Source organism: Populus nigra, chromosome 12 (assembly GCF_951802175.1).
Source record: "Populus nigra chromosome 12, ddPopNigr1.1, whole genome shotgun sequence".
NCBI classification, from domain to species: Eukaryota; Viridiplantae; Streptophyta; class Magnoliopsida; order Malpighiales; family Salicaceae; genus Populus; species Populus nigra.
In genome coordinates this window covers 15,745,133-15,813,708 of record NC_084863.1, presented here as the reverse complement: position 1 = coordinate 15,813,708, position 68,576 = coordinate 15,745,133, and the positions used below count along the sequence as shown (strand labels likewise).

The following is a 68,576-nucleotide window of genomic DNA, read 5'->3' as shown; positions in this document are numbered from 1 at the left end:
TTTTTACAGAACTTTGACGAAAGAAGGCTATGTCAGAATTCCAAAATACCGGCAACAGATTCATGTAAATTCAATCACATCAACGGGCCCCGCCTTGGCATGTGTGTTGTGAGATATTTCTTTCTGTTTTTGTTTGCTGCCTGGAACCACCATTCCATCAAATGTCCTCTCCACTTTACACGCAACCCTCCATTATCTAAACTAGAGAGGTCGAGTTCAGACATTCGGTCCATTTCTCGTACAGTTGCATGCCGATTTTAAATCAAAGCACGTGTTTTGACTATCGTGCCATACTCGAGCTTAGATTAGCTTGTACGCGATATCAAATTATAGTGCTTAGCCTGTCTCGAGTTTTGTCGCTGGTGTTAGAGGAGATTAAGAATATTATTTATTATTGTAATCTGGTTTTGATTTGTCACTCTTATTATCTTTGAACAAAACAATCTTCTCTTATTTTGTGTTTTTAGATGATATCAAAGTTGCTCGATCATACTTTGATTTGTGTCTCGGATCCGGATAGAAAGGGTCAATAACTTGAATTGATCTGAATTTAAAAATAAAAAATATCTGCGTTTATTAATATTAATATTACTAGTGACTAATGTCTTGTTTTTTTTTTAAAAAAAAAAAGAAGTTAACGGGAAGTCACCGACCTGACAACGACCCAATTTCCCCCACTTGCAAACCTAACCTGTCCAAACTCAAATAAATAAATAGCAACAAAAAGGTCATGTCCAGGTTCCCTGTACCTACCCAGTCATCTCCGAAACGTTCACCACTAAATTCTTATTTTGTGGCGGTTCTTGGTGCCACTTGTGACCGACCACGCGACGGACACCGCCTCTTTCTCGTGGTGATAGATTTTCCTCTCTCTCTCCCCCACAGAATTGTGTATCAGTGGCCGGGGTTTGTTTGAGTTTTCGAAGGAAATGATTTTTCACAGGGTTTTGAAAAAAAAAAGGTTAATAGGTATTTTTACATGTGATGATCTACCGGCTTAACATGTTCAAGTGAACTTTAAGGACCAATACAAAATTTAAAACACTGCTTACTATCATCGATCAATACAATATTCTCTTATTTTATTTTTTTCACAGTATTTTGAGAATACGTCAATACATAGATGCATGTTATTATATCGTTTCGTGCCTTTTCTTTTGTTAAACAAACCTTTCCTCTTCTCGCAAAATAATGTTTATTAGAATAATATTTTTTTAAAAACATGAGACTACTTCAGTTTTTTTTAAAAAAATTTCATCAATTAATATTTAATTTTATTAGAAATTGAACTTCATAATTTATTTTATATTGTTTTTTATAGAGTTATTTCAGTTTTATGATCCAATTCACAACTTTTACAGGTTAACTCAAGTGATTTGAGTATTTTGTTCTTTTTATGATTGATTTTATTTTTACAACTCAATCCTTCAATATCGGGTTGATTGAAAATTATATTTTATTGTTTTTTTCTGTTTGCTTTCCATGAAGTTATCTTAGTCCCATAACTAGAGTCATAGGTTTGGTAGGTTAACTCGGATTGACTTAAGTGTTTTTGTCTCCTTTTTAATTATTTTTGTTTTCAATTTCATCCTTAAACATTGTATTTGCTGGGAATTGAGTTATCTCGGTCTCATGATTAAGATTTGGTAAATTAACTAGGGCTGATCCTTGTAATTTTTTTGCCTTTTTTTAATTGTTTTTTTTTAATTTCATACTTTAATATTGAGTTGATTGAGAATTAGGCTTCAAAATATTTTTTGATTTGTTTTCTAAGGGGTTATCACAGTTTCATGAATTGAGTTATGAATTTTATATGTTAACTTTGTTAATCCGGGTCCATTTATTATATTACCACCTCAATATTTTATTTTTTAAAACAAATGTTATCTTGAAATCTTTTAAATCAAGTTATGTTTTTTTCTAGTTGTTCAGGTTGTCTTTAAACTTACTAAGCTGATCAAGTTATATCAGGTCAATTTGTACACGATTTAATTTTTTTTATCTTAAAATTACATTATAACAATACCTAAATATTTTTTAATGTTTAGAAAAAACCGACTCGTACATAGCGTGGATAAATCATCTAGTTTATTTAACTATAGAAAGCAAGTTTATCCCTCTCAACTCTCAAGTGACAATTATAATATATCTTTATTAATATTAATAAAGATATATTATAATAATAGAATATGAGATACGCCATTGTAAAATATATTTATAATAGCATATTTTCCTTGAAAAATCAGAGGAAGAAAACCACTAATTAAAGTCAATTTTATTATACCATACTTGTTTGGAGAGATGATATATATATATATATTTTAAATCATTTTACTCATAATTTTTTCTAATTTTTAATTTCAACTCGCAATAACTTTTAGATATATGTGAACGTGAAAATCACACCCCATTTTGAAGGGACAAGAGGTTTATTAATTCACAGTGCTGCTAGCTCCTTCAATTCGGATGTGAAAGCCTCGATCGATCGAGGCCTTGGTTCGTTTCTCGACCAGTACTTGCAGCGTCGAATTGATGAATCAAAGTAAGATCTCTTGTGAGATGAACAAGTTCCTAACTTTTCCGCTCGAAGAATATTTAAGATAAGCTCAGAGAACCATACAGCAAAAATGTCATCCATGATTAACGTAACACATGGTGATAATCGTCACTTCTGAGATATTTTTGGTAGAGGACAAATTAACCCTAGCTACTTGTTCTTTTATAAATTTCATGGCCGCCATCTGCTACTGTTTGTGATCGATGACATGTTTGAACCGAATGCAAAAAGATTATACATAGCATTGTTCCGAGCTCAGAGGCTAAATCATACATACATACATCTCCTAACGACGTGGTGATTTGACTGGAACTTTTTTTATTATTTTATTTTATCATATTTAATTATCAAATATCATATTCAAGTCACCTGATTTCTTAGAATAAATACCAAAAATTCATGTATTTGTTTAGAGTTAAGGAGGATATGGTTGTAGCTGTTATGGGTTCTTTTGTGTCCGAAGATTTTGAATTAATCACATGGTTATTCTCGATATGAGACAACCTGTTTTTTTTTTTTAGGATTTTTAATTATGAAAGATTAACCGGACCTGAAGGACTTGAAACCTAAATTAATTTAGGTCGAAGAAAAAAAAAAAAAAACTTAACCCAGTAAAAACATGGTTGATGATGAGACCATGTCCGAAGGAGGGGGAGGTTCCTTGTTGATTTGAAAGAAGAAATGGAAACCATCGAACGGTTTCTGTCAGAGAGACGTGGTGGATTACACCATGGCCGTCCCTTACGACATCTGTGATTTTTCCTCAACGTTTCTGCACATATAACTCCACTCTTCCGGGCCCTGTTTGCTCTACCTGTGAGTCTATGACTCCGAACAGTTAGTTGTGTTTCTCAGCTAAATTTTCAGAGTGTTTTTGGACTTTAGCATAGTAAAATATAATAATAAAATAACACTGTAAAAAATATTTAATGAAATAACCGAGTTTTATGGCATGTGGGATTCAAATTGCAAATTTACTAAATATATTATTTAATAAAAAAGAAGAGAGAGGAAAAAAAAACTGGGAGCCCTCCCGAAACTTCAATAATGATATTATTATTAATTTTAAAAAGATTTTAATAAAATAAATTTAATAATACAGAAAAAATAACAAACAATGACTGAAATGAACCATACAAGATTTTTCTAACCATATGGATAATGTTATCATCAAAATTTTAGACTCCAGGGTCCTTTTATTTTCCCTTCCTTCTTGTTTCTCTTTCTTCTTATTAAATGGTGTTTGTCAAATTTGTAAGCATATAACATTTAGGACTCACGAAACACAAATTTAATATTGAAAGATTTTTTAAATTGTGTTATTTTTCTATATATTTTTTTATGTTTTATTATTTTATTATATTTTTTTTTAACCCCGCTAGAAAATAGAAAACTCGAATTTCCAAGTCCAGAGCATCGTACCATGTACTGATCAGAAAAGCTCTGACAGAAGCATGTTGCATAGGGCAGACAACCTTGCGGTTCACCCACCAATCAATTTCTTGCTGCCGGCGGCCACCAGGAAGTGAAGGATCCAGGAATCTTCAACATTTTTACTTTTGCATTGTCAGAATTTGAAGCTAGTTTATAATATACATATTGGATGGGGTCGGTGTGAACGGAGGACTGATCAGATCGGTTTTCAAGTGTAGAAATTAGGGTTTAGGTGTTTGTTTTCTTGAGTTTTAAACAAACTATTTACAGCATTCACAAAAGAATTATTTACGATCGATAGCTTACTTTTATCTTTAAATTCAAATTGATAACATGGGGATTACACCCACTTAACACTAAGTATTAACTTGTTTGTCTGGCATTAGAAATGGGGTTGGTTATCCTGACTTTTGCGCTGAAAGTAAATCCAATCCACGCAGATCTTAATTATATCTAAGAATCCAAGACCTAAAGAGAGTTGGGGAAGCTCCATTTTGAAAGCTTTACTGAGTTGTTTTGAGTTGTGCCAGTACTGCATGCTATGACAAATCAATGGAGCCTGCCTGGAGAAATTAAATAGCAATATTTGGAAAACAAAAAGGTAAACCATGAGGCATGAGTTTTCTTGTATAAATACTTGATGGACCCATGAAAAAGAGCACAGGACGAAAAGGGAATGGAGGAGGAAAGTTCTTCGTGATACGAGGAGCAAATTAATGATGGCTGACTTTTCCCCTATCACGCTGGGTTATAATTAACAAAATTTGCTCAACAAAACAAAGGTTGCCGCATCCTGCTCTTTTGACGAAGCAAGAGACTAACCAGAGTCTACCTTTTTCTCTGTGTGTGACAAATAAGAAAGAGAGAAATTATAGACTCTGAGATTAAAAAAAAATAAAAATGTTCAAAGGGCCTATTATAAAGCCAGATTTGTGGTGGGGAAAGGTGCACGAAACAAGTAAAGACACAAATGAATGATTTATTTCGTGGAAACTTCTCAGCTTGCAATTTTTGTGTTCATTGAAATGGTGAAGGATCAAGTTCCATCAATGGTACGTTGCTTTCAATAATGTTGCCCATCTCATTGCCACAAGACTCTCGACCTCCTTCTATTTGACATATGAAGATGGCTCTCAATTATTCGAAGATGGGTCATATATATGCCAGAGCGCAACCAGCTGTGTCTCACACGTAACTTAGAATATGTTTAGTAGTCCGGTAGCGATTGCTTTACAATTAATTTTTTGTGCTAAAATACATGTCAATGATTTTTTTTATTTTTTAAAAATTATTTTTGACATCAGCACATCAAAACGATTCAAAACATACAAATCATATTAAATTTTAACAAAAAAAAATTTTAATTTTTTGAGAACACAGTGGGAACGCGGCGGGAACGCGGTGGAAACCGCGTTCCCAAACGGTTTCGTAATAGGGTGTCAAGTCTTTAAATCATTTACAATCGCACCCGAGCATGGTTGAATTCGCTACATTTACGAATTCAAATATAATACCTAAATCAAAAAATTCTATAGATTTTCACATAAAATTTTTGATGAATTATTTCTCAACAAATAGGTTTAATTTAATAAGTTTACATTCCACCAACACCGTTAAATGTATTAAAGTCTCACATAGTCTGCTATATCTTCATTTTTTTGCTGAGTAAAATGAGTAGAATATAACTCACAATACAACTCAAAATATCATAAAAGTAAAATTACACTTCAACCTGTTATTTTCATAAAGAGACAAGATTCATGGGCTATGAATACACATTGAATCCTTCAAAATAAAGGTCTACAATCTTAATTCTCTACTACATACATATTCAAGAGCATCTATCTTCAAAATATTATTGTATTTTCTCTATTTTAAAAAATATTTACTTAAATACTTTTAAGAGTCTCCACATCTACTAAAGGAGATTTTTTACGAGTACTAGTCACAAGTCATCTTGGTCTACCAAGCACTAAGTACAGGTCATCAATTACCTTGACTAAGAAAAATGAATGAGATTATTATGATAAGTTGATTAACCAACCAGATAACTCTATTATTAAGCTACTTACTTAGATTTTTAGGATCTGAAAGTCCTATCATCAATATAAATTTGTTTCTCTGTATTATATTTTGATTTAAGTGCAAGGAAAACAATATTTTTATGATTCACTAGTCTTTGATATATGTGAATAAGTTATTTAAAACTTAAAAATTAAAAGAATACTTCATCTTTGTTAAAAGGCAATTTCCAACTCTCCTGCCATAAGGAAAAAAGCGTGAAATAAGGGGGGCAGCAACAAGAAGAAGATGGTGAAAGTACTGTACAGGGGACATTGGTGCTTAAGCAAGGCCCGAGCAGACTTGGAAAAAGTTTTCTTGACTTAAGACCATAATGGAAAAAACCCATGTAAAAAGATATGTAACCTGAATTCTAATTGGTTAATCCAGATGATTTAGGGTTGAAACTGGAGTAGATTTATAAAAAAATTAAAAATTTAACTGATTTGACAATATACGGTTAAAAACTTAGTTATAATTAATTGATTATTTTTTTTGTTTTTTTACCAAAACAGTATCATTTTGATTTATAAAAAAATTAGGGTTAACCCGGTCAAAACCCGGTGACTTGGTCAAAACCCGTGATTGGGCCTTGGGCCGGGTTGATCACCAAGCCAGATTTAAAAACACTAGGTATAGGAGATAATTTGGTAAATGTTGTTTTTTAAATTTGAAATTTATTAAAATAATATAATTTTTATTTTTAAAAAATTTATTTTAAAGATTAGAATATTAAAATTATTTAAAAATATAAACAAATAAATAAATTTAAAACTGAAAAAATATTTAAAATTTTTCACAAACGTGGTTAATCAGCAATCTAAACACCCCGAAGTCGGTTTGTAACGGCCCTCAAAATGTAGGGCGTTTCCAAGAAACAACAGTCGTTAGTTTCTCAAAACGCAGACAACAAAAGCCCAAACCAGCAGATAACTGAAGAGAAAAAACGCAACCCAAAGCAATCGCTAATTCTCTCGTAGCAGACACAGAAAAACACAAAGGTAACCCCTCTCTATCTAGGGTTTATTCAATTCCAATCCCATTGCTTTCTGTCTTAGGGTATCAAAACTAGGGTTTTTGTCGAATTTCGTTTTTATTTTTCTTTGCTTTTGATTCGCGCTTGTTTTTGGCTGCAGCAATCATGGCGGACGATAATACTGACCTCAAGGATGAGGTGGCAGAGGTCTTTTTTTTTCCTTACTTTTTTTTTTCATTAATTAGCATTTTTTCTTCGCATTGATTTGTTTCATATATATGTTCTCATTTAATGACGAAAAAATTGAAAATAAGGCTTCGAAGATGACAAGAGAGTCTGCATTCTTGTCTTTCTGTTGTTTGATAAAGAGTTAATTTATGCTATTCCTAAAGTTAATGATGCGGCTGTTGTAATTTGTGAGTGTGAACTTGTTTTTAATTTTTTTGAGTATAGTATGAGATGGATTGCTTGCTTGAAACAGATGTAAATTTGTTCAGTTTCCAATTTATTTACTTGGAGTGCTACTAGCCTTTCCGTTCAGTAAGATGTGAGGAGTGGGTTGTTGTTGTTTTTTTGCCTCTGTTACTCTGTTGTGATTGGCTTGGAATTCTCTACTTGCAGCTTGCCCCTTTTGATCCTACCAAAAAGAAGAAGAAGAAGAAGGTGGTGATACAAGAGAATGCCGATGAGTCTGTAGACTCCCTAGCTGAGAAGACTGAATCATTGTCAGGTAATTTTTAGTGTTTCGCATTCTCCTTCCTGTTTTGTCAACTTTACTATCTAGTTGTAAATGAATTGGTTTGCAAAGATGTATAATTACTCATTGTTGGAAAAAATCTCCTTTTCTGTTGGTTAAAGTCTCTGATGGGCTCGAGAGTTCTTTTACTGGTTTGAAAAAGAAGAAGAAGAAACCTGTAAGTTCTCGTGCACTGTAGGATTTATTGTTGCCCTTTTTAGTAAAATGTTGTGAATCTTATGTTGATACTTGGTCTTATACAATAGGTTGAAACCAGTTTGCTGGATGAGGAAACCGGGGATGCAGGAGAAGAAGATTTGGATGGTAAGAAGCTTCTCTTTTAAATTTTCATCTTCACTTAATCTATGTTGAATGTGCTATTTGGATTCTGAGAGAGATCCATTTCTTTGTTTTTCAGATCATGCCGGGGAAGAAGAAAATGGGGAGGGTGCTGACCTGCAGCAGCAACGATTCCCTTGGGATGGGACTGACCGTGATTATGACTATGAGGAGGTATAGTAAAATTTTCATTTATGTGGAGTAGCACCATTGTACAATGAACTGCATTTTCTGGTTTCTCTGAACTATATTTTGTGCACCTGATTAGCTAAAAGATCTTGATATGATGTAATGAGTAATCATATAATGTCTTTGATTGCAGTTACTATAGTTTCTTTTCCATGTCTGTTATATCTGTGCTCTCCACTTGTTGGCTAGCTGCTTAGCCTTAATTTCTGTCATGTATGTATGTTCTTGTTCAGTAATGAGTTTTCTTTCTGTTGTGTCATTCACAGCTTCTTGGCCGAGTTTTCAACATTCTTCGTGAAAATAATCCTGAGCTTGCTGGTGACAGGCGAAGAACTGTGATGAGGCCTCCACAAGTTCTTCGTGAGGGCACAAAGAAGACTGTTTTTGTGAACTTCATGGATCTGTGCAAGACGTGAGTTGATCTTGCTCTCCTTTTTGTCTTTTCAGTTAGCTTGTTATTATATGTTTTTTTCAATGCACCGCTACTTGTCTTTGGCATAAACACTGACTGCAAACTTTTACTTGGTGGGGAGATTTCAGAATGCATCGGCAGGCAGACCATGTCATGGCTTTCCTACTTGCTGAGTTGGGTACCAGTGGATCCCTCGATGGACAACAGAGGTTGGTCATTAAGGGTAGATTTGCTCCCAAGAATTTTGAAGGGATCCTTCGTCGATATATCAGTAAGTTCCTAACTCTTTCTCAATTGGTATCTTCTATATTAAGCTGTCCAGAAGGAAGGAGGTTGATTGGGCAGGTTCTTCTTGCCTAAGACATTTGATATTTTCAATTTTATTTTCAGATGAGTATGTCATTTGCCTTGGTTGCAAGAGTCCTGACACCATTTTGTCTAAAGAGAATCGTCTCTTTTTTCTCAGATGTGAGAAGGTAACAGCTTATCATCCTTCCATGTCTTCATGTTATTATGATTGTCGATAAAAAAACTAAGAGAAAGAACTTTGGGGAACTAGGAAGGGAAGTTTAAGAGCTATTAGAGAAATCATTGCTTAATTGCCAACTGGCACTCATTGGTAGAAATCCGAGTCTCAGAAGCGTAATAGGAGGTTTGGAGTTCACATTGTCACCGAGTCGAAGACCAAAATCAACTAGGATAGGCTTAGAATCCCTTCCGATAGAACAGAGATTCCTTTATTAACTAGGGAACATAACATGTGAAGCATCAGTAAAAAAAAAAATTATTGCTCGAGCACAAGGGCTTAATGTGTACAGGAGCTTTCATCTTCTTTATGTGTCATTATCTATGATTTTCCTACATCATTAGATTAATTGATGAGAAGATGTATGTAGTAGATTTAAGGCCTGATATTGCTAGTGCTGTTGATTTATTGTCATTATTGTTCTTGTTTTGGGAAATGGCATATGGTGGGTATTTCTGATACAATCATTTTACACAATGGAACAATTTTAATTTGTACTTCTCTTGATGATTTAAATGTGCCTACATTATCAGATTGTCTAGCCTATGACAGATTTTAGATAGTTCGGTTATAAGAGCCCTGCATGAGGATCTTGTATGCGTTATAAAATCTAGTACGGAGTGAAAATATTGGATGATTTGTTGATTCTGATTTGGAAAGAAAATTCTACTACTTTGGCTACTACCTTCAATGTTATCCAATTCTCTACTACTTTGGTTACTACCTTCAATGTTATCCAATTTTATCTCTGACCAAATTGTCTCTAGTGTCGACTTAAGATGATGAGATCTCATATACCTTATAAAATTTAGTATGGAGTAATATTGGATAATTTGTTGATTCTGATTTGCGAAGGAAATTCTACTACTTTGGCTACTACCCTCAATGTTATCCAATTCTCCACTACTTTGGTTACTACCTTCTACTTTGGTTACTACCTTCAATGTTATCCAATTTTATCTCTGACCAAATCCTCGCAAGTGTCGACTTAAGATGATGAGATCTCATATGCTTTATAAAATTTAGTATGGAGTGATATTGGATAATTTGTTGATTCTGATTCGCCAAGGAAATTCTACTACTTTGGCTACTACCCTCAATGGTGTCCAATTCTACTACTTTGGTTGCTACCTTCAATGTTATCCAATTTTATCTTTGGCCAAATTTTCTCAAGTGGCGACTTAAGATGATGAAATGTCCATTGCCAGATTTTCCAACCTCTTAGGCCCCTCTGGGGAAGGAGTGGCCCTTGTGTTTTTGATTAAAAATGGAACATGTGGGAAATGTTTGCTCCTTGCTTTGGTGAAGCTTTCTTCTATATACTTGGCAATCTTCTCTCTTTTCAATTAGTATCTGCATTTTTATTGATTGATTGGATAATCTCTTATTATCATTCACTGTAAATCATTCTGTTCCATGAATTTCTTGCCAGTTTCAGGTTGCTGACTTTTTTGTGGTTTTTATATTTTTATCCCCTTGCTACTCTGTTCTTACTTTCGTACCCTGTTATGCTTGTGCAGTGTGGTTCTGGAAGATCAGTTGCTCCAATTAAAGCTGGTTTTGTTGCTCGTGTTGGCCGTAGAAATGCTGGGACATAAGTACTGTGAATTAGCTAATAGATCCTGCTTTTTGTTTGGTGTCCATCATCTACTGTTTACTTGAATTTTGACCATCTTCCAGAGATGCTGTCAAATTACGAAGGATACAGATGTTTCCTAAGATGGCTATTTTGCTTCTTTCACCATGTACCGGTTTTTACTTTATATTTCAAAAGAAATATTGTGGTTTGGACAATTTCCTGCTTTCTGTGAATGGGTCCCTAAGAAGCCGAGGTGGCCGGGTTTTTAATTTGAACATTCATGGAATGGGATGGTAAGATTGAATTTCTAACAACTTGGTAATGAGAACTTTATACTATATATGTTAAAGAATAATCTTAATCCAAAAGTTGAAATTATCATATTATTTTAGAGAAGATGATTCTGGGAAGGATGCTTGTTTTCGGTCTAGAAAAGTGATACCCGCGCGCGTATACTGATATGGCTGCCTTTTATGAGTTTTTAAAAGAGAAGCTATTAATGCCCATGCCCTCATAGACAAGTGACCGGCATACATAATCAAGAGGTCCAAGGACAAGATTGAGGACATCATCAATTACGAGGAGGATGAAGTCAGGTTTGTCAAGTTGTCGTGGAAGATCAGTACTGAAGATGATTATGATATTGACGTTGTTGTTGATGATGATGATCACTTGATATTCTTACCTGGCAAAGCAAGAATATCATGAGTTTTGGTCTCTTCCAATGAGTCAATATTGCAGCCCCACCAATTTCCTGAGTATGCATCGCCAGGTTTAGGATCGCTAGTTTTGTCAAGGAAAGATTAAGCTGTAAAGATTGGGAGGTTTGAGGACAGGATGCTGAAGCGGAGGTCAAACTCGTTAGGGCACACAGTAATTGATCCAGGAACAGACCCACCTCATAGTGGACGCAATCAATTCATAATTTGTCAAGGATAACACCCAATAATCATCGAAGTGACTTCAGTTTTTTTCTAGCAGATACACTATCAGAACGAACTCATTTCTACCAAAAAAGTCCAAAGTTTATCTTCTACCTCGCTCATCTTCATGCATGGCGTGTCTGTGTAAACTACAAACAAATAATATTTCATCTATGGACTTTTTGAAGGGTGGTGCAATCTTTACCTTTTGCCTAGCTTGCCTCTTGTGTGGATTCAGGTTGTGATGATAAAATGATACTATTGTCAATAAGAATCCAGTTAGTTGTACGTATTCTCATTATAATGTATTTTTTCTTCCATTACATGCATATTTTAGATTTGATGGTAAGGCAAAGACAGGGAGCTTCATTTGATGCGTGGTTCTATAAGTTGGCAGCAACTAGGGGACCCTGTAAAGCTAGGTCCGTCGAGCCACTGGTCTACAGCTTTTGCACGATCATTCATTACCTCAATTCTGTCAAGACAATCACTGCAGGATACATCAGATGCAGAACTTCCTAAAGTGACGAGGAAAAGGAGGCTGAGGGAGAGGAACGGGGCGGTACTTTAGGCTGCTACTCTTCTTGAAACCATGTCTCAAAGAGGCACTCTATAATTGCTTTAAAGAGAGAATCGTGTGCAACAAACTGGTGGTTATAGATAGATGATATTATTCCCATTTAAAGAACATATGTAATGAGACTGTTCAATGGAATAGGTAGGGCTACCCTTTAGGTTTAACAGATTTAGATTGTTCAATGTAATTGTCTCTCATAATAACCAAATGTTAGGTTTTTTTTTTTTCTTTTCAAGTTGGGAGTTGGAGATGCTTTTATATTGATCATAACTTTAAAAGTCGTTTGGTTTTCATTGTTTAAACTTGTTTTTTTTTTTTTAATCTCAAATTATAGTAAAAGCTTGGATTTGAAAACACAATAATTTATAACTTTTTTAAACCTGATTTTTCAAACCACAACCATTAGCTTGCTACGGCAATACCATTCCTTTGCTGTATTTCTCTGTTATTTCTTTATGTATTTGTTCGTCAAAATCAAACTGTCAAGCCTGAAAATCTTTCCTTGTAGGATAAACCCTGTTATTTGCAGTTTGGCACCATGTGTTCTCGCCAACGCAGTAAAAAAAACACCGCATGAAACCTGGGGAGTAACATAGATATCCAAGTTGCAGTTAAACACAACAATATAATTTCACATGCTCATTCTTGAAATAGCACACCAATGAAGAGCTTATTTAAGTACCAATTACATTCTTCCAAGGATTATACTACCAGGAAAAAAAGGGTATCACATGTTGAAGATGGCAATGAAAGCCAGTGCAAGTAGAGATGAGAGCGAGGACATGTATACTTTCTGAAGTGTCTTCATTCCACTGCTGCTGAAGATTGTTGTATTAAAACCTGCAGGAATTCCAAAACAAATAAAATTGATATCTCCAGGTCGTCTCTCGGGTGAGAGCCGAGATGAGCAGATGCCTTGTTTTGATGTCTAAAAAGCACAGTGAAAATGTGGAGTTAATAAATTTACCTGACTCGGTGGCACAAGCTTGAGAAATGGTACGATTGAGGTCCAACACAGTAGCCTTGTTTGCAAACCAGAAGTCTCTTTTTACATAATGGATGCATTTAAGCACATAATAGACATGTTCTACACACCCACCTGGCTTGCAGTATTCGACCACCTCACTTTGGCTTACAACCACTGCCCCTGATAGTTTTATTTTGTAATTGGCTGAGCACCTTGCAGATTCCTGCCACACACAATTATAACTTACAAGTACACACACACATAACTTGTATATATATATATATATAAGAGATACTTACATTTGACATGCATTCATAGGCGCTTCTCCATTGCCAGAATGGACTTAGATTCACATTTTTTAGGGGCTGTGGCCAGTCTGTGTAACATAGAACCAATTAAACTTTGAGTAAAACATAATTAACTTAAGGAGATAGAAGAAGAAGAAGAAGAAGAAGGGGGGGGGGGAAGAGAGATTACTGTTAGCTTGAACACAATTGAGAAGAAGAAGAAGGATCCCCAAACAGAACCAAAGGAACCTGACCCTGTAGTTTTCCATTTCCTGATGTCGAGGAGGATCGAGAGACAGCTTCTAGTCACAGAAACCTTGATTGATGACACATTTAAATACCTTACCTTAATGTCAAGATAGCCAAATTAAGATACGATATGATTAACGTTTGATGTAATGCCAAAAGTAGAGACGCTCCTAACAAAGGAATAAGTGGTGGTTTCTTAGCATATGCTTCGGACAATAAGAAGCAATCTTTCGACAGTACCAAGAAACAAAGAACAACAACAAGCGGAGAAAACTGAAACATGCTACTACATGTTTTTGGATTATGAGGTGGATATATAGTGTATTAATTGGACAGCTCGAAGTTAACAAAGGAACAAGTACTTCACAGGCCACTGTTTTTTTGATAAATCAAAAGAGGGTTATGTTAAGGATACCAAGGAGGGAAAAAATCAACTTGGAGAGGAGCTGTAAATGAACTTCTTGATCATCGCAAGCCAGTGCATTGTGCAGCTCAAAAATTTTATTAACAAAATAAAATGTTCGAATCAGAACATATACTTTTTTTTCTCTTCTGGAATTTAGTATAAATATCTCAATATTGAGGCAGATTTGGTATATGATCCAGCGGAATGATGCAAATCAAAAGGTTCCATATAGCTAACTCCAGCTGATTAGAGAGTGAGGCTTGAATATTGTTGTTTGCTGATGATGATCAACAGTATAAATATTTTTTCCAAGAAAATTTATCTGTGTTAAATCTCTTGTTTGCCTCTATGAGAATAGCTTGATTAAATGTTGCAGCAATTCAATACACTTGCTTTCATTTCTAGCTGATATGAACTGGTTTTTATAGGTAAAGGAGGATTGAAGTGAAAGAAAAAGGAAATTAAACAATAACTCCCAAGTATTAAGAAACATAATTTCCAGTTACAATATTAGAAGGAAGCTGCTGCTCCTTTAGATATTAGATCGAGAAGCAAAGAAGGGGTAGAGAAAAATGGGCTATGATCACTTTCCAATACAAGAACTTAACAAGGTTGCCATCTCTATCATTTGCTCTTGTTTCATCGGTTTTAGCATCTGATTGTGCAATGTCTTGATATATATTCGTGGAACAGAATCAGCATCCTTTCCTCTTTCAAATCGAGCTCCTTTGAGTGCCCTGACAGGTCCTGATCGCAGTAGCATTGATGGTAATATGGTGTCCTGACTTAGGCCAAACAATCAAGGGGCCGGGATTGTTAAGAAATGCAAAAATGCGAGTCCTGTATTGGAAGGTCTTGTCCTCGTGCATTGGAAATTTACCTCTTTGGGGCTCATATGATAGAGAAGTCGTTTCTGGAACTCCTCCTTTATTATGATGCTTGTTGGAGGCTGATCAAGCCCCATCCCATATTCTAAATCAGCTACCTCTCCATATTCAGATACATCAGGATCACCCTGCTCCATATACGGCACATATATGGAGGCAGAGATTAGGCCCTTTAGGTGCTAAAATAATCATAAGTAAACTGCATGTTAGCTCAATACTAGCAGTATTCACTCTCAAAGGAAAAAGGACAAGCTTGATCTACCTCCAATGGATGAACACAAGATTTATGCCATCACAGATGCTAGACAAAGAGGTTTTGAATGCCACAAACAAACACTAATTGCAGTCATCCGAACTGGAAAATGGAGAGGCTGTGAAAATGACTGATTTGACAAATAATTAATTAATTAATTAACAGATTTTGAAAGCCTCAGCTAGTGATCTAATTAAGAAGAGAAGTAATTAATTAAATCCTTACATCTTTGATATCTTGATCCGCGCCATGCTTCAACATGTTGGCTGCAACATATATAGCCATACGAATTTTCTTAGCAAATCTGTGTATAGCATCTGTCAAGCTCAAACCTCCTGCACCATGTCCTACCAATATAACCTGTGCTCAGCAAAGCAAGCATCCCACAAAAACCGATCAAAATGTTTGTTTGCTGATACTTGACAGAAAATATCAAGGCTATTATTACTCATGGTTAGTTTACCTTTTCATTGTCAGGCAAATTCGACAAGAAGCGGGTAAGGGGTGCATTGTATTCATCAAAAGTGAGGATTGTGTTGGGATTGGACAGATCAATACCAGCACTTTTAAGGTCGAGAGAAGTAACCTTATGGCCAGATTTTTCCTTGAGACACCTGATCTTGTACCAGCACCAGGCTCCGTGGCATACTCCATGAACTAGAACAAAGTGCAGGTTTGGAAGTCCTGCCTGCTCGTCCATTTTAGCCCCACCTCCCACCTCCCCTCAATAGAAATGCACCCACCTAGCTAGCTACTCTCTAGGACCGCTTGGATATTCTTGGACTTCCTTCACCTTCAATCTTTTCAACATCCCTTTTTCTTTGTGATGTCTTGTACGAACACATTATTGATTAATATGTGATAAGGTTAGTGATTTGTCTTGGAGAGAGGTTCTTGGCATGTGTGTGAGATGACACATATAATGCTATTGGTCTTTTGTGATTTTCTTGCATGATGGTCACCATTTTATTTTTTGAAAAGAAAAAAAAAATTTAAGAGATATAACTCAACTGTTTAAGTTTTAAATTTGTTTTTTAAAAGTTACTGGTTTGAGTCCTATAAATTTCAAAATCACTAGAAACTTATATGATTGTTAATTTCAAAGCCGTGGAATTAATCGAGATGAATACAAATTAGTCTGGACATCCATACTAAAAAAACAAAGAAGAAGAAGAAGGAAAAAAGGACAGATAACAATCTATATAAAAAGCAAGAAAGTTGTTTGGAAATTGAGAGTGATACACCGAAAAAAAAAAGATTTGGCATCGAACATCACTTCTTTTAGTCTTTAAAGACTTTTAATTAATAGGCTTCTTTTGATGTGGTGATTGAGATTAATTTAAGTCAAAGTTTTCCATGAATAAACAAAGGCTATATACAATCATCCGATCCATTGTTTTGAAGGAGGTTAATTGACAAAAAGAGCGAAAACCCTGCTTTCTTCCTAGCTATTAATTACTTCCTGGCAATTCCAACAAGAGTTGATGAGATGAAGGATATTAGCAAAGGATATAGATAACGATGTAATTAGTTAAGGCTCGTTGCGGTTTGAGCCACGGCACAACCGGCAACAAGGCAAGTAAAGATATGGGCCAAACGGCTGCTGTAATTTTGCTGTGGCTGCCCGGCTGCTGCATTCGAGGGAGGGAAGTGCTGATAAGGTGCGGTGGCTCAACTGCAACTCCATGTTAATGTAATTTAAAATCAGTACCTGTGCGTGGGGAGGTTCACATCAAGCATGTTCATATAAAGCCTAATCGGTGTACTGATTGCCAAGCATGCCTTCTCACTCCTCTTTTAATAGTCAAAATAAATTTAATTATGATTAATTATTTTAATCACAAAGTTAATAAGATTTCAAAGATATTTTAATCAAATCAAATATTTGGATGTAAATTGTATATATGCTTTTTATATATAGATATGGATGTACAGTTTTTATTTTATTCTTGTTTTAATGATTTAGACTAACAAAACCGCTGGAGATTGCTCTAGATTAAAAAATAAAATAAAAAGATTTTCTAATTTATTTCTTCTAATTAATGTTTTGCTCGAGCTTGACTATTTTCGAATTAATTAGGGATTTTATTTAGCCTTTGTGTGTTTAGGATACGTACAATAATATTAAATTACTTAAGAATCTACGGTCTTTAGTTATCTTAGAATAATAATTTACACCCTGCTTTGAGACCTCCTCAAAACATTGTATTATTATTATTATTATTATTATTATTATTATTATTAATTGTTTTTTTAAATCTCGTAAAAAATAAAAATAAAATCCTGAAAATTCACAACAAACGGTTTGTGTTGTTGACTTATCAGCTGGCACCCGATCGACAACATTAATTATAATGTCTTCTCAACTCAAGGTATGGAAGAAGGAAGGCAGGCACTCGTGAATATATATATATATATATATATATATATATATATATATATATATATATATATAGGCCGCATGTCTTGGTATTATATATATATATTTATTTATTAATTTAATTATTAGCCAGAAAGGAGGAGTCATGGGAAGGAAGTGGGTGGCCTGCAAGCAAGCAAGCAAGCTAGCTGTAGCTACGTTCTTCAATAATGGCAGACCATCCCTCAAATATTATAACAAAGAAAGAAAGAAAGGGTTGCTTGCTTCATAAGGGACAGGTGGCATTGTAAAGGATGGTGAAGAAGCCCTGCCCTTTTGACTCCTTTTTTTTTAAAAAAATATATTCATTTAGAAAATAAATTAAAACAATTTAAAAATATTAAAAATATAAATTTTAATAAAAAAACATATTAAAACTCACCCCCCAACCACCCACCCGTTTCATCATCAACTCTATATATACCTAGACATCTCGATCTCTCTGGAGATCTTTTCTTCTACAAATTAATGGACAGCCATGCTTCATGACGTTGCAAATATGATTAAGATCCCCCCTTACAAATTAACAACAATTTAGAACACAAATATATACATATATCTCTTGTTTTCGTATTCACAAGAATTTCGAACCAAAAAATTTATTTATTTTGAAAAATATAAATAAATAATTAAAATCAAACATAATTAAATAACATATCCTCTTCACATATAACATTACTGGAAACCATTCCAGGAAGCGTAGTGTGGTGGAAAAGAGTTTCGGATCTGCACAGCAGGTCTCGAGTTCGAGTCAGGGCGTGCACCTCTTGTAAGAGTCTGGAACAGCCAAGTTTTACTCACTTACCTGGATCCACAAAATACCCTTTTCAGGGATGGGATTTCCTCGAATAAAAAAAATTAATGGAAACCAACTAAATTTGAAATGTGGAATTCTTTATTTATATTTCAAACCAATAATAACTATAAAAAACAAAACTGGATTCCACGATACCGATCAAAAGCATTAAATTCACTAAATCAGCATCTCCATTTTTTGAAGAGACAAAAGAAAGTGGCAGCTAATCTGGGAATGATTATCATGTATAGAAATTTGATAAAAAATTGTAAAAAAGAACAAAAGGGGACGGCTCATTTTTTATTGCAATTAAAATTGATGCACAGATACTACTAATCGGTATTGTATCATTTATTTATTTTTTTAATTTAATTTTGGAAAGAATGATTGGAATTTCTCAAAATACATAGGCATGATGAATTCAAATTTAATAGACAATGAAAAATTAATAGCATTAATTAATAATTATATTCCATCCCATGTGTAGCAAAAGTGTATTGACTTTTATGGAAATCCATGTGGGAAACCAGATTTATAAAGGTAGCCATCATTTCCCGTTTTCTTCCACCACTGTAATGGTGTAATAACTCTCTCTCTCTCTCTCTCTCTCTCTCTCTCTCTCTCTCTCGCTGTGGGGGCCTGTGGTTCTTGTCAGTGACCATACAATTTCATCAGATTTGTCTCTATTATTTCTTTCCTTCTTTCTTTTGAAACTGATCATCCACCACTACTTACCATCCCTGCCATTTCCGATAACAACAAACAAGAAAGCATCTTGCTTTCCTCCTTGTTCTCCCCTCTTCTCTCCTGTAAGCTCTCTCTTTCTTGTAGCTGCTTTAATTGATTATTCTTTGTTTTATTTCTGTTTTTCTTTCATTGCATAAGCTGATTTGTGTTATGATGTATTATAGTGGCTGTTGTGCTGCCTGCTTCTAGATTAATTGTTGAATTTGATATTTTATTGAGAATTATTAGTTTCTTTCATTAAAATCCAGTGACCCTTTTGATTCTAAGAGCAGCTGATTTTTTTTTCCCGTAACTGAAATCAAATGCAACTGTAAAAATTCAATCTTTTCATATTTTTAAGAAAAGGGATAAAGGTTTGATCTTGATCCCTTTAAAGGACTGAAAATCAACATGTAATAGTTCTCGAATGATCATAAGACAGATATTTTTGGTAAAAAAAACATTTCTTTATGTAACTGAAATAAGAAATTTCGATTCTGGTAATTGTGATTTAGTTCATTTAGAAACTTTAGATGAGTAGCGGTCAATTTAAGGGATTAGTTAATTAATTATACAGATTTTAGTGATTTTGTTCAAGACAAAGGAGTCGTGGAGGTAGCTGGACTTCTTGTTTGGACAGTTGTGTTTCCCGCGGCTTATATTAATTGTTTTTATTATTTCAAGATATTTATTCTTTTTTTGAGCTTTTCGAGGAACTGGTTTGTCACCCGCGCTTTCCATGCGCGTGTGAGTGAGTTAATCCATCAATCAATCTCCACCTTCCTTCAATGGGGCCCGCCCTTCTTCACCGATATGCATGTGGACCCATTTTTGGATCTTATCAATATTATATTGGACATGTTTGGCCGGTGGCGGTGGCGGCGACTGTCTCAGAATTTCATCAACACACATATATACATACATATAGATGAAGTGATGTTATTTGTTTTGTTTACTTCAAAGCTAGTTAGAGGACGGGCAATTTTTAGCAACCACTTCTCTCTTGACTCTTGTGGAAGGACTGTGCTTTTGGCTTTATTTTAACAAGTAGATGGGCGTCTCTGTCTCATGCAATGGACACCATTGGAGGAAACTTTTGTCTTTCTTTTAAATGACTGTTTTGTTATTTTAGCAAGTAGTTGCTAGGTTTGTTCACCATGTAATAGCTGTCTTTGTAATTGCGTGGCAGGTTAGTTAACAATACAACATCGGCTTTTTACGTTCATTGGATTGGACCTGCGTTTTTCCTCGAACGCACTAAATGGCTTCTTCTATGGTAAGAAATGATTTTCTTATTCAATTTGTGCCTTAATTTCTGTTCATGTTGATTAAAATCTGTTCACTCTTTCTCCTATTAGATTCCATGATTCTCTTCAATATGTTATTCTGCCATGCTGACATTAATTGTAGTTGCTTTCACAATGTCAAAAGTGGTTTGCAACCTGCAATTCCATGTCATGATCTGAATTCTGTGATTCATACTCCCTATGTATGCTCACATATGATAGTGTTCAACTTCAGTGTTGTTATGGAGTTCCTTTGCCATCTGTTCCACTGAATCTTCCTCAAGTTGGTCTTGTAACTCGTACTCTTGATTATGCGCTTCCTATTTCAGGTTCCGTCTAAGAATTTTAAGAGATCGCAATCAAGAAAATCGCATTCGTGGTGGTGGGATAGTCATATCAGTCCGAAAAATTCCAAGTGGCTTATTGATAATCTTGAGGGTGAGCAACTAATTTCTCACTGTCCCTTTTGTTGGTAGTGCAGAAATGTCACATGCATTACATGTATAAAAGAGACGGAACCAAATGGTGGTGCCTTGCCACGTTTTCTAAATCACACATTTAAGTATAATGCTTCCCAAAGACAATATAAACATTGTTTTAAAAGTTAAAAGGACATGCAATAAATTATGATACCGAGGTGTTTTCTCTGGATGTTGCTGTCCTGATCCATGAAGATATCAATAAGGAGCTGCTGTTCACTTGTTTATGTTTAATAATATGCATGTCTAATACCGTGTCTTGTCTGGTGCCTATATTTGGGGATCTGCCTCTCTATTTTTTCATCTCTAAGAGAATGGTGGTTAGAATGTTTGCTAGTTATAGCCAATTGCTCCTAATGATTTTTTTCTTGGGATTCCGATATGGGAATACCTTGAGTGATTGGTATGGTTAATTCCAATAACCCCCAAGCTTTTGAAACAGGAGTATTTTTTTCCAAACTTTGTATTTTAAATTACAGAACAGTAAGTTCCCGTGATCATTTTCGTTTCCAAAATGCCAAGAGTAAAAACAAGAAAACAATCCTTTACTGCAGAGATGGACCAGAATGTTAAGCGGATGCTGAAGCTAATTGAAGATGATGGAGATTCATTTGTTAAAAAGGCTGAGATGTATTATCAGAAGAGACCAGAACTAATTTCTCATGTAGAGGAGTTCTACCGCATGTATCGATCTCTGGCTGAACGTTATGATCACGTGACAGGAGAATTAAGGAGGAGTATTCCATCAGATCTTCAATCCCAGGGCTCCGGAATTTCTGATATTGTCTCTGAACCACCTTCTCCTGCGCGTGAACAAAAACTAAACCGTCATAAATCTGGCCCTCGAGCTGCTGGGTTTGAAGTCTTTCTGGGTTCTGGTGGTAGTAGCGATCATCACCAGAAAGAAGGAGATGAATCATCCACTTTGACAGATTCAGAATCAGAATCTGATGATTCTTCAGTCAACAATTACTCAAGTCTATCAGGGAATAGTGGTGACCAAGGACTGTCCAGGAAGATAATTGATTTAGAAATTGAGCTCCGTGAAACAAAAGAGAAGCTGCGGGCGCAGCAAGATGAGAGTGTTGATGGCTCATTTAGGGGAGTGAGAAATGAGGATTTTGATGATATTCTTGCTAGAATTGCAGGGTATGAGCGAGATCTGACAAATGCAAATCAGAGAATACAGGTGTCAGAAGAAGAGGTTGCTAGATTGAACATTGAGCTTAAAAAATATAGGTCATCTGAGGTCACTGAAGGTTTGCAGTCTGAGTTTGCATCGTCCACTGAGAGCAAGGCGATGACAAGGGAGGCTGAGCTGGAACCTGAGATAAATCAAGCTTCACATCTTCAAGAAAGGATTGATGGGTCAGAATCTGATACTTTTGACTCCAATGCTAAGATTCAGTCGCTAATGGAAGAACTTAGGATTGCTAATGAGAGACTTGAGGTTTCAGAGAAAGAAATTACTACTTTGAAAGGGCAACTTGAGGGTGATGGACCCTCTGATAAAATCAATAATTTGCAGGATGAGCTTGCATTGGCTCACAAGGAGATAAATACGTTGAAAAAAAAGCTCAACGCGGAAAAAAGGGAGGTCTCCAAGCTGCAAGAAAGAATTTCCAGGTTGAAAAGTAGTCTCTCAGACCGGGATCATGAGGTGAGAGATCTTAAAATAGCAGTCTCTGATGCTGAGCAGAAGATTTTTCCAGAAAAAGCACAGATTAAGGCTGAAATGTCTAAACTGATAGAGGAGAGGACATGCTTGGAGGAGCAGCTGAAAGAGCAAGAATCACGTGGCCGTTCTTTAGAGGATGACATTAGGATGTTCCAGGCTGAAAAAGCAGAAATGGAGCAAAGACTTGATTGTGAGATTCAGCAGTTAAAGGAAGACATTGCTGAGAGAGACAATCACATAGAAAAAATGGATAAAGGCCTTGATGTTTTAAAATCTGAGAGAGATAAGCTTAATGTTAAAGTTATTGCTCTTAAAGCAGAGGTAACTTCAAGAGATGAACGGATTGATCAAATGGATAGGCATTTGCAACAGTTACACATGGAGCATGTGAAGCTGGTTTCCGGTGCTGAAGAGGCACGAAAACTAATGGATGTGTTAAGATCAAAAGTTAAGGATCTGGAGGAAGAAGTTGAGAGGCAAAGATTTGTAATCCTGGAAGGGGCAGAAGAGAAACGGGAGGCTATAAGGCAACTGTGTCTCGCACTTGAACATTACAGGAATGATTATCATACGCTAAGACAAGCTTTTGTCGGGCATAAGAGAGTTCCAGTCTTGGCAACATAAAGTTGGGTTGTGGCTGCAATTCAACTGCACTTCTGATAGTGCGAGTGCGAGCCCCGGTCAGGTACTCAATAGTGTAATGATGCAATATTATTTCTTTCTTCACATATCTCACGCTTGAGTTGAATATTATTTCTTTCTTCACATATCTCACGCTTGAGTTGAGTGATGCCCAGGTTTACTACTATTAATGGTTTGTAGTAGTCCTGTGTTATTTCTTTGGATTGTGTAGCAAACATAAAAAGAGAACTGTCATGACTCATGTCTTGGGGGGCCATAAAAAGAAATCCTCGAACATCAAAGTAGCTTTGGATTCTCGTAGATAGAGTTTTTCCAAACCTACTCCTGCTAGCAGTGTTGTTTTGATGGGTTGGTCATGATTTTTACCTGTACTTTGAATCCCTGAAATGGAGTTTTTATTTTGTGCAAAATCTCTACCCAATTTTGTTGAGTATCTTCTAGTGCTAATCACATCTAGAGATTTTGAAGTGGGTTATGTTATGGTAAGATTTCTATTCTCAATAAATAAAAAGCCATCAGGAAGCTCTACGAGGCAGCCACTAAGGAGAATGAAATGTTGGGTGTAAAGAAAGTGAAGGTAGTTTCTTAGGAAGAGCATCCATAAAACCACGTAGAATGCTGGCATTTCATTATTAGACTTTCAAGGCAAAATGGAAAGCACTGCTACCACCTCTTTTAGGATCTCCTTGAAAAGAAAGATGTTGAAAGCGGTGCAAAGTGCAAGCATCTAGAACATATGTTTTTGCTAGTTTTAGTTTTTTTTTTTTTTTTTTAAATCAGAAACAGGGTAAAAAATTGAGTCCCAACAAAGTTTTCAATAGAAAATTCTAAAGATGTACAACTTGCGCAATCTACAAGCAGCACTGCCACGAGCCCGCCCCTTTCAGATCATTCAGCCTGTCCTCTTTTTACAACAGCTTGCTTGCGGTAGGATGATGTAGAAGGCATAATGAGATATTGAGAGGGAACAAGTCATCCGTGACTTTGTGTCATCTTCAGCATGTTGTTATTCACCGCACGCCCAAATTCGGAAGTTGCACATTCATTTTCTTTCAGCATCACAAGTTGGGTAATTGTACAGAAAATGCACGCCATTATATGCACCCGCCCGCTCACACGCACTAACCTTAAAATTCTTGAAATCCTGAGCATGGATCATCAGTGCTCTTTAAAAAGGGCACCAAATGGATCATCATCAATCAATCATCCCAGGCACTGTCAGCTGCACCCTCACTTTTAATGATTGAAGGAGCTATCATGAACCTATACTTATCCTCGATGTTTATACACGCGGGCCCCATCACCTTGGACGGATCATTCCTGGCTTCCTTTTGCAAAGCTGCCGCTGCCTCTCTCTCTTTCCTTCTCGCAGTCTAAATATCAACAGCACTAAGCTCGGTTAAAATACAAGAAAGATGACAAAGCGAAACATCATTCAAGATGTAATAACTACATAGCAATTCCGTTCCACGCAGCAAGAAAAGGCTTGCATGGAGAGTCGTGTGGAGCAGAGAATGTGAGGCGATAGAAACACAACCAATCCAAGTATACTATTACAGAAAGAAAATATTAAAGTATATTAGAAAATAAAACCAATACCTTCCCTGTTGCAAAAGCCACCGTGTTCCCCGACTCAACATCTGCTATTGCTTTCTTTATTTGTGCCACGAGGAACTAAAGTAAGAAGGCACACCAGTAAAAGATTGAAGGGCTGGCAAATTTACGGGAAAGGAGCATAAGATAAGATAAGGTTAAGAAGGTACCAGATCTTGATCAGTGTAGAACGAAGTGGCTTGGCCAGTTGATCCTGCACGGCCAGTCCTTCCAATTCGATGCACATAATCTTCCATTGTCTATATTGAGACAGCCATAGCTGAAGCTTCAGGTTTGCTATTTCAGAAGGAAATTAATAGCAACTGAAATGATGAGGCTAATGAAATGCCAAAGATATGTATCACAAAGACTACATGACCGCAAGCTGACCATGATGTACCTCAAGGCATGGTTCTTGTTAGCCTCAACACAAGATGAGATTTCAGGATACTTCTATAATCAAGATCACTACCAATGCTATTGTGAACAACAAGAATGGCTGGCAATCCATAAACCAAAGCAGGATTCCCGAGTTTTTCCAACAAAATAATCAATGAAATACTGCCAGGCTGTGTTCGTGGATTTAATCTAGCAAAAGGTGATCAAAAAAGTTTCCACTAAAAATACCTTTGGGAGATCCAGATTAATCACATGAGCAACTCCAGTTACATCCAATCCGCGAGATGCAACATCAGTGGCAACCTGCACATGGATCGCTATAAGAAACATAGACAATATTGAATTTGTAAAAAAAGAAAATTTAAAGAAGAAACGGGAAGAGGGAGCAAAAGAGGAAGTATAGAATAAATCTACTGCACATCAGAAACGATACTTTTTCTTTCTTTTTTTCAGGAAAAAAATAGTAAATTGTATTAAAAGGCACCAGAGGATGGTACATCAAAGAGTGCACTAAGATAAACAGGCATGTGTGACAGTGCGAGTACAAGTGTATAGAGGATGGGGAGAGGGAACACGACAAAAAAGAGGGACGGTGATTAAGAGCATTAAATTTGATTCATTGGATAACTTCAACAAAGAAAGTAAGACAGCTTGAATACGAAACAACTCAGGAATCTCACAAACTGAGTTATCTAAAACATGTGACGATATTGATATGAACATTTCCAAAAGCAAGCACTCAAGGTCCTTAAGTAATATAAATCATAATACCAAAATACTAGTAGAGCCACTCCTAAAATCACGCAGAGCAGCCTCTCTTTCACTCTGACTACGACCACCATGAAGAGCAACTGCCTGTAAAGCTTGTGCTACCAAAGCTTCGGCAACTTCGTTGCACCTTGTCTACATGCAGACCATATTCAAGTATCAAAACTTTACCTAAGATTGTAGTGTAAATAACAATAGAGAAACATAACTTAAAGTGCATTAAAAATATATAGCGTGAGGTGTACCTTCCTCTCCACAAACACAATAGTCAAGGGGAAAGGTTGATTTGATCTTTCAGCCTGAGAAGCATCCTCCACGAGCAGAGCTAGAAGGCAATCAATCTGCACCACATTAAATGCTTTCACAACAGTTTACCAATTTGATTAATCGATGGGTCACACAAACTTGAAAGAACAGATGTTAACTTAAAAATAAGTTATAAGAATATAACCCATCCAAGTTAAATAATTTATGGTAAAAATATACGATGACATAGAATGGACATGCTCCAAAAAAACAGAATGGAACATTGTAATGTTTCCTCACTCACAAGTCAGAGAGCAACAGTATCTTGTATCTTTATGATTAGACTCGATATTGTTATCTCTATTACAAATAATGAAATTGCTTCAGTTACCAAAGTGGCAATGACTAAACCAGCAGTGAAGTTGATGGCATGAAGACACTAATTGTGATGCGCAAGCCTGCTTAGAAATGAGGAACTATATACTAGGTCCACATAAACCAATAAATAGAAAGCCAACCTTCAACACTGTATGTGAAACAACATATCTTGTACTGATGCACCAAAAGAAACATACCTTCTCGCTTTCAGAAACCTTTGTCAGAATTTGAGACACATTTGCAGTTGGGCTACTCACTTTTCCTACCCTAACTTGCACAGGGCTAGTTAAGTACTCCTGAAATTGAATAAAAACAAGGTAATTTTCACATTAACTTCTTTGTGGCAGGGTAAACTAGCCAATATAATCTTACAACACAACTTAATATTAATAAGTAGGAAATATCTCAAGATTTTCAACTCAAAATTGATAATAATTGCAAGCAAAACCAGCCAGATAGGCAAAGGGGAGGAAAAAATATAGTTGGCTTCTTTTCAAAAATATAGTAAAAGTAAATACATGATTTGCAGCATGATCTTTGAATGCCGTCATAAAACTCATCCTGGTGCTAGAATGATTTGAAAGCTAAACATATAGACCACTGAAACAGAGAAACCATGAGACACCATACCAAATATGACAGAGAATATTAGCAAGATAGGATAAGAAGAGCCATTAGACCAAATTGACCGTGTCTAGTATCACAAGAATGAAATTCAACATTGTACTTTAAAGTGTGATTTTCATGCAACAATTCAAATTTTGGGATAGTATTTGTTTTCCAGCAACATTTGACCATAAGGAAACAATAAACCATTATCTGAAGATGCTCATGTTTGAAGTTTTGAAAAGATTATTTCCAGGGACTTGCAGACACACAAAACAGGAATACATCTTAACACCAAAACAAATACACCTAATGAGAAGGCTTCATAAATTAATCAAGTTCAGTTGGAAGAAACCTGAAATAAAATCACCTTGGGTAATCAAAATATGAATTTGAAAGAAAAAGGTTACTGTCAAAAGGATATCAATTTCCAGGCATTGAGTTTTTTTAAAAGAAAAAGTTTAATATTACATATTCTACTCAATGGGCCAGGATTCGATTCAAATGATAGCTGTTAAAGAAAATGAAGCACGGATCCATCAATATCTTCTAAATTATTCCCACTCTCCTCTTCTTGCAAGAATCATATCATGCTTTTAAGGGTAAATACAAACGGAAACAAGCAGGAGCTCTAACCTGTGTTAATGTTTCAATTTCCACAGGCATAGTTGCACTGAACAGCAAAGTTTGATGCTTTTCTGGAAGGTTGCGCATAACCTGAAACAATATGGAAGTGATTAATACATCTTCTTGCTGAAGATAACTGCAATGCTTGCAAGTGTAATAACACTAGTCATATGAAGCACTGTTCTATCTGCAGTTGAAGAATCCACTCAAATGACAATGATGCAGTGAAAGCATTAGAATCAAGCACATGTGCTAACTTTATCTAAAAAAAAATAAAAATTCAACCACTCGCATGCATTCGCATCATCTGCTCACAGAAAGGTAAACTCAGATATGTCCCTTTAGTGTTGGGCAGATCAATGAGTTAGTTATAATGCTGTGAAGCTGGGGTTGCTTACCTGTTTAAATTTTTGTTAAACAAGGATAAAGTTGCAGTTCTTGTGAAAATATTTGTGTCACCGAAACCTATCTTGATTGCTTTAAATTTTAAAGTGTACGTATGTTATTCAGTTATAGATCATAACTAGCATGGTGTATACACTGTTGAGCATCAAACTGCAGAATCATGTACCTCTCTAATCTGTGGTTCAAACCCCATGTCAAGCATTCTATCAGCTTCATCCAGAACAATAAATGAAATTCTTGAAAGGGAAGTGTTTCCTTGTTGTATATGATCGATTAATCTTCCAGGAGTAGCAACAATTACATCCACCCCTGCTCGTAGCTCCAACCTCTGTCACGGGATGCAGCGTCAAAAAAAAGGTATTAGGAAACTATATGAAAATTACATGTTACCATAATAATACTAGAAAACAGAGCATCAAGAGACATTCTTAGTTGCTGGCAAAGAACATGAAACGCTGTTATAGGAGTCCAATTCTCACAAAGATATGGAATTTCAGTAAAGCTCCAACATGCAAAAAGTTTCTTTTATTCTACCTAACCACATGCAGACAATTCCAAGGCAACAGGCATGGATAATAACCCATCATTTCTAGTCTTTTAATGCACCTAGAAACTACAATCAACCATTAGAAGCCAAATGTCACAGCATTTTTTACCTGGTCAGCAATATTTGTTCCTCCCACCACGATTGCCGTTCTAAAGGACTCAAGAGATCTACTAAAACCTTTAACCTGAAAGATATGACAAAGTAGCTCAATATCGGTGCTTGTCAAGTATGTCTAACAAACTCATGTAAAGTTGCTATACAGAACAAACTCAAGTATAGACAGAAACCTCATGAAAATATGTTCCATCATTACAAATAAAGTCGATAATAGTCGTGAATCTAAAAGATAACCAAATTCAAGATGAATTTTCATAGAGTTGCATTCATTGACGATACTCCATAATTTCTATAAATGAAAAATATAAATAAAAGGTGACCGGAGCGACAGATGTAATCCATGAGTATATTATTGCTCTCTACTGCTGGAAAGCATCTACCACACCTCTTTTTCAATCTGCTGAGCGAGTTCTCTTGTAGGAGCCAGCACCAATGCCAATGGTCCATCACCACGCCGAACAGGAGGTTGAGCCAAGCAATGCTGCAGATCAAAATATGAAAAATCCCAATCAAACTACACAAACAAATGCAAGACCCCTAGAACACATCTACCAAAAGCATGGCTTTTAGCATTAATCTAATCACCTGTATCATAGGAATGGTAAATGCGGCAGTTTTGCCACTACCAGTTTCAGCACAACCCAGCAAATCCCTTCCACTAAGTGCGACAGTCATTGCCTGAGCCTGGATTGAAGTCGGCCTCGTATACTCATGATGTGCAATATCCTTCATGATACTTTGATGTAAACACTAACAAATATTTACAAAACCTCTTCAGTTTCACAAATTACTCCGTAATAAATAAAAAATATTAAAAAATTAAAAAAGAAAAAGAATTTACCATATCTTCAAATGATTCAATAGCTGCAGGTGCAAGAGGTGAACCCGAAGCAACACTAACATCTATATTAAGCCGAGACCGAATTTCTGCAATCTGCATTTATCATTACAGTCTCAATCATGTATTTATTTAATTAACGAATTGAATTATTATTTTTTTCGAAATAAAGAGAAAAGATCACCACTAAATAAAGCATATTTTTAGTTCAATAACAACTTAAATTAGCAAAAATAAAAAATAAAAACTTGAAGAAGAAGAAGAAGTGAACCTGATCGGGATTGAAGCGAAGGACGCGGTCGGAGGGCGTCCAGTTAGGAAAAACAGGTTGAGGAACGGAGATAGTTCGGGGGAAGGCGCCGGAGCTCCGACGCGAGGGAGAGGCGAATGTGGTGGAGGAGGAGGTGTTGAAATTCGAAGAGGAATGGGAGAGGTTTGGGTGATCGTTAGTGTCAGTTGGAGGAACTGAGTGAGCTCTAGAAGCAGTAATGGTGGCGTTTGAGCTTGAGTTTCTCAGGTGAGGAGGAATATACGACATCGTTTTTCGAGCAGTAAAGACAGACTGAATCAGTGAAGTGGAACTGGAAGGAGGAGATAAAAGAGATAGAGAGAGAGAGAGAGAGAGGGTTTTGGTTTTGAAGAGGGGTATTTTGTAAGCCCAATCTGTTTTCAGGCCCAAATTTTCAGTGGGCCGTGTTGGATCATTTTCTATTTAGGTCATACTAGTTACATGCGCCGCCCGATGCCGCGGGTCAATTATTTTTTGTATTTTAAAAATAATCAAGATCTAAAAATATTAAGTTTTTTGCAAAGTTATACCCAAGAGTTTCAGGTTTGGTTGCAACGTCTGATCCAAGAGTAATGTTTATAATATTAATAATAACATTAAACTTGGGTTAACTCTTAGCATAAAAGTGTCTGGACTGCAATACTAGATCCAATAGCATTGGATGTGGGTCTGGCTGCAAGGTCGTGTCATAGAAGTGTGATAATTAAATAGATTAGTTAAAAAAAAACCAACATGAAGAAAAAAACTAATGAAAAAAATATGAATTAATTGGGTTAACCCTTCAAACCAGGTTAACCCGTCATACCTTGAATTCGCATCGTGAAAGTTTGATAATTAAAAAGAAAAAAAAATTAATGGGTTAACCCAGAATTAACTGGGCTAACTCGTCAAACCAGGTTAACTTATCAAACCCGGAATCCGTGTAATAAAAGTTTGATAACTAAAAAGAAAAAAATTTAACATTAACAATTTAAATTAAACGAAAAAAATTAATTAAAAAAAAGACATTAACCTTTTCACTGTGAACCGCACTGTATAGTTCACAGTCAAAGGCATAAAAAAAAACTAAAGGCATTAGCCGAGAACTACTTAGAAAAAAATTTAATATTAATAAACTAAATTAATTAAATAAAATTAATTGAAAAGAAAAAAGAAAAGAAAATAAACTAAATAGAAAGAAATTTAACATTAACAAACTAAACTAAACGAAAAAAATAATTAAAAACAAAAAAAAACAAAAAATAAAATAAAATTCAGGTTAACTCGTCAAACCAAGTTAACCCGTTAAACCCGGGATCCGTGTCATGAATGTCTGGTAACTAAATAAAAAAAAATGAATATTAACAAACTGAACTAAACAAAAAAAATTAATTAAAAAGAAAAAAAAATTTGGGTTAACTCGTCAAACCACGTTAACCTGTTAAAACCAGTATTTGTGTCATGAAAGTCTGATAACTAAATAAAAAAATTAACATTAACAAACTAAATTAAACAAAAATATTTATGAAAATAATAATAATAAAAATTGATGGGTCAACCCGGAATTAACTGGATTTACCGGTGAAACCAGGTTAACTCGTAACACTTGAGATATGTGTCATGAAAGTCTAATAACTAAATCAAAAGAAATTTAATATTAACAAACTAAACTAAACAAAAAAAATTAATTAAAAAAAACAAAGAAAGAAACAAAAAAAAATCTCAAAAAACATAAAAAAATAGCTAAAAAAACTTAGATAATTTTTTTTAAAAAAAAAACACCTAAAAAATTAGTGTTTTATCATGAATTGCACTATGCAATCTACGGTAAAACACTGATTTTTTTAGCTGTTTATAATTTATCTTTTTAGAAAAAGAAGTGAAATCAGAGCTTAATGATGGCTTTTAATTCATTGTTGCAGTATTGATTAAATAAAGTGATTATCATAATTATATGCAAATTGTTACATGATAAATATTTATTATTCCATGTTGCATACATAGGATATTTTTTTCAGTGTCAAGGACATAAAATTTAAATAGTAATCGATGTTCAATTCTTCTGCGTGAAATGATTACAATTTAAAAAGCACACCACTTATCGACATGGTGCATTTAAATGAATTTATTTATATTAATTTGAAATTTTCAATCTAACAAATCATTAAAAAAATAAATATAATTAACTATTAAACTAATCTTATGAGATTTTTAATTTTTTTAAAAAAATATTTTTAAAATATAAAAATAAATAGAATCGTGCTCATTAGCACGTTTATCAGCACGTCAGTGATTAGCATATGCTTATGCTTGAGTGGCTAACTGTTTTTTTATATAATTCAATTAACCTATTCATATTACTTTTTATATAGATTAAAATTAAGTTTTGGTGGCCCAGTAATAAAAACTTAATATCAAGAGGTTTATTTTTTCTATAGTTTTAGGTTCGAGCTCTATAATTACTCATATGATGACCACTGAAAGCTTATATAGTCGTTAACTTCAGGGTTAGTAGTACATGGTCATTAACTTCAGGGCTGGTAGTTGATCCGGTTATTCATATTAAACTAAAAAAAAATTAAATTTTTATTATAATAATTTTAAAAACATATTTGTACCAATACGGTGTGTTTAAATAAATGGTTTTACATGCTAGTTTCAAAATCCAAATTTCAAGGAAGTTTAATTTCAAGTGCTACTAAGCACTAGGCGTCTTTCAAAGGGCAGATAGGAAAGCGCGCGCACAACCGTACAGGAGGACACGACGTGATGGAATGGACATGAGCTTTTTGTTTTTGTATGTGAACAAAAAAACATGTATTTTTTTATTTTTAATTTAATGTGTTTGTTCGGGCCAGTTTGCGTGCACCTCAACTAATCCCACGGGCTCTGAAATTAACGACCATGTAAATCTCCAATGGTCATCATATAAGCAACCATAGGGCTCGAACCTTAGACCACAAAGAGAGTAAACCTCTTTGTTCTAAACTCTTACCACTTGGTCACCGCCTAGATGGTTAAAAAAAGACTCGAACATGTCATTCTTACATTGAAGTTTTAAACCATCTAGGTGGTAGCCTAGTGGTAAGAGCTTGGAACCAAGAGATTTGCTCCCTCTGTGGTCTCAAGTTCAAACCTTGTGGTTGCTCATATGATGACCACTGGAGGCTTGCATGGTCGTTAACTTCATGGCCTGTGGAATTAGTCGAGGTGAGCGCAAGCTGGTCCAGACACCAACGCTAAACTTCAAAAAAAAGAAAAAGGAAAAGGCTCGAAAATGTATTTTTTTTTAATATTTCAAGAGCATATAATTTACATCAATTGGGTGCATTTATGAAAAAAGATTCTCTAATCAAATACTAGCTTCGAAATTAAGACTTGGAAAGTAAAATAAAGATTCTCCATCGTCTATCGACTCTATCCAGTAGACGTGTAATAAATTCCTGGCATTTGACATGGTTGGATGGATGTGTAGAAATCGAGATGGTGATGTTCATTGATGGAGAGTTTTGACATGAGAAATGGAATGGGGTGGACAAATGAGAGCACATTAACCCCGTCAATCCAGGTGTTTTTAAACCTAAATTTTTATGGGACAATTTAAAATGAAAAACAAACTTAAACAATAAAAATAAAAATAATTCTTGAAATTATGCTCGGTACAAAAACATCTTCCCAGCACCATACTAGAATGCTAAATGGATAGCTACCACGGTGGGAGGAGGGCGGTGGTAGCTCAAGCAATGATGACAGTGGCGTTGTTGGGGGTAGGCGAGCAATTTGTCCAAGTCTTTGTCCATGGTAGTAGGTGAGCTCTGTAACTGGTACTGGGTCTCCATCATCCATTACCATTTCACAGGAAAAAAATAATAATAATTCAATTTATTTCCTATTATTATAATGTTTCATGTTCAACGATGAATGCACTTGTCTACATTCTTCGATTATTTTTTTTCCAGGAAATATTTCTGGCCGCAATCGGGCAAATACCTTTTCCTTTTCCTTTAACGTGTTTGTACAAGTTAGGACGTTTGTTAATGCGATGCGGCATCATGAATCCATTAAAAGAAGAATAAATCAAAACAAATATTATCTTCAAATAAAAACCAAAATCATCATTGTATAGAATAAAAAATATTTATTTAACGGTAAAAATTTAGGATTAAGAGATTTATTGTTTTTTTATTTTAGATTCGAACCCTGTAATTACTAATATTGAAGGCTACTAAAAACTTACCTGTTATTAATTTCAAGATATGTGGAAATTGTTTGAGATTCATACAAGATAATCCGAACAACTCATGTAAATAAAACAAGTGAATAAAAAAAAATTATTTAAAAAAATTATAATTTAACTCAACCTTTGCGGTGACTTGTAAATCTCAAATCAGATCTGAAAAAGTTTACTCGCAACTTGGCAGCCAAGTTTGACAAATACTAGGACGTGAAAAGTAGATTATATTAAACTAGAAGAAGAAAAGGATTCTGATATGTTTGTTTATGTATGTGATGGGCGCGGTGTTTTACGTCGATTAAAGGTTTAATTTCATGTAATTTAATTTATAATTTTCTTAAATTATAATCATAAAACTATTTTAATATCAAAAACTCCTTCACATTAAAATAATTGAAGGTAACGTGGAGGTGAAAAGAAAGGGGCTTTGTACGGTTTAGGTGGGTAGATAGCATGCGGGAGGTGAACCTGACACGGCAGCAGCAGTTACGCCGTTAAGGGTGACGGGAGATTTTAGGCGGCAACTTAACTAACACCTGCGTTTGAAGGCTGACTTTTTGAGGGTGAGCGTGAAAGTTTTATATATATATTTTTTGAAAGTGTTTTTAATGGAAAAAGATAAAAATAACAGGTTTTTAGTTTTTAAAATTTATTTTTAATATCAATATATCATAAAATATATTTTGAAAAAAAATTAAAATTTAATAAAAAAATTAAAATTTAATAAAAAATAAATTTAAATTCTCTTGTATATATACACCATATATATATATATAATGTACGTAGGGATTGAACTTTTAAAATCAGCTGACGATCGAGCAATGTTTTAATATAAATTGATGCACAAGCTGGTCCAGTGATAATATTCTTTAATTGTTATGCTAATCCTTCTGAACTAACAATGAAGATAATAATAAACTAATCTTTATATATAGTTTGTTAAATTTAATTGACTAGTCTTTGTGATATTAAAATAGTCGGCTATTACCTAGCTAGCAAGCATTGACAATCTTCAATTTTATGAGTTCATTGTTCTTAATTAAAATTAACCCCTTTCTTTTCCAATCAAGATTTTCCATTTCACTCCCTTTTTTTTTTCTTATACTATTTGATAAAAAAGGATAACACAGGGTAAATTGGGAAAAAAATTAAAAAAAAATTAAAATTTTTGATATTATACTACAGCACATCTTTCTAGAGATAAAAAAAAATAATAAGTTTGATAAATTAATAACTTCCATCCTTATTTGAATTTAAAGTTTAAATAATATTTTAATTAATCAATAAATTTTTATGGTCTAAAAAATATTAGTTTGTAAAGATTTGATTGCATTTCGGTATATTTAACAAAAAAAATAAATCATGTACTATATAGGTAATGGATAATAAATATAGTTTCACATGCTTCTTGTCATTATACTTTATTTTACCTTTTCGAGATTAATTAAATCTTAACGTTTTTCATATTATTTTTTAAATTTAAATTGAATGAACAAATTATTATTTTTTTAGCTAAATTATTACTAAATTCAAAATTGATGATGAGATTTAAAATATAGTCTTACTTTTCATTACCAAGTAATGTACAAAATTAATATTCTATCCTAAATTCCCCTAGAGGTATCTTGATTATGAGATGCACGTCCAATCAATTAAAACCACCAGCCCACTTATATGGTAGGTTTGCCAACAAAGGAAGACAATACAACATAGCTTATACAGCTAGCTATTAATGCAGATTAATCAATTAATTAAAAATTATGCAAAGCTATAAGGCATGATCGTGCTCCTTGACTTTTTTTTTTTTGTATTTGGTGTAAAGCTCAAATCACCCGTTTATATTAGGCATTTATACACCGCAGTCCATTCACAGAAGAAGAAAAAAATTATATTCAAAGCTCCGTTTTTTATACAAAAACAAATAAATATTCATTTTTTTAGCCATGTTGATGATAAACTAATTGAAAATAATTATATGGTGTTTGGTATATGAAAAGAATAATGTTAACAAAAGACAGATAAATCAATGACAGTGTCCATGATTTTTAAATGCATGTTTGTGAGTGTGGTTGCAGTTGCTTTTTAAAATGTTTTTCATACCAAAATGCATTAAAATAATATTTTTTTATTTTTTAAAAATTATTTTTGACATCAGCACATCAAAACGATTCAAAACATAAAAAATTTAATTTTTAACAAAAGTTTTTTAAAACTTTTTAGAAACACGGATTGACCCGTATTTCCAAACGCTCTCTTAATTACAAAAATAGTCTCATGATACTCTCATCTCTTCACAGCTTATAAGTTGTTTTCCTTATTCTAAGCTCATCTTTCTTTTAGACTATATTTATTTTTTGGAAAGTGGTTTTTAGAAAATCATTTTTCAAACTTTCATGTGTTTGTTTGCCATTAGAAAAGTTGGTCAACGGAAAACACTTTCCGGAAGTTGTGAAAAATTTAAAAATATCATATTATTTGCTGATTATATCAAATTTGGTCCTTAAACTTTTGATTGTTATGTATATATATATATATTTGAATATTTATTTTTCAATTTCATCTCTTAAAATTTAATTTTTATATTAACTTTGGTTCTCATTTTTATAATTATTATTTGTTTTCCCTTGTCATTTTCTTATTGAAATTTTTTATCTATCAAATCTGGTCTTTATTCTTTTGATTGTTATTTATGTTATTTGAAATAATTTATGAAATGTTAATTATTACTATTTTAATTTCTTCATCTTTCATTTTTATTTTATTTTTTAGATTTGATTTCTATTATTTTGATTATTATTTATTTTATTTGAGATAATTTATGAAATTATTTTTTTTTCAATTTCATCCCCATTCAACTTTTTAATTTGTAGGATTTGTTTCTCGTTATTTTAATAAACTTGAGAAAATAAAACATTAGTGAGTTATTTTTCAGCTCATTTTCCATGACATAATCAAACACTAGAAAATGTTTTTTAACTTATTTTTCATTACACTACTAAACATCTGAAAATAATTTATTTTACTTGAATTCACTTTTTTTTAAAAAATTACTTTTTAGTAAAAAAACATGGACCAATTGATCATAATAATTTTTCCATCGATAAAGTTTTTCAAGCTAACCAAACATGAAAAGGTGAGAAAAACATTTTGTGACATGAGAAACTAACGTTGCTTGAATTCAAGATAGAAATTGACCTTGCAAGAAGACAGACGTATTCTTGGAAACACGTATTAATAAATGCAAAGTAGTTTGTCACACTATGGGAGAAAATCTCTAATAAAAGTAAGACCTTATAGTTTCAAGAGGTTAGGTTGATATTTAAAGAGAGATTTCTTTTATTAACTTTTTAGGTTGAAATCTTGAAATTAATAATAAAAAATTTGTGAATCCTTTTCTCTTGAATACTTTGGATTGATGTGAGGGATTCACATTTAAAATTATTCTTAAATGAATCTTGATGCTGTATGTTTGATATTGTATTTTTACTTGTTTTTTAAAAATATTAAATTAATAATTTTTTAGTGTTTTTTAAAGATTTGAATGCATTAATTTTAAAAATAAAATAAAATTATTTTAATATATTTTTAAATAAAAAATATTTTTAAAGAGCAGACTGCGCCCTATACTTGATCTCAATTTTAAGGAGATTTTGAGAACACAGGAATTAAAAAAAGAAAAGGAAAAACTTTCCTGGTTGATAGCCTTATCCCTTGAAGCTGAAATCATCATAGATTAGTGGCGCCCACATTACATATTGTATAGAAATACAAAAAGGCCTGGCAAATTAATTAATACGATGACCATATGACATTTTCGGCCACCAACCCGCCCTTACCTACTACTATCCATGATTATCAATGTCACTCTCCTACCACCTCAAATGTAACGCCGTTAACTCTCTCTCTCTCTCTCCCCCCAACACGCACAACCCTAGCTAGGAGCCACACGCTCCACCACCTAACGTGTGAAATTCAACTTCATTTCCTCTCTAATTTTTGTAGCTTATAAAACCCAAGCTCCCCTCATCCTGTTGCTCCCATCCAACAAACCATCACTCTTCTCACCTAAAAAATCCCCACCTCTTTTTGACAAAGAAACCAGTTCCAATATCATGGATCTCCTCCTCCTGGAGAAGACCCTCTTGGGTTCTTTCGTTGCCATTCTCGTTGCCATTCTCGTTTCTAAACTACGTGGCAAACGTTTTAAACTCCCTCCAGGTCCTCTACCTGTCCCCGTGTTTGGAAACTGGCTTCAAGTTGGTGATGATTTGAACCACCGTAACCTCACCGACTTAGCCAAGAAATTCGGTGACATCTTCCTCCTTCGTATGGGCCAACGTAACCTTGTTGTCGTCTCTTCTCCTGACCTATCCAAAGAGGTTCTGCACACACAAGGTGTTGAGTTCGGGTCGAGAACAAGAAATGTTGTTTTTGATATCTTTACTGGAAAGGGACAAGACATGGTGTTCACTGTCTACGGTGAACATTGGAGGAAGATGAGGAGAATCATGACTGTCCCTTTCTTTACAAACAAGGTTGTCCAACAATATAGGTATGGCTGGGAGGAGGAAGCCGCTCAAGTTGTCGAGGATGTTAAGAAAAACCCTGAGGCTGCAACCAATGGGATTGTTTTGAGGAGGAGATTGCAACTCATGATGTATAATAATATGTACAGGATTATGTTTGATAGGAGATTTGAGAGCGAAGACGATCCTTTGTTTAACAAGCTCAAGGCTTTGAATGGTGAGAGGAGCAGATTGGCTCAGAGTTTTGAATATAATTATGGTGACTTCATCCCCATTTTGAGGCCTTTCTTGAGAGGTTACTTGAAGATCTGCCAGGAGGTTAAGGAGAGAAGGTTGCAACTCTTCAAGGACTACTTTGTCGATGAGAGGAAGTAAGTTTCTCTCTTCCTTTCCTTTTTTTGTTTTGTTTTTTAACACATCGAATCTTGGCCATTAATTAGATTCTTAATTAATTAATCGAAAATAATCCTGAACAATTTAGTAATCTATTAATATTAAGTTTTATTAGTTCCCTGCAAATTCGTGCATTACTATTTTAATTTTTTTTTTGGGACTTAATATTCAGGCAACTAATCAAATCAATTCAAGTATATACTATCTGGCCTTAAAAGCATATTCTAGATAGATCATGATGTTAAGCATTAAAAAAAATATAATGTAAATACTTGTATCAATAAAATCCGTCCTTAATATTATAATTCAACTCTTCTTTTTCTTCCTACTTATTCATCATTTACAGCGTCATGCTTAGGTTTGTAGTTTTGGACAGTTCTAGACTTCTAGTGCCTGTTCTCTGGACTGGCAGCTTCCATGTCTTCATGGTTGTTGCCGTTTGGAATTTATAGTTTTGGCATCTTGTGCGCCAAGTTTTTGGCATCTTGTGTGATTCTGCACATCGAGAGGTCTGTGTATATATACCTGTTTACTTTTGAAGAGTTAATCTAAGATTTTTTATTAAAAAAATTAATTTAAAGTTCACCGGGTTAATCAACCGGATTAATTAATTTATAATCCGGCTACAACCCCATTAAAAATTTAATTAATCTGGTTCAACCGATCTGAGCAGTGACATGTCCTTTTTTTTTGTAATTGAAACCGTAATGATTCTGTTTTAAGGTTGAGTTAGGCAGAGATGGTAATGAATATTAATGATGTTGTTATTGGACAATAGGAAACTTGCAAGCACAAAGAACATGAGCAATGAAGGGTTGAAGTGCGCAATAGACCATATCCTGGATGCTCAAAAGAAAGGAGAGATCAACGAGGACAACGTTCTTTACATTGTCGAGAACATCAACGTCGCTGGTATGCACTTTTACTACTTTACTTTATAGCATAGCATGTTTTGAAGCGTAATTATTTTTTAAAATATTTTTTATTTGAAAATTTATTAAAATAATATTTTTTAATTTTTTAAAATTATTTTTGATATAGCACAATTAAATGATTCGAAAATATAAAAAAAAGTATTAATTTAAATATATTTTTTTAAAAATAGAAAAACAAACACTATTGTGCCGTATTATTTTCTATCCCTGACTAGTAGGTGCCGTTTCATGCTCAACTAGTGGAAGGGCATTTTTGCAAGTAAATTAACATCCAGTACCCAAATGTCAAGCCTATGATAAATTACAAGTTAAGTTTATTAATATTAAGAGGCCCCCCCAAGTACGGTTAATATCTCAAATGCCAAGTGATAGGATTGAGCTAGAAGGTGTGTGGGTGTCGGTATCATTTTCCATCACTTACCACCTAACTTCACAATCTCAGTGTTAATTTCCTATCTTTAAAGAATACTTACTACATATAGACTGAACCACCCTTTTTAAAACTTTTTAACTTTTCCTTGGCGGCATGTTGCACGGATGTTTTTGTTTTTACATTTTAAAAATATTTTTAATATATTTTTAAATAAAATATATTTTAAAAAACAAAATAAATACACCCAAACTACAAGATTATGGGCCCAGACCGGGCTGGTTTCAGTTCTCATCCCCGTCCGTTGAAATCTCTCACTTTCTGTATATATATAAAAATATATACAAGGGGTTGAGTCAGAATTGGTGGTGTTAGCTTAGGTTGCAAGTAAGAGCTGGACCACCACCCACCAGCTATGAGCTGGCGGGACGCCGACGGCCGGGTTTGTTTAAAATTATAATAGTGATAGTGATTAAAAATGTTTTTTATTAAAAAATATATTAAAATATTTTTTTTAAAAAAATTATTTTTAATATCAACACATTAAAATAATTTAAAAATAAAAAAATTTAATATATAATTTATTTAATACAGTTGAGCCACATGAGATCTGGTCCACCCACCTTCAATTTGAGTCGTTACTTTAGGCTTTTCAGAAAGTTTCAAATGTCATATGTCCATTATCCTTCTATTCCACATCATATTGTATTGTAGAATATATATATATATATATATATATATATATATATAGAGAGAGAGAGAGAGAGAGAGAGATTTTCTCACCTTCCCCATGTTAAATAACATTTCTTCTTCTTCTCAAGAGGTAGGTGTGATAGTTAAAAAGATTTACGCCTTTCTCTCTATTTTTTTGAATTTAAAATTTAGAAGAAGATTTTGTTCATCTAAACATATTCTTGTACGGGTTGAATTCAATAGTAGATTAATTTGCTAAATTAAATTGATTGTCGTATGGAACAGCAATTGAGACAACACTATGGTCGATCGAGTGGGGAATTGCTGAGCTTGTGAACCATCCTGAAATCCAGAAGAAGTTGCGCCATGAGCTCGATACCTTGCTTGGACCTGGTCACCAAATCACCGAGCCTGACACCTACAAGCTCCCTTACCTTAATGCTGTTATCAAAGAGACCCTCCGACTCAGGATGGCAATTCCTCTACTTGTCCCACACATGAACCTTCATGATGCCAAGCTTGGAGGCTTCGACATTCCAGCTGAGAGCAAGATCTTGGTCAATGCCTGGTGGCTCGCCAACAACCCTGCCCACTGGAAAAACCCTGAAGAATTCAGGCCAGAGAGGTTCTTGGAAGAGGAGGCCAAGGTTGAGGCCAATGGCAATGATTTCAGGTACCTTCCATTTGGAGTTGGGAGAAGGAGCTGTCCTGGAATTATTCTTGCATTGCCAATTCTTGGCATTACTCTGGGACGTCTGGTACAGAATTTCGAGCTCTTGCCTCCTCCCGGACAGTCAAAGATAGACACTGCAGAGAAAGGTGGACAGTTCAGTTTGCACATTTTGAAGCACTCCACTATTGTTGCAAAGCCAAGGTCCTTTTAATTTCATTTCACACTTTTTTTTTTCTGGGTGTTTTGTTACTGTAAGACTGTTGAAGAAGAAAAGCGGTATGGTTTTGGATGCGGGATCCAGATGGAATTGTCTAATTATGATATAATGGGGGTGTCACTGTAAATCTATGAAGCTATGAACTCAAAAGGGATCCTTTTTTAAGACTTTGCAATAAGTTTATATTTAATTTCCTGTACCTTGGGCCTTACGCTGTGAATTCCCACTTTTACATGGAGTCCACGAACAGTTTGGAAAGGAGCTCGTATCCGTGTGCGTAAGGATTTTGATTGAGCACCTTTCCATGCCTGTCATGAAATGTGTTACTCTTTGAAAACTCCATTAAAATCTCTACATCTCCATCACTTGAGCATTACGTTCTTTTGTATACATTTCTGGTAAAACTTGTGCACATGACCTCTGATGTACTATGATCATGAGCTACTGGTTTGGGTAGGAAGGTGTCCCTTAAGACATCTCAGTTTGCTGTTTGTTTCCTAGATTGTAGTTCTTTGCCTGGACAGTTTATCAGTACACTTTAAAAACTTAAAATTAACATATAAAAATATCATGAATAAATAAATGAGAAAGAGATCTCAGAAAGGAAGAATTGTATTTAAATTTTAAAAAAACTGCCTGCAATTTCATATAATTTAATAGCCGGAGATCTTGTGCCGGCGAGGAGGAGAGCTAGAAACACCTTCCCTTAGCAGATGACCCGTGCCGTGATCCTTGGACGCTCCACCTCGATGCTAAAATCCTCAAAAGCACAGAACCAGCAACGTGATTGAAACAAGTGCAACATCCACTAACCCTATGCTCTCACCACCAAATTAAAGCTTCTCTCCAAGCTCTTCTTCCGGTCTCCTCAACCCTTCAATTAATCCCTAGTCCTTGCTCTTCCTTCTCTCCTTTCAACTTCCATAGCCTTTTCCCAAATAGCTTCACCATAGGTACTAGCCATATTCATGACTCATTCACCTAACTCGAGTCCGCAAAATTGAAGAAAATTGCTTTCATATTTTTTTTCCCTGGTGTAATTTCGTAATCTTTAAAAGATGCAAGGCCATAAACAATTATTTAGTATTATTATTAGTCAATCTTTCTAATTTAATTTCTTTTATAATTTAAATTTAAAATTAAATTAGTTTAAAATTAACGGCATGACCTAGTTGATTTATTCGATTATTTAAATACTTAAAAAAAAGTGATTTATAGATTTTCTTACTATGATTTTTATAAATTAGTTTAAGTTGTTTTATATAGTTGAACACGGATAAAAACTATAAATATGTATGGTTGAAAACAATTTATTATTTATATAGAATATTTTATTATAAAATTAGCTTAGAATTAAAATTTTAACTTTTGACTTATTAATGCTAACTACTTATACATACTTATTTTGTCAATAAAATTGCTTTCAATCATTTTTATAAAACATACTTTTAACGTACGTAACTTATTTTTATCATATATTATTCATGAAAAGTAACTTTTAAATTATAACTATAATTAAAAATTATATTTCATAATTACATACCTTTTAGTTTCATGTAACACACACACTGGCTTGAATATACTTCTTATTGTGAATACTAATAAAAACTAGTCATTTGTCGTCATCTACGAACGGATGCTCAAATAGTCCTATTTAATTTAATTATAAGTTGGCGCCTTTTAGAAAAACAGAACCAAACAGTTTCTTTCCGCTCTCTCAGCATTTAGCACTCAAAAATAATCAAGCAGCACTCATTCCATCAATGAATGAGTGTCCTCTCTTCTTCTTCTTCGTCGTCGTCTTCTTCGTCTAGGTTTCGTCAATTCGCTTTAGATTCATCTGATTGGATCATTTTGCTCCGTATGAAATTTGAGTTTTTTATCTGATTTTAGTTAGAGAGCCTTTTGCTTGCAATCTTACTATTTCTGATAATAATATTAAGCGTGCAAATGTTGCAATGGATGGGAGGATCAAGAAGGAAAGTCACTACTGTACGCCCCCCCCCCCCCAGCTTCACTGAATTTCTCTTCGGAACTCTTAATTGCAAGTTTTGTATGGATTCAGCGGTATTGAATTTGCACTCTATATTCTAACCCAAGTGAATAAATCTTCTGTCTTTTTTGCATCATTTCATGTCATCTCTCGCGAAAATTTTAAGTCAAGGAGATCTACTCAGAAGAGGTATGGATTGGAAACCTTTTTATTTTTAAATTTCTATTTTTTTTGTGCTTTTAGGGTTAATATCAATGCCTAATATTTTGGAGAATTGCATTACTTAGGCATTAGTGTATAATGTGTATGTACCTTTATGTGATTTGCTTAGGCAAAAGCAGTATTTTGAACAAAGGAGGAGGAAACAGCATCAGCAGGCAGCTGGGTTAGACAGCTTTGAAGAAGGGGTTAACATTCTAGGGGAGAATTGCAGAGAACATCATCGATCATTGGATGTTCTTAGTTTGCAGAACTGGTCAACAATTGCTAAAGACTGCACGTCTACTTGTCACCCTGGTAGCCCTTCTGAATTCCGTGGCATTTTCCCGTCTTTTTCTAATTTTGTTGACTTTCTCTTTCTGCTATTTTCTTCATGTCCAACCACTTAAGGAAGGGAAGATGCAAAGGTCAATGCTTCAACAGTTAACTCCCATATCTTCAAGGATCCACCAATAATTCGAGCCAACCCTATCGGTCCTCTGCAGTCTCTTGAAATCATGGAAACAAGTATTTTTCCTAATTTGTGTGCACTGCTACGTGATCTCATGCCTTGTTTTCTAATTTTTCTGGACTTTGTAAAGTGCTAAATGATGTTTAGTGATTGCTGTTATTATTGTGAAAGGAACTCTATCAGGCTACCAACCGGAGACTGTATCACCGAAGAAGTGAGTAAGGGTGTGATGAGAGTGCATGCACATGGTTTTGATTTTTATGAAACACTCTTCTACTTGCTCAGTTATACTCAACAAAGCCATACAACTTTACACTGACACAAATTAGTTTACTTCTATCATCATGTTGCACTCCATCCAGTAAGGTTCCAAAGTGGACATAGACACATCTAGCATCATCTGTTGGTCCAGTCCTAGTGTTGAATTGGTTTTCATTTTATTACAGGGTTCTGTTTAGCTCTTCAAATAATCGCAGCAAAGCTTTCAGTGGAACCAGCAGCAAAAACAAACTGGATCCTTGCAAGATGACAACTCAGCAATGTAAATAGCAAATATTCATCGGACAATAGTTTTTCTTTGTATACAGCTCTCATTGTAGTTGCTTCTGGAAATTTATTCGTGGATTGTTTCTAGGGATCTTCAGTTAAGGTCTTCTGCTGTTAGGCAGCTTTTTGTACGCTTTGGAAATTCTCGTAACTCTTTTTCTTTCATCCCTGATTTGTTTTCCAGCATCATCTGTTTTTGATTTGCTTGCTGATGATGAACCAAATGGAAAGTCAGATGGAAGTCCAGCACGTGAAGCTCATGTTGCATTTTCAGTTGAAGGTATGGTCTTGTTGATATGGAATTTGAAGGTAAGATTAGTACTTCACTTGTTGCACTTCAATTGAATTCACTTAAATTTTTGGTCAACTGGATCTTGGGGCATATAATGTACGATACAAAACAAAGCATCTTCTCCAATAGTGTCTCCAGAAGTTTATGGTTTTTGCTTTAATTTCTCTTCTAAAGCTGAAGGCATCACCACATCAGCGATAAGCAGGAAACTGGAAAATCTTTCAAGATAAAAGATAACCAAGAAATATGCGAGGAATAACAGAAAGTCATTCAAAAGATCTATTAGTCCTTCACATATCACCCTTATAAATGCAATCTCCGTCATTTTCTTACCTTTATTTATCACGAAGAGTGTGCAGGGTTCACGTGCTACACCTCTGCATACACTCTCTTACAGCTATCTCTACATATATCTCCAAATTTTCTGTCCCTTTTAGTTCCATTTTCCCTGAAACTTGACTGGGTGCTCAAAAAATAGTTCTGGATGTTTTTAGGGGAGAATCTTTTTCTGAAAATAATTTCAAAGGTTGTTATCAATTTCTGTTTAGGTACAATGTTTCCCTATTGTATATAGTTTAGGTATTAGGCATGCATATCTAAATACCTAAGTTCTTAGTATTACTTCCTGTTTAACAATTTCTACAATTTGCTATGGAAGCTGGCTTAACAGAGTTCTGTAACCTATGAGTAAATATATATCATTGTTCCACACTTTTCATTGTTGTTCTGTCATCCACAAAACTATTTTGATGCCTGCATTTGCATGTCAGGTTTGGGCAAAGTGGGAGCAGAAACACCCCCCTACTTACCACGACAACCTGACAGGTACTTGAACCCATTAGGCTTGTGCCTGTATTTTTCACTCCCAGTGGAATTTGCGTCTATTTTTCTGAAGAAAGCTATGAGAAATTAATTTTAAAAACTGCAGCCATCTTGATCTTGCAGGACCCTTCTGTATTTATAATTGTAATTGAAACCAGTAGGAAATCTTTTCAGGGGATATTATTAACATGCGACTATTATGTCACTTTATTGGATGATGCTATGAAGGAAGTTGAAATAATACATATATCATAAAATATTCCCATATAATTTGTGTTGACTGCTGACATATTAAAATTGTGCCCAATATAGTTGATCTGATTTTTTTTGTTGTTCAAGGTGGAAAGTTCAGTAGAGTGTATCATGTCCGTGCATGACAAATGTATAGAAATTTTTGTGTTTCTCTTTTTGCGTGTTATTTCTTTCACTTAGTTTTAATCTCTATGGTATAGAGCTGCAATTATATCTTGCTTAGCAAGTTGAAGAAACTCTACATGGAGAATAAGCTATGAATTTGAACACCATCTAAGTTAATTTTCATGTGACTATAGTTATGTTTCCTATGGCTGCCCCTCACCATTGAAGGCTGCAAGGCAAATAAGCTCATCAACGAACCTTGATTATGTTCTGAATGACCTTGAAGTTGAAGTGGTAAGTGCTTTACTGAGTACACCTCCATCTGAAGTATGACATCAACTTTCTTCCTTGGTTATATCTCATATGATTTCTCCCCTTTAATTTTCTGTTTCATATTAGTAAATAACTCCTGTCTTTCCTTCAGAAACTTATGCATGCCCTTTAACCTGTATGAAAGATTCTACTTCATTTGCTGTTTACCTTCTGCATGTTTTATGTCAACTAGTTTTTTTAAACGCGCTTTTTATGTGGCCATGCATGGTGATTTTATTCTCTCCATCTCTTTTTGAATTTTAGAATGTAGTTTTGGATATATCATATATCATATAAATTTTTAAAAACCTAAGTTGTTTTTGGATGATAAATACCTAAAGCCAATATCATGCATGTAACAAATTGAACTAACTAAATCATTTTTCATGCATGATAAATTCTAATAGGATTGATCTCCTATGAATTTTAATTTATATATCTTTCTAAATCATACCTTTTGTATTTCTAAAGACTAATATATCTAATTTTTTCCTTCTTGATTTTTTTTTGTTGAGCAGTTTTTTTATTGATAAATCATCATTGTCTTCAATCTCTATTGCTCCACTTATGTTGCTGAAATTAAATCAATTTAAGTGAAAATTTAATGCAATGTTATAATCTAAATAATTAATTGAAATTTGCTCACTTATCTTTCTGTCACTTATTAGCTAATATTATTATTGAATGGATTCATTTCAAAGATAGTTCAAGTCATGAATTAATAAGCTTTTCCTTACTATATATTATGAAAAATAGTTTTGTAAAATGAAATTGTGGCAATATATATTTGCTAAACAACTAAAATCAACTTAATGTTTTTACATCAATTTTATTTTATTTTTTTATGTTCTTCTATCATTTTTAATGTGAATGAACTATTCTTTAACTTCACACTTCTCAAATTTGCATTATGAAAAAACCTTTTCAACATTTTCATTTTCATTTTCATAATGTTATCCTTATATTTCTAATTTTCATTTATAAAAGTTTATTACAAAAAATAAAAAGATTTTTGGAACTTTATGTTAGAGAAACCAAAAATCTATAAGAAAAATAGTTCAAGTATGCTTTCTCATTATAAAAACTAAATATGTAAAGTATCTTTTTATACCCATTATAATTTATATTTGCAACATTAGTATAATAGTCATTGTTGAAACCTAAAAAAACTCTGTAAGAATAATTGATTCTACAATATCAATATCATTGAGAGAGATTTGCAATTGATTAGTGTGATTTGCCATATGCAGGATGCAATAATGCAACATGTTGACATGCCACTAAGAGGCCATCCTTCGGAATTTTCAATGGAGATTGAGGATTCGTTTTGCAAGCTAAATAATAATTTATCTACCATCACAGAAAGTGTACAACTTGATGGCCATGGTAGAATGAGGAACTCATTTGGTGAAACTGAGAATAACGATGATACATGGGGTGGTAATTTTTGGTTTGCTTTTTCATTTATGCAATTAATATTTTTATCTCATTCATGGATTATGCCTTTTATGCTTGTTTTTCATGAACCAATTTGCAATATCCTGCAGTTCAGAAATTTGTAATATCCAAGTTAAAAAACCCTTCCTGTATTCTTATTAAATTTTTAAACGGTGGTTTCTTAGTGTTTTACATGCATCTAGGTTTTGTTATTGCCACTGGATGAAAATATTGCACTTGCTGAAGGACAATCAAAACCAACTGTATGTGGTTAAACATACCTTACCTAGTTCTGGAGAGACATTTAAGGCATTTCACTTGGCTCTAGGTTTGTATCTCAATGATTACACTTTTAAGAAAGGAAAAGGAAAAAAAAAGAGAAGAAAAAAATTACTTTTGAGATATAAAATTCTCAATTAACTTCTGAATTATGGACAGCATTATTATTTATTCCTTCAATATCATGTTGGATATGGACTTCTGGGGTGTTTTGAGTTCTGTTCTTATGGCTTTCATGTTTAACGCTGATTTCTGGGGTGAAACTGAGGTTGGGGATATGATCAGCTTTTGTTTATTTACATCTCCAGAGTGATTTTAATCAGCTGTTCTTATAGTTGATTTTTAGTCCTTCCTGTGGTTCTCCAAGGATCCCAGTGTGGAATAATTATTTACCTTTTTACTTTCCAGCAAGGTGTAGGTCATGGGATGCCAATTTTCTTGATAAGAGGGGATTTGATATTTCTTGGAATAGCTGGCCATATTCTATGGATGGTAATTCTGCTGAATTTCTGAAATACGGAAATGATAGATTGCCAGATGATGCTTTTGAAGGTTGTCATCTGCTGAAGAAAAGGTGTTTAATCAACACCTGACCTTTCTCCACCTGTTTTGACAAACTATAATGCATGCTTCTTGATCATATGGTATTATATTTATATTTTTGCAGGGATTCTATAATTGCCAAGGAAGCATTCAATATCTTAGGTGCTTTCTCTCTCAGCTACTTGGATTGCGTATCATGCCTCTGTTCATACTGCTATTTTTTTAAAAAAATACATGAAAATGAAACAATTTTTTTCATTTTTTTCTAGAATCATAATCATGAAATATATAATAATTGTGTGTGGTTTATTTTTCTGCCATGTTATGTACATTTTAAAAATTCTAATTTGTTTTTTTGGCTGAATCCCTCTCATTTCTTGCTTATGGTCTTGGGAATGAGTGTGAACTTAAATATTTAGTAGCTGATGAAATTTCTTACAGAGGAGCAGTTTCTCATTTGGATAGTGTCCTCCATTCTTTTTGTTTTTCTTTTTTTCTTAATAATAGATTATTTATCATTTTATATAATAATTATTAACTGGCTGTTTGGTAGATCTTTTCTTGGTCCCGTGGTTTTGGTTGCTTGTTGTGTTAAAGGTCTTATGAGTTAGATTCCAATTGGACTGGGATTCTTCCTATGAGATCTACCATTGTGGCATCATATGCTCAAATGACTTTTACCTCCTGTTTGATTGTTGTTGTCATCATCACCAATTTAATGATGATGATGAAAGGATGTTGTTTTTGTCCTTCCGGTAGTATTAGATTGCATATCTGGTATAGAAGATTGAGAGATTCATGAGAAAAGGGCCCCCTTTCCTCTCCACTGACTGTTCTCTGTTCTTTTAATCAGATCCACCCTCTCTGAAGCATCAAACACCTGAAACTGGTTTTGATTTCATGATTTCTGAAAGGGCGGCAAGGTAAGTCAAGTTTTATGTGAAATTATCTCAGTAACTTGAGCATATATACACCACAGTTTTTCCTCGCATGATGACAGGAAGCCTTCACTGCGAACGAATTTTGGTTTTGGAGATACAACCATCCAACCTGATTGGTCTTGCTTTATCACAGAAGATGCTAGAGACAACCAGAGCTTGTTGAGGTAATTGTTAGTAGTTCTCCACACCTGCCCCCTTACATAATTCATTTTCTAATTCAACTGATGTTTCATTACCTTCGTAAATATTTGGCAGTGAAGAGTCGAGCTCGTCCACTGCAGGTTATGCATTTTTATTGGGTATGAGGGTTTTATGATTCAGCTTGTTCTAAAACTCATATTTAAATAAAGTGACTTTTTCCAAAGGCAGTGAGGGACAAGGTGACAGATATTTTGCCATCAAACTCTAGAGCAAGACGCAGCCAAAGGCATCAAAATGCTTCTGGTTTCCCTGAAAACAATTGCAGAACTAAAAGCATTTTTCTCAAGGGAAGACAATTCAAAAATAGGGAAGAAATTCAGAAAGGAAATAATGTATTTGGATCAGGAAAATCCACACGGACCCCAATGCTATCAGAGTCAAGCAACTTAGATTGTCCTTTCCAGGAGAAAATAGGGTCACGTAGGAGTTGGATGTTTAAAGAAGGATATGGGTCAGCAGATATGAATATGGGTTTCAGTTCACCATGCCAAACCTCAGAAACAAAGCATCCTTTGTCAGGCTCCAAGCCTTGGACTGAAGATACTTTTGATGCCTTTGTCCCTGAACCACAAATTGATGCCAAATTCTCTTTTGACACCTCCAAACATGGTGGCTCTGTTAAACATTCACCATCTGACAGTTTTATCTCTGAAAAGTTCGCCTTCTGCCAAAAATCTAGTAGTATGCACGCTCATGATTCCCCTACGTTCTCGAAGGTTGAGTTTGGGGCAACCAGGGCAGATTTTACTCGAGATCCTTCAGATTTTGAGTTCAAAGGCAACCCTCCAGATTTTTCATTAGAAGATGCTGCTTCTCATGGAGAGAAGTTGGTTTTGGAGTTATCAGCAAAGGAAAGTGTAAGCAAAGAAAAGAAAAATAGATCAAAATTTCAGCAAACCAATTATGAAAAAGTCGAGACATGGAACAGCCGTGTTGGAAACAACATGAAGCCAATGGATGCATTAGAATCTGTGGATAATGGTCCTGACCGCAAGGATGCAAAAGATGAACCTTTGGAGACATCATCATCTGTGAAGATCCCTAACAAATCTGAAAGCAGTGTTGATAAAAAAGAGTACGTTTGTTGAACCATGTGCCATACCCTCTTTCTCGTGCTTTATATTTAAACTGATAAAGTGTGGTTTCTAAAGCGGTCCATTATGTTGTCAGATACCACCATGATGCTGAAGTTTCTCCTCCATGCCCAAAGGGGAATAAAGGTATCAAGATTTTGCCTTCAGTCTTGAATAGCCAAGTCTCAAGTCTTTTGAATTGATTAATGGCCCTTCCTTGCCAATTGTTTCTTTCTTTCTTTCTTACACTTATTTTTTGTACTAATATGCTTGTTTTGGATTGAGGCTTGGATTTTATTGTTGTTGAACCAATAAGCTTGACTCATCTTAATACAAAAGCAGAAAATGAAGGGCCTGGAGACAGAAAAATAAGCAGAGATGGTAATCGTCTTGATTCATCTCCCCCAGTGATGATGCTAAAAAGCTACGTTCTCCAGCTTCTTTGTGTGCAGAAGGCACCAAAGGAGGCTTCTGTACAGACACCTTAAGGAAGGTATATTCTTCCTTGCAATTGGTATAGAGATTCTTTTGAGACTGAGGGAAAGAAAAACACAATGCAATCCCTCTTATTCACTTGTGTGCATTTAATGGCCTCAGGTCCCTTCATTCGCGCCTGTAACTGAGTACAGAATCAAACATGTCTGGTGATGCACAGTATAGTTTTTCTTTTTCTGTAGACTTTCATCTGTTCACTTCCTTCTGGGTTAATATTAAGCACTCATAAACTTGGAACTTCAATTTTAACAAATTCCATGTTCAAAATAAGAAATTATCTACAAATGCGTATTAAGCAGAAACGAAAGGCAAACAACTCCTTATATATAGATAACTACTTTAGATGTTAACAAAAGGGATGAAACAGTATAGTGCATAACACACTTCTATTGATTGCAGTAGTCCTAGAATTACTCCCCAAAATAAAAAAAATTTCTTTCATGTCTCTCCTTTTGACATCTTTTTCTGCATGTTCATCTTCCCCTGCAAAGCCTCCATGTGATGGATTGTTCTGCTTTTTTATATGGCACTCGGTCTTGTCACGTCTGATAGCTGAAGAGGCTTTAGCAAGAACTCTTGAGCTCCTTCCTCCACGCACCTGTTTAGGTGGAAAATATTTGATAAATCAATGATTTCTTTCTTTCATTTTTTTTTAAAGACAATTAATTGTCCATCAGCTAACCCCAAATATTATAATGCTTTCCTTTTATTTTCTGCTGTGGTCACTGTATAAATCTAGTGATATTTTTATTTGAAAATATATATTAAAATAATATTTTTTTTTATTTTTTAAAATTCATTCTTTAACATTTGTATGTAAAAACAATTCAAAAACATAAAAATATAATTAAAAAAAAACTCAAATGTTGAAACCAGCTACGGTACAAACACAGCCCTAATCCCTTGCTGCCTACCTCTGTAGCGTCCAAACAAATCGAGAAGAAACGACAACAAATCAAATTGTTGTTTTCCTTTTCAATTTCCTCAAAATGAAAAAAATCAAAACAGAAGATGTGGGGTCTAGTCTTTTACTATCGTCCACTTTGGAAATGAGTCCTGCATTTGTGACCCTGTTAAGTACTTCCATGGTGACATGACCACCTTCTGAAGTGGAAATCATGTTCTCCATTAGACTAGCTAGTACTTGCAGCAGTGAAAGCCTAGCTAGTGTGATCAATTTTTCGAGTCTTTTCTGTTCCCTTTTGCAAATAATGCCATTTACTCTACTTAGACATCAGATTATGAAAGAGAAAGTACCGTTTTATCAGAATCAGCTGTCTTTGCTCCTACAAAACCATGGGTAGAAACTAGGAAACTTATAACAAGGTTCACCAAAACCCCATGGACAAACTAAGATATAAAAGAGATAAAATATGTTATAGAATGTTCTTTGGTAACAAATTATACCAGCAGATAAAGAACAAAGTTACTAAAAAAAGAAATGCTAATGAGTGAAAAGATAGAGAAAAAAGAGATTATATAGACACATCCACAAGGAATTACATCATTTTCATACCATACCATACCTTTATATTCAGAGTTGCTGAGTAACCTTTCAATAGCTTTCCGATCTATCAAGCCATCATCAACAGCTTCAACAGCTAAAACATGTAGTTTCTCATCAAAATCAAACCCCATTGATGGTGATGATGAAGAAGAGCCGGCCATATCTACCTTCAAAGCACACACACGGTAATGAGTAACCACCTCAACAAAACAGAAAAAGAAGAGTAAAGTTTGATGTCCTGATTTGACGTCTTGTATACTGATTAAGACATGAAAAGCTTCATAGTTCCGCGACTGCATTTCCATTACCTGGTTCAACCATAGTTCCTAGAATTGATGTTGGGCATTCAGTAGTGTAAGTGTCATTTTAGATGATAATCTTCATCTAAGTGCATGCTCATAAAATTCTGCAGAGTGGATGGCCATTAGTGTCTTGAAGGAACTCCAGTGACATGCTTAATTACCGACCAGTCGATCCGCCTCTTCATTGGGTGTCTTATCCATCCGATCAAACTGATTTATCCACTTTGCTTTATGGACATCCATGCTTAAAGAAACAAACCTTTTGGCAGCCAAGAAATCAGTTTCTTGGTCAACTGAAAATTCTTTGAGCATAAGGGCAGGCAATTCTCTCTGGATTGCATTTTGAATCCTCGTTCTACCATGCATCGATGCTGGCAGCAAAAAGGAAACAAAGGATGCTTTATGGTATACAAGCAAATATATACTCTAACAAACAACCAGACAAGTTTAAACGAGCAATGCACCTTCAAGACGCCATGTGATGTCGTGGCGAAGAAATTGCAACCATTGAGAAGCTGCAGTAGCATCTGGGAACCAAAAAAACTAAATCAATAAAAAATGTATGCTTTACATGTCACAGTTAGTGGAGATGGGAATTCTACTCAAAGCAACCTGAGACATTAAAAGTACATGCCCTCATTCTCAACAAGTAGATGCTAATGTCTAACTTCAATAAGGTAAATCTGAGACATTAAAAGGATGTCTTCTCCGGTCTTTCCGAGTCAGAAAATTTTGCTGCTCGTGGAATTTTGAGAAAAAGAAAATCTTCTGTACTTTCTATACAGATATCACTGATGTTCATTATATACAAGCTGCTTTGAAAACTTAACTAGGCTAGGCTTTAACTCCAAAATTGAAACTAACCTTCTAGAGAAAGAGAAGAACCCCTTGCTGTGCTTGCTGACACCTCATCAAGAACAGAACTGCTTGCATTTTCAGATGCTGTAACTGAAGATATGGATGACTTCAATTCATCTTTGTCATCTTCATTGTCTGCCCTTCTCACATCTATCCCCAAATCACCAAACTCTTCATCATATTCTGTTTTCACACACAAATGGTCACTTCGGCCCTTTGAACATAGTCCCAGTTGGTCACTTCCTGATGAACTATTTGGGCATCCAATCACATCATTTTCCCCGGATCTCTTTTCCTGCTTACTTGGGATGTCAATATTTCCTACTGTATCTCTTCTAACAAAATCCCGAATCACTGAAAATACCTGTTTACTGCTTCGTATCCGATTTATGATCCCTGGATTGAACTCATTAAGCAACCCACATGGTGGAGAGATCCGAGAGTACATGCTAGTCGGTTCTACCTTTAAAACCTTCAACAATCCCTTTGGTCCACCAATCCTACGCATCTCACTGTGCTTTTCTGGCGTTGGCAGCATGCCAACGGAAGGTGTGGTCCCTGGATTAATTTTCTTGAGCAATCCAGAAGCAGACGCAGCAACCTTAGTCAACCCATCAACTCGCCGCACCTTAGCAAGCTCCGGTTTTTCACTAAACCCAGCATTTCTATGTCTCTCTCGCTTCTTATTTGGCATCGGAGCAGGCTTTGGCTTTGAGGCAGACAGAGACAATGGCGAGGGCGAGAGAAATCCATTTTGTTTCAATTCCAGCCAAACTCTCATAGCATCCTTTTCCTCAATCGAACCAGCAGCACAATGATCTGGGTTTCAACATTAAAACAAACAATTCAACCCTACAATCCATGAATATAATAACCCAAATCAGCATAAGTAAAACAAGTAAAAACCCTCCTTGAATTTTACCTGAACAACTGCGTGCCGGGCTCATTGCAGTCTTTAACATCTTTCTTCTTCACCAACTGTAAAATCCAAAAGGGTCTGATTTCTCAGGATATAAAATTTAAATCCCATCAATAAAGCAGAATTCCATTATTTTCTCACGATTTCAACAACAAAAGACTAAGACATACATAAGAAGACAATCTTGAAGGGAAAAAACATGCATAAACACAAAATTCAAGAAATGAAACATCTTGGAAGAGAAAAAAAAAACATGGCTTATCTTCAAGACTAATTAGCAACAGATAATTTAACTGAGCAAAAGATTATCCAGATAGACTTACCTTTAAGAAAAATAAAAAAGCAACCCAAGATCTTGGAAGGGGTGAATTTTGAAGGGCTTTAGGGTTTAGCAGCAGAGACCGAGATTATATTTTTCAAATTCCAAACAAGGAATAAATAGAACCTTTTTGACATCCCCGCGAAATCTGTGTGTGTTTCCCGGCAAATGTTTTAAACACAAAATCTTAAAGGGCTTTTTATAGGCCCATAGTTGAAATTTGGGTCCAACTTTCTAAACCGTTAGGCCCATGTAAGATCAGGTAGTTGGTGGGTCCCGCGTGTGATCTATTACTATTACATGGTGATTTTCAGGTGTCTGATTTGTAAAAGTAAAACACAGTAGTTATTCAACCATTGTTGTAATACCTGGCGACGGGTTGGGGTTTCATCTACCAGGGAAGGATAATCTAATTTTAAACGATATTATTTTGAATGGGTTAACTGGGGTTTTGATTAGGTTAGTTATGTTTTTTTTTTTTTTTTAATTTATTCGTTTTTTAAGTCACTTGATAAGCTAGTCCGAGTTTTAAAGTTTTGAATTAAACCATGTTTTTATTTTATTGTGACTAATTTCTTGCATGTGATTTAGTGGTTTAATTGATAATTAATATAGTTATCTCAACTAGAATTTTGCGAGGAGGGATGAATTTGATAGAAATATAGAACAAGAAAGGACTTAGAGTTTAGACCAACTACAAGTTTTGGGGGCAAATGCAAGGATATATTGAAATAACCCTAAAATGTAAGGGTCAAATTGAGCAATATCAAAACTTGGGGTGCCATGGCCCCTATTGTTTCATCATGTTAATTTCTCATGTGAATAACATTTAAGACTGGAGGCAATATTGCTGTGATAATTAAAGCACTGAAGAATATTAAATAAACAGCAAGATCATATTTCTTTGTACACATCTTTTAGTTTTGATGCAATCACATGTTAATGATTGGATCATAAAAATATTAATGCAGGATCTGTTGTTGGTAACCTAGCCGCTTATGAGTTTTCTTACTTCTGAAATAGAAGAAAATAGTACTGTGAATCCAATAAATTGCTATGAAATTATAACGTGTGAAAGAATCAGTTTAATTTAAAAGTTGAAATTATTAGATGGTGTTTTAATATATAATTTATATTATCTTTTAATATATCATTTAAATAAAAATTTTTTAGAATTGAAACTTGTATATATTCACATTATTTTATGCTTAATTTTTATCAAATAAATAAGAATGATGAGATTCAAACTCATTACCACTTTGTTATTAAAGCTCTGATACCATGTTAAAAAGCCAATTCATCCTAAAAACTTAAATTATTAGATGAGGTACTATGATATGATTTATATTATTTTTTAACATAACGGTACATGGAAAATTAACATGGCATGCAAATGATCCAAATATGTTTTTAATAAAAAACAACAATCCAATTAAGGTATTTTACAATTAATCTCCTTGCATTTTTAGTGTTACATATCTGCATGCAATGCATGAAGGTGCCATCCTCTATCCTCGAATTCTTCTTCGGGTCCTGGCTCAAAATCCTTGTCTTAAAGCATGGATAGCAAAAATGTTAATGCACGCTAAGTAACCCACGGCGCCGATCCCATCACCTGCACATGCAAACCCCAACCCCAGATGAAATTAATATACGACAAATATTATTCACTAGCAAATTAAATAATTAATGGCACGTAGTGTTTTTCATCAAGAAATTATTAATAGTACAGCTTGCTCTAAATAGATAATATTGTTTTAAGCTCATGATCCGTACATTAATCACAGCAAATTATCTCTTCCCTGTAACAGTTATTGCCACCGTCATTTGTGGTTGTTGGTGTAAAACTCAAGATTTATTATCAGCATACCGATGTGTTTACTTTTTATATTTTAGTGAAATGTTTTCAAAAGGATAGGGCAAAATTAAATTAAGTCGTTGAAAGGAACAGATCAAGAGAAGTCTACTGCCATGGTCATTTATAGTTGTTGTTATTATAAAATCCAAAACTATATACATCCCATTACTGGGAATTTAATAGAAGAAAGGAGAATTTATATATGATCAGCATATATACAAGGACTATATATTATGAAATGTGTTTTTTTCACATTTCAGCGAGGTTAATTTTAATATAATCTCAGGAGGATATATAGAGCAGGATTTTCTTGAAACACAAGGGAAGACAGAAGAGAAGTCACACCAGGCGCGCGCACGCGCTTGAACGTTTACAAGATAAAACTTGTTTACAGTGCTATAATCATGGCTAAGAAAATTATTGTAGTGGGATGGCACTGATGTAGATTGAAACTTCATCTTCATGTCCTGCTTAAGTAGCCAAATAAGGAAAAGAAATGACAGCTGAGAGTAGCTATGGAGATTAATTATGATCCTCATCAATAATTGAAGATTGGAAGATTGATAATTACGAAGATATGTCTTTGTTAAACATTTTCCTCGTTTTCTTAACCTTAATTATTTAAAAGCTTAAAATGAGAGAAAACAACTTACCATTCCCATGACATGTTTTTTTTTCTTTTTAATGAAATTGAATGAGTAAGGATTAAAGTACTTGTCAGCCAATCACGTTTTACTCTGAGATTAATTGCAGAAAAAGACATATACAAAAAAAAAATAATAATAATATTTTTTTTTTTATAAAAAAAACACGCTTTAACGTACAGTAACTAGTTTCAGGCCGTGGTTTTATTGCCGTAAAAAGACAGGACACGAGTAGCTATGAAGATAGCAGAAGGGAACAGTCAATCTCATCTACATGTCATCTGAGTACAGTTCTTCACAAAAACCCACGAAACCGCCGTGTGATGCTATCAGTGTCCGAATGAGTGAGTTAAAGAAAAAGAGTCGACTACTGTTCCTTTCTCTTCTCTTCTATGTTTGTTAGGAAAGCGGTGTAAAGTGTCGTGCATGCATCCTCCCTTTTTCCCCCTCTTCCCTTCCTTCCGCATATTTGCATGCACTCTCTCTCCCTCTCTCTCTGTTCTATTTATAAAACAAATAAACACACTTTGTCTCTCTGTCTTTGCCCATCCATAATACTACTACCAAACAAACAAACTTAACTCGTTCGCTGTTACTTCTCCTCCTCCTCCTCTTCCACTCTACTCTACTCACCACGCACTAACTCTTTGGTTTTGTGTTAATGAAGGTAAGTATGCTGAAAATATTATCTCTTGTTTAAAGACTTGGGCCTTTTCTTTTTGGAATTATTTATAATGTTGTGCATGGAGAGATTAGATTGTCAAGTTTTAATTTTTGTTTCAATTATTTTTAGAATAAAAGAAATGGACACCAAGATTTGCATGAATGCATCGTGTCAAACTGCAACAACTCATGAATGGAAGAGAGGTTGGCCTTTGCGATCTGGTGGTCATGCTCTTCTCTGCTACAATTGCGGGTAACCCCCCCCCCCCCCCCCCCCTTCATTTTAATACTGGATTTAATTTCCAATGCCAGCTAAGTAGCTTCTTCAAGGGCAGTTTGGGGATGTGAGGTTTTATTTCTAGTTCATCACTTTGTTGTTTTAATTTGCTAATCGATTCCTTGTTTTTGTGAATTGGGTTTTCACTGGACTAGATTTCTGTCATGTGGTGTGTTTTCGTACTTTTGTTGTAAGAATCGGTGACATTGTGATTATGGTTATTAAGACATCTATAATTAGATAATTAGTACTTGAGCAAAACCAGCTATACCTCAGCTACTGCTTGTTATCGTATCATGGAAACTTTTCATCTTTAATTATAGCATATAATTAAGAAGCTAATTATGGCTTATAAGCAACCATACAATTCACCCGCCACAGCCACAGTGTATTGAATTTTGTTCATGGTATTAACCAGCTGAGGAAAATTGCTGGCCATCATAGGAGAACCTATCGAATTTTATCTTTAAGCAGAATGAGCCTAAAGCAATAAACTTGGACAATTGTTTTTTTTTTTTTTGATAATGCACTTTCTTATGCATTTGGCTGGGAGTGGATGCTCAACTTTAATTTGAGTGAATAATCCTTTCTCACATTAACTGCAACTGTAGCAAATTTTAAAATTTGATAGAGATGTTGCCATGTCAGTTGCTTTCAACAGATTTTTGTAGTTCAGATTTGAACTGGCTCATTTGTTACGCTTGTTTTTTCTTTTTTTCCACTGAATTTCTGTAATGCATGGAGCTTTATAACCACCCCTTGCCCGTTACTGAAAGCATCGTGAAATTATGAGATATCTTATAACTTTCATAAGTTTGCAACAGTTTAACATTTACTCTGGTTGAATTTCATAAGGAGTTCTTGTGGTGCATTACAAGATGCTTTTACCTTCAACTCAGAAATATCCTGGTTCTGATGCCATTCCATTGGTGTCATTATGTTTGCTTCCATTGCTTTTCACTATATACTTGCTAATTTGATGTGGGTTCTATCTTTATATTCAACTTAAGATCTGCATATGAGGATTCCCTTTTCTGCGATACATTCCACTCAGAGGAACCTGGATGGAGGGAATGCAATATATGCAGCAAGGTAAGCTAATAATCTAGTAGCTATTACTTTTTCCAAACCCCTCCTTTCTATTGTTGAACCTTTCTCAGATGATATCAATTCATGCCCCCCCCCCCCCCCCCCAACAAAAAAAAAAAAAAGATAGAAGAGAAAAAAGTCTAATTGAAATTTGTGTGGCAGCATCTCCACTGTGGATGCATAGCATCAAAGTTTTTGCTTGAACTCTTGGATTATGGGGGTGTTGGGTGTGCTAGCTGCGCAAGGAGTTCTCGACTTCGTTTGGTAAGATGCATTGCATTTCTAGTTTGTTGTATGCATCGTGTTTGAATATTAGTTTGAATGGGTTAAACAAATGCTTTTGGTTTTCAACCGTTACTGGTCATTCTGTCAGAAGCATGAGTCATTCATAGAGGCTTATTAGATCACACGCTACACGTGTGAAAATAGGTTGCAAGCATTATGGCTTTGAAGACTTTGGTTGTCCTGGTGATTCTCCAGAAATGGTTTCAGGATTGTTGCCTGTTCCTTTTATACAATTTGGTGACAGACATGATTAATGTGTTCTTGTGAAAGAAGAGCTGAATATATATGGAAGCTTGTCCTTAAGCATTATAGTTAAACAATATTGCATGTGCCTATAGATCCTCATGCTTGATTTTTATTTTGATGACTTAAATATGGTTGTTGTACATAGGATGATGTATGCTGTTGGCATTTTAAATGATCTGACTGTAAGACAGTATGCTTTTAATGGCTCTAGTCACATGGTCTTTCATTAGTTTCTTTATTTGCTCATGCAGATGCAAAGTGATGAGATTCCTAATGGATTTAGCTTTTTGGCAAGAAATAATGCTGGTGATTCGGAGTCTATTCCTGCTGAAAACACAGTGGCTGGTAATAGCAATGATGAGGGAGGACTTGCTCAGTTGTGCAGGCTTCTAGAGGCTAATGAACCCAGTCTATTGCATCCCTCCAAGAGAGCCAACACTAATGGAGGTCTTGGGCAATTCAGACAAGAAGAGATCATGCATGCAATTGGGGATATTGGCACAGGCTTCTCAAATGTGACTCAACCATCAATTGGATCACCTAAATTTTCCAAACCAAACAATATGAGTTCTTTGTTAGATTTGAGAGATATGCATAGTTCACTTTCTCAGCCATCTTTGAGTATGGCATTGGGAGCTCCATCTGGGACTACAAATTTTGTAACCTTTCCTGATGGGGCTGTTGAAGGAAAGGAACAAAGAAAAACACCTTCTTCCTTTCAACAGGGACAAAGATCTCGACCAATATTGCCTAAACCCTCAAAACCTGGCCTTTCTGTGAGTTCAGAGAATAATATAGGTGCAGCTTCTGAGCTGCGGATTGCAAGGCCACCTGCTGAGGGGCGTGGGAAGAATCAGTTACTTCCTCGGTATTGGCCAAGGATAACTGACCAAGAGCTGCAGCAATTATCGGGAGAGTATCCTTTATTTTAAAGTCTAATTTGTTGGGTAAATTTGCTTCTGTGATTTGTATTTTTTTCATCATCAATGGATTCAGAATTAGTGGTTTCCTTAAGCATGTTGTCTAAAAGTTTGAACTCCAATATTGTGCCATTGTTTGAGAAGATTCTCAGTGCCAGTGATGCAGGTCGAATTGGTCGATTGGTTCTTCCAAAAGCATGTGCAGAAGTAAGTTTAAAATTGTATAGCCTGTGCCCTTTTTCTGTTCTTCTTTTTTTGGTTGTGCTTCCCTCTTTGCTTTTGTGTTTGTGTAAGATTTAAGCCATTGCAGGCATATTTTCCTCCTATCTCTCAATCTGAAGGGATTCCTTTAAGGATTCAAGATATAAAAGGGAGAGAATGGACGTTTCAGTTCAGATTTTGGCCCAACAACAACAGTAGGATGTATGTGTTGGAGGGTGTAACCCCTTGCATACACTCTATGCTATTAAAAGCGGGTGATACAAGTATGATCAATTATATTCTTGCTTAAAGTTGATATTAATGCCTGAGTGCTCAACATATTTTGCACATTGAATTGTATACTGTGATGCTTTAACATAAAGTTTATGCTATTCCTTTCTGGGGATGACTCTGTGCTTGATTTCTAGTCTTGATAAAAGGATGATGTTAATACATAGTTATATAAGATATATATTGCGTCATTCAAATTAAGGCCATAACAATCAGCTGGTTTATATAAAAATCATTTATGGACCAGGAAGGTGGTACAGTTATTTAAATTAATGGAGCACCATATAACTTGTTTTGGCACGAAGGGAGATGTTCTCAGCTGCATTAGCCTGCTTAAATCTTGTCCATCTGTATGAAATTCGAATCCTTTCCAACAGAATTAAAGTGCATTAACGGTACCTCATTTGATCACTGTGTGATCTATTATACTAGTCATATTTTTGTGTTCTTTACTCTAGTGGAAGTAAATATCTTTTGCGTGTCATGTGTTTCTCTTTCTCTCTAATGTTATCTTAGGAATGCTATCTTTTTCCTATCTCAGTAACATTTAGCCGGATAGATCCTGGAGGCAAACTTGTCATGGGATTTCGCAAGTCAACAAACAACGATGAAGATACACAGGTTGAGCCTCATTGGCATTTTCACTTCATTCTGAATCCTTTAACTTTCATATGCCTTTTCTCTTTTTTGGTGTGTGGAAAAATTTACGTTTACTTTGCCTGTTGAATAAACAGGACGTCCAGGCATCTGGTCTTCTCGATGGCACTGCTTCAGGGGAAACTTCCTTTTCTGGTACTGTTGAGACTCTCCTTACAGTAAGTGGTTAATCTGTCTTTTTCAAATCATTAAAGGCAGCAAGGATCCTTACCAAAATGCTCTGTCCAAACGTTTGAAATTAGCTGATGGGGATATTGGCTGGAACAATAGTGAGAACCACAGGGGCAGGATAAATGGGGATCAACTGCAGCAAACAACAGCGCCCACAGAGAAGAAAAGGACTCAAAATATTGGACCTAAAAGTAAGAGGCTGCTCATGCATGGTGAAGACGCTATGGAGCTAAGACTAACATGGGAGGAAGCACAGGACTTGCTTCGTCCACCCCCAAGCGTGATGAAGCCAACCATTGTCACTATTGAAGACCATGAATTTGAAGAATATGATGTAAGTTTCTTTTGTTCCATGCTTTTTCTTGCCCATGCATTGCAAATTATGTGCAATGATGCATCAAAGGATTCATAGTATTGAATTTCCAAATTCGACCATTTTTTCTGGATTAATTATTTGATCAAATTTCTTTGTCTTTTAGGAGCCTCCGGTTTTTGGGAAGAGGACCATATTTACTTCTAGATCATCTGGGTAAGGATTTATACATATGCCTAGCATTACTTTCTATATTAAGAAAAAGAACTACAGTAATGTGTTGGTAAAAGGATATCTTGGAGTTCTTTCAGCATTTGTCCAATGTACGGGTTGTCTGTTGTCAACATTTTCCTGTAGTCCATTGTACTCAAATTTTGAAAGAGGCTCTGTTAGTTTCTATTAGAAAAGGCATGTGTTGATTCCATAGACCTTGATATGGATGGCGGCAAAGTTCTTTTTGCCTGTTTGCTCCCTGCTTCTTACTATCTTTAATCAAGGGAAGCAACAGAGATCTAGCAGCTCTATTCCCAACCTTCATCTGTTTTGAGCTTGTAATATACCTCTCTTCCTCTCCCATCTTCACCATCACAACAACTAGTGCAATGAAACATCTAGGGTTATGCAGCAAGCTGGAAGGTTGATCACTTGGTGGAATTTTTAATCTGCATGAATGGGCTTGTCTAAGTTCCCAATATTAGTTATTTTAATGTTCTATAGCTGAACCTTCAGGGGACAAGAACAGTGGGCTCAATGTGATGATTGTTCCAAATGGCGAAATCTCCCTGTGGATGCTCTTCTCCCTCCAAAATGGACGTGCTCAGAGAATGCTTGGGATTCAAGCAGGTTGCTCATTTTTTTTATTGTTTTTAGGATATTTCATTTAAAATCATTCATGATTGTTATTTGGTTTCACATTTCATATTTTAATGGTCTACATTCCTAGGTGTACATGTTCTGCACCTGAAGAGATGACTTCAAAGGATTTGGATAATGTTCTGGGAGTGAGCAAAGGTATGACCAGAACTCTGTGCTTTCTGCATAAGCTTTTATACATTGAGGAGTTCCATGTCTGTTGTTTGATTTAGACAGACTTTAGCTTGCTGTAGACTGTGTGTTTTTACGTGTGCTAGCAAGTTTTTGCACATAGTACAATAACTGGGCAGACTAATAGGCATTTTCCTCCTATGTCATGTTCTGATGAGGAATTTTAATGCAAGTGGGTGAATCATCATGACTAGATAGCTGAAATTCCATACTAATGCAGGTTGCTTAAAAAACCAATATATATAATAAAATCTTTCATTGTCAAGGAAAACACATGATTTGAAGAGTCGTTGATAGTATTTTTTATAAAGATTTTCATTTGAAATGTAAGCTTAATAACCTTGTATGTAAATCCGTGATTCAGTTACTGTCAAGTAAAAGACAGTTGAATAGCAGTGGTGATTTTTTTTCATTTTTCTGAAGTGCGTGATTTTTATCCTTGATGAATCTCTGAACATCTCCTTGATTTGAAATTCCACCCCTACATCTTTGCAAAAGCAGATTTCAAGAAGCGAAGGAATTTAGGAAGTCAGAAGCGGTTCCAAGAGCGGGAGCCTTCTGGCTTAGATGCTCTGGCTACTGTTGCAGTTTTAGGAGACAATCTAGATGATTCAGGTGATCCATCAGTTGGAGCCACCACAAAGCATCCCCGGCACCGCCTTGGTTGCACTTGCATCGTTTGCATTCAACCACCAAGTGGGAAAGGCAAGCACAAGCCCACATGCACGTGTAATGTGTGCATGACTGTAAAGCGCCGTTTTAAAACCCTCATGCTGCGCAAGAAGAAACGCCAATCAGAACGCGAAGCAGAAATCTCACAGCAGGACAACATGGATCATAAGGAGGAATCAGAAATGAACGGCACAATGAGTCATGAAGTGTTGCATATAAATAATCCAGACACTGAAGGAAATCAAAGCCAAAGGCAAATAGAGAAGCCAGAAACTAGTGCTGGGCAAATAGACCTAAATTGTCACCCCAATAGTGAGGACATGTCACTGGAAATACCAGGATTGAGCACGATGAACCTTGTTGACACCGCCAACTCACCGTTGGATAATTATATTAAGCAAAATGGGCTTTCAAGCTTCGTGTGGGACCACCAAGGAGGGCCAGCTCAACAAAGTGGAGAGAGTCTGAGGCGCCTATCTGATGAAGCATTTCTGGCATCAATAGGCTGGACTCACGAGAGCATACGCGATTGAGGCTACTGTTTACTCATTTTATATCGGCTTGGTAGTTCATGAAGAGTTCAATCATCTTCTCTCTTATACTGTAATCCATTTTCGTTTTTAATGCCCTCTCCAAAGGGGTGGTGTCGCACATCTCTCTACAGTCATAGAAAATGCAATTTTGCAGCATGTTTAATTTTCAGCTCCCCCCTGTCTGTGTCAATGCAGGGTGTTATGAAATTGTTGACAGAGGATCTCAAATTGCATTCTAATTAGAATTTTAGAAGCTTTTAGTTTTATTTGATTCAATTTAAAGCACAGGGTTTGACATGATCAAATGCCCAAATTAGAGAGATCACTCAAGATGTTAAGCCCTTTAACAATTCAAAGAACCCAAAAGAGAGCACTTGGGCTAGTCAACCTTCGGTTAATGTCAAGTAAAATCGTGCCATTTGAACGCAATTCTTTGCACCCCATTCATAATCTCAAACTGTCTACTCGCAGTTGTAATTTACCATATATTCTTACTTGTCAATTAATTTTTGCTTGAAATCCAACACTCAATTCGGAATGATTTCAATTTTGTCTGCCATTTTAAATCCAAAAGGTTTGTTTTGTACATATTGCAAGGGGGTGAGCTTGGATGCATGCATGCAAGCCGACAACATCATTTCTCACAAATTCACAAATGAAGAACATGATTTGAATTCTCATTATTTGATTAAAAAAGGCTGCCAGATGCTATTACAATGCTATTGTTACGCTAATCTCCATTGATGATCTTTTGCAGCACACGTATTACTTGTACTCGGTTCGGTATCCGGCAAGCGTGGTTTTGCAAGAGCCATGCTGTCTTTGCAATGGCAAGTTCGATTCAGTAATTTTTGGTTTTATGATTTAAGATATAAGTTTAACATGTTAATTTGGTTTGATTTTTAAATGTTTTTATAATTGATTTTTTTTTTAATTTTTTTAATATTGAATTGATTAAGAATTTAGCTTCATGATTTATTTTGATTTGTTTTTTATAGTGTTATTATAATCTTATAATCTGAGTAACAAATTTGATATGTTAATCCGAGTTATCTCAGATTAATCAAATATATTGTTATTTAAATATTAAAAAAATATATCATCTTAAAATTATATTTAGTTAAATATTATTTTTACATGTTGTATGAGTTGTTTTTAAATAAATACTCACACAATTTAATTTTTTTTCTGTAAAAAATATATTTACAATATTTAAATATTTTTTTATATTAAAAAAATTTAACAGGTCACATGACATTCATCATGCTAACTCCCTTTAGGCTACACAACAACAGTGGCAGATGACCGGCCCATATTCCTAAAAATTGATGGTCGGTTTTGGTGGACCGACTGATATTTAAATAAATTAACTAACAATTTTGAAAATTCAGAGAGAGGGGTATTTATTTAAATTAAATAAAAAAATTATTGAACTGATAAAAAGTTGTTAATATGTTTTTTTAAAAGCTAAAATATAAAGGAAATCTTTCTCCTAAAAGCCAAATATATAAGCATGGAAATATTTAAATATTATTTTATTTTTAATCTATGTGTTTATTTATTTATTTTAGATGACTGATTTTTATTTTTATAAATACATCACTCAAATATAATCTATTTATATCTAATATAAACGAAAAAAACACAAGATAATATGAAAATTAAGCACAACATAGCGAATAATAATTTTATATTCAAATAGTTTTTACTTGAAAGAATTATATTAGAAAGTGATATAAAATTATTTTTAAAATTTTATCTAATAATTTAAGCTTTTAAGTTAAGACTAGTTCTAGCTTTAACATGTTTATATAATTGTTTTTAAAATACTTCGAGAGTAACTACCAAAAGTTATTCCACGAGTTTATTTTGAGAAGATAGATAATTACAAATATAGAAAAGAAAATTATATTTGATCCTATTGATAAAATATATTTTCATCTAAACTTAAAAATTATTTTTTAATTTTCACTCATGTTGGTCTCTCCTCTTTAATTATGTCTATCCCTATCATATAAAGCAATTATTGATAATTATTTCTAAAATACTCTAAAACTTCTCTTTTTTACATTATTCTTTTTATAATATGATCTTTATTATTAAGTGTCTTGGTTGTCATTATTTTTCCAGCCAGCTAAATTTCAAGAAATTTAACTTAAAATAAAACGCAAATGAAAGTTTAATTTGTTCATCGTACTATATATGCGTGCATGCACACCGTATTTTTTTAAATGATGTAAGCAATTTTTTTTAAAATTTTGTTATCTTATTTATAAACTATATATAGAAATACATATAATCAAAATCGAAGTCTTCTCCCTTTTTTTTTGGATAAAATGAAAATCTATTTTTATGATTTTTGTTTCTTTTTTGTGTTTCCGTTTTTAACGATCGTTAACTTGTTTGATCAATTTTTCACCACCTTTGACGTTTAAAATGGACGCATTCGGATGCTCAGTCATGTGATTAATGGATGGTTTATGTCGCTGTGAATGAGATCGATGATATCTAGGTTTTGTGCACAACAGAACTCATGAAAAACATTGTTCATACGACTTGAAGTTCCACAGCCACAAATTAATCAGATAACAGTGGCGGACGGTGATAATGATATGTGTCCTGGTAAACA

At 34.7% G+C, this 68,576-nt stretch overlaps 9 protein-coding genes across 11 annotated transcripts; 5 read left to right on the top strand and 4 right to left on the bottom strand.

Annotated features, from left to right (window-relative positions):
- The first annotated feature begins 6,895 nt into the window (after positions 1-6,895).
- LOC133669093 (eukaryotic translation initiation factor 2 subunit beta-like) lies at positions 6,896-11,024 on the top strand. The gene is made up of 10 exons (XM_062089108.1): positions 6,896-7,053; positions 7,189-7,235; positions 7,650-7,758; positions 7,887-7,942; positions 8,031-8,088; positions 8,183-8,277; positions 8,559-8,704; positions 8,833-8,975; positions 9,095-9,180; positions 10,751-11,024. The coding sequence occupies exons 2-10, from the start codon at positions 7,194-7,196 to the stop codon at positions 10,826-10,828; spliced, it is 813 nt and encodes a 270-aa protein (XP_061945092.1). The 5' UTR covers positions 6,896-7,053; positions 7,189-7,193; the 3' UTR covers positions 10,829-11,024.
- A 1,858-nt stretch (positions 11,025-12,882) lies between these two features.
- On the bottom strand, positions 12,883-14,120 carry LOC133669215 (uncharacterized). The gene is made up of 4 exons (XM_062089267.1): positions 13,754-14,120; positions 13,576-13,652; positions 13,277-13,499; positions 12,883-13,149 (listed from the first exon to the last, which is right to left on the bottom strand). Exons 1-4 carry the CDS (start codon positions 13,830-13,832, stop codon positions 13,037-13,039), a joined length of 492 nt encoding a protein of 163 aa, XP_061945251.1. The 5' UTR covers positions 13,833-14,120; the 3' UTR covers positions 12,883-13,036.
- A 543-nt stretch (positions 14,121-14,663) lies between these two features.
- Positions 14,664-16,269, bottom strand: LOC133669545 (methylesterase 17-like). Its single transcript, XM_062089733.1, has 4 exons — positions 15,822-16,269; positions 15,584-15,718; positions 15,099-15,233; positions 14,664-14,999 (listed from the first exon to the last, which is right to left on the bottom strand). Exons 1-4 carry the CDS (start codon positions 16,056-16,058, stop codon positions 14,802-14,804), a joined length of 705 nt encoding a protein of 234 aa, XP_061945717.1. The 5' UTR covers positions 16,059-16,269; the 3' UTR covers positions 14,664-14,801.
- Positions 16,270-19,139: 2,870 nt separating this feature from the next.
- Positions 19,140-23,794, top strand: LOC133670023 (protein NETWORKED 4B). Its single transcript, XM_062090418.1, has 4 exons — positions 19,140-19,382; positions 20,489-20,575; positions 20,915-21,023; positions 21,619-23,794. The coding sequence occupies exons 2-4, from the start codon at positions 20,561-20,563 to the stop codon at positions 23,364-23,366; spliced, it is 1,872 nt and encodes a 623-aa protein (XP_061946402.1). The 5' UTR covers positions 19,140-19,382; positions 20,489-20,560; the 3' UTR covers positions 23,367-23,794.
- A 171-nt stretch (positions 23,795-23,965) lies between these two features.
- On the bottom strand, positions 23,966-30,532 carry LOC133670024 (DEAD-box ATP-dependent RNA helicase 20-like). The gene is made up of 14 exons (XM_062090419.1): positions 30,180-30,532; positions 29,912-30,004; positions 29,656-29,820; positions 29,456-29,551; positions 29,063-29,137; positions 28,573-28,734; positions 28,011-28,091; positions 26,966-27,064; positions 26,390-26,485; positions 26,148-26,279; positions 25,605-25,679; positions 25,148-25,237; positions 24,984-25,058; positions 23,966-24,757 (listed from the first exon to the last, which is right to left on the bottom strand). Exons 1-14 carry the CDS (start codon positions 30,444-30,446, stop codon positions 24,584-24,586), a joined length of 1,680 nt encoding a protein of 559 aa, XP_061946403.1. The 5' UTR covers positions 30,447-30,532; the 3' UTR covers positions 23,966-24,583.
- A 7,874-nt stretch (positions 30,533-38,406) lies between these two features.
- On the top strand, positions 38,407-42,382 carry LOC133669123 (trans-cinnamate 4-monooxygenase). Its single transcript, XM_062089148.1, has 3 exons — positions 38,407-39,307; positions 40,108-40,241; positions 41,613-42,382. Exons 1-3 carry the CDS (start codon positions 38,523-38,525, stop codon positions 42,209-42,211), a joined length of 1,518 nt encoding a protein of 505 aa, XP_061945132.1. The 5' UTR covers positions 38,407-38,522; the 3' UTR covers positions 42,212-42,382.
- Positions 42,383-43,921: 1,539 nt separating this feature from the next.
- On the top strand, positions 43,922-52,421 carry LOC133669375 (uncharacterized). The gene is made up of 19 exons (XM_062089477.1): positions 43,922-44,209; positions 44,377-44,399; positions 44,542-44,726; positions 44,820-44,936; positions 45,052-45,094; positions 45,327-45,421; positions 45,611-45,706; positions 46,489-46,543; positions 47,092-47,191; positions 48,460-48,649; positions 49,334-49,499; positions 49,593-49,630; positions 50,322-50,391; positions 50,469-50,573; positions 50,665-50,690; positions 50,779-51,685; positions 51,781-51,830; positions 52,026-52,176; positions 52,281-52,421. Exons 1-18 carry the CDS (start codon positions 44,168-44,170, stop codon positions 52,169-52,171), a joined length of 2,454 nt encoding a protein of 817 aa, XP_061945461.1. The 5' UTR covers positions 43,922-44,167; the 3' UTR covers positions 52,172-52,176; positions 52,281-52,421.
- A 48-nt stretch (positions 52,422-52,469) lies between these two features.
- On the bottom strand, positions 52,470-56,237 carry LOC133669376 (uncharacterized). Of its 3 annotated transcripts, none has more exons than XM_062089478.1 (7): positions 56,088-56,237; positions 55,768-55,823; positions 54,852-55,664; positions 54,452-54,514; positions 53,994-54,358; positions 53,705-53,852; positions 52,470-52,776 (listed from the first exon to the last, which is right to left on the bottom strand). In XM_062089478.1, the coding sequence occupies exons 2-5, from the start codon at positions 55,805-55,807 to the stop codon at positions 54,141-54,143; spliced, it is 1,134 nt and encodes a 377-aa protein (XP_061945462.1). In that variant the 5' UTR covers positions 55,808-55,823; positions 56,088-56,237; the 3' UTR covers positions 52,470-52,776; positions 53,705-53,852; positions 53,994-54,140. The 3 variants fall into 3 exon arrangements, with proteins under 3 accessions (XP_061945462.1, XP_061945464.1, XP_061945463.1); XM_062089480.1 differs by having other exon boundaries at positions 53,705-53,848; XM_062089479.1 differs by having other exon boundaries at positions 55,768-55,842; positions 56,088-56,234.
- A 2,600-nt stretch (positions 56,238-58,837) lies between these two features.
- On the top strand, positions 58,838-66,213 carry LOC133669504 (B3 domain-containing transcription repressor VAL1-like). The gene is made up of 14 exons (XM_062089674.1): positions 58,838-59,252; positions 59,379-59,501; positions 60,536-60,617; positions 60,777-60,878; positions 61,397-62,061; positions 62,176-62,272; positions 62,376-62,550; positions 63,099-63,178; positions 63,292-63,349; positions 63,457-63,719; positions 63,865-63,914; positions 64,428-64,541; positions 64,642-64,709; positions 65,244-66,213. Exons 2-14 carry the CDS (start codon positions 59,389-59,391, stop codon positions 65,945-65,947), a joined length of 2,571 nt encoding a protein of 856 aa, XP_061945658.1. The 5' UTR covers positions 58,838-59,252; positions 59,379-59,388; the 3' UTR covers positions 65,948-66,213.
- The last annotated feature ends 2,363 nt before the right edge of the window (positions 66,214-68,576 follow it).

What these genes read in the sequence shown, in the direction of transcription:
- LOC133669215 (XM_062089267.1), bottom strand. Translation starts at nt 13,832, where the DNA reads ATGGAAAACTACAGGGTCAGGTTCCTTTGGTTCTGTTTGGGGATCCTT. An exon ending in CCTATGAATGCATGTCAAAT is followed by an intron (nt 13,500 to 13,575) that starts GTAAGTATCTCT and finishes TGTGTGTGGCAG; the next exon opens with GAATCTGCAAGGTGCTCAGC. An exon ending in AGCTTGTGCCACCGAGTCAG is followed by an intron (nt 13,150 to 13,276) that starts GTAAATTTATTA and finishes GAATTCCTGCAG; the next exon opens with GTTTTAATACAACAATCTTC.
- LOC133670023 (XM_062090418.1), top strand. An exon ending in GCTTATTGATAATCTTGAGG is followed by an intron (nt 21,024 to 21,618) that starts GTGAGCAACTAA and finishes CCTTTACTGCAG; the next exon opens with AGATGGACCAGAATGTTAAG.
- LOC133669504 (XM_062089674.1), top strand. Translation starts at nt 59,389, where the DNA reads ATGGACACCAAGATTTGCATGAATGCATCGTGTCAAACTGCAACAACT. An exon ending in ATTAAAAGCGGGTGATACAA is followed by an intron (nt 62,551 to 63,098) that starts GTATGATCAATT and finishes TTCCTATCTCAG; the next exon opens with TAACATTTAGCCGGATAGAT. An exon ending in AATGCTTGGGATTCAAGCAG is followed by an intron (nt 64,542 to 64,641) that starts GTTGCTCATTTT and finishes CTACATTCCTAG; the next exon opens with GTGTACATGTTCTGCACCTG.
- LOC133669545 (XM_062089733.1), bottom strand. Translation starts at nt 16,058, where the DNA reads ATGGACGAGCAGGCAGGACTTCCAAACCTGCACTTTGTTCTAGTTCAT. An exon ending in ATTTGCCTGACAATGAAAAG is followed by an intron (nt 15,719 to 15,821) that starts GTAAACTAACCA and finishes TGCTGAGCACAG; the next exon opens with GTTATATTGGTAGGACATGG. An exon ending in ATCATATGAGCCCCAAAGAG is followed by an intron (nt 15,000 to 15,098) that starts GTAAATTTCCAA and finishes GGCCTAAGTCAG; the next exon opens with GACACCATATTACCATCAAT.
- LOC133669375 (XM_062089477.1), top strand. Translation starts at nt 44,168, where the DNA reads ATGTTGCAATGGATGGGAGGATCAAGAAGGAAAGTCACTACT. An exon ending in GAGACTGTATCACCGAAGAA is followed by an intron (nt 45,095 to 45,326) that starts GTGAGTAAGGGT and finishes ATTTTATTACAG; the next exon opens with GGTTCTGTTTAGCTCTTCAA. An exon ending in GTCGAGCTCGTCCACTGCAG is followed by an intron (nt 50,691 to 50,778) that starts GTTATGCATTTT and finishes TTCCAAAGGCAG; the next exon opens with TGAGGGACAAGGTGACAGAT.
- LOC133669093 (XM_062089108.1), top strand. Translation starts at nt 7,194, where the DNA reads ATGGCGGACGATAATACTGACCTCAAGGATGAGGTGGCAGAG. An exon ending in AAAAGAAGAAGAAGAAACCT is followed by an intron (nt 7,943 to 8,030) that starts GTAAGTTCTCGT and finishes CTTATACAATAG; the next exon opens with GTTGAAACCAGTTTGCTGGA. An exon ending in GATCCTTCGTCGATATATCA is followed by an intron (nt 8,976 to 9,094) that starts GTAAGTTCCTAA and finishes TTTTATTTTCAG; the next exon opens with ATGAGTATGTCATTTGCCTT.
- LOC133669123 (XM_062089148.1), top strand. Translation starts at nt 38,523, where the DNA reads ATGGATCTCCTCCTCCTGGAGAAGACCCTCTTGGGTTCTTTCGTTGCC. An exon ending in TACTTTGTCGATGAGAGGAA is followed by an intron (nt 39,308 to 40,107) that starts GTAAGTTTCTCT and finishes ATTGGACAATAG; the next exon opens with GAAACTTGCAAGCACAAAGA. An exon ending in CGAGAACATCAACGTCGCTG is followed by an intron (nt 40,242 to 41,612) that starts GTATGCACTTTT and finishes CGTATGGAACAG; the next exon opens with CAATTGAGACAACACTATGG.
- LOC133669376 (XM_062089478.1), bottom strand. Translation starts at nt 55,807, where the DNA reads ATGTTAAAGACTGCAATGAGCCCGGCACGCAGTTGTTCAG. An exon ending in TTCTTCTCTTTCTCTAGAAG is followed by an intron (nt 54,515 to 54,851) that starts GTTAGTTTCAAT and finishes TTTGGTTCCCAG; the next exon opens with ATGCTACTGCAGCTTCTCAA. An exon ending in CATCACATGGCGTCTTGAAG is followed by an intron (nt 54,359 to 54,451) that starts GTGCATTGCTCG and finishes TTTTGCTGCCAG; the next exon opens with CATCGATGCATGGTAGAACG.
- LOC133670024 (XM_062090419.1), bottom strand. Translation starts at nt 30,446, where the DNA reads ATGTCGTATATTCCTCCTCACCTGAGAAACTCAAGCTCAAACGCCACC. An exon ending in TTGAACCACAGATTAGAGAG is followed by an intron (nt 28,092 to 28,572) that starts GTACATGATTCT and finishes ATATTGTTTCAG; the next exon opens with GTTATGCGCAACCTTCCAGA. An exon ending in TGGCTTTTGCAACAGGGAAG is followed by an intron (nt 24,758 to 24,983) that starts GTATTGGTTTTA and finishes GTTGATATTTAG; the next exon opens with ACTGCGAGAAGGAAAGAGAG.